This window comes from Ischnura elegans (assembly GCF_921293095.1).
Source record: "Ischnura elegans chromosome 13 unlocalized genomic scaffold, ioIscEleg1.1 SUPER_13_unloc_1, whole genome shotgun sequence".
Classification (NCBI taxonomy): domain Eukaryota; kingdom Metazoa; phylum Arthropoda; class Insecta; order Odonata; family Coenagrionidae; genus Ischnura; species Ischnura elegans.
The window spans coordinates 843,459-915,547 of record NW_025791657.1 but is presented as its reverse complement, the minus strand read 5'-3'; the positions used below and the strand labels follow the sequence as shown (position 1 = coordinate 915,547).

Sequence of the window (72,089 nt, the reverse complement as noted above, 5' to 3'; positions counted from 1 at the left end):
GCGTCTTTATAGGTAATTCTAACTAATATTTAATGATTCAGCATCGTTTGTGGAGAAACAATCACGAAAGAATTACTCAATTATCAGCTTTCCAGTCTGTATTTTTTATGTCACTGTCATTTCTCGTCTTTCGCTGCAGTCAACAATTCTAGATCCCCAACTCGCCGCTGGTAACGCCCTACGACGGGAGGCAGGGAACAGTTTGCTTATGTAGTACTGGATTACTTGGCTTTAAATTAAAATATTTTGAAAATCACCGAAAATTAAGATTCCAAAAGATTGACAAAAGATTTCTTCAACTTTTACCTGTCCGATTTCTTTTAGAGTTTGCAATTACAATAAACACTACCTAGTGTATGATGTTGATGGGATGTGGATGCTAGTGGATGATTTTATCGATGGGACTACGGGTTCTTATCACAAGAGGTGTTGGAATTATTTTGAAAACGCCGTTGTAATCTTCTTTCATAACTTCCGAGGTTATGACAGTCATCTGATTTTAAGGGAAATTATTCGTGAGTTCGGAACCCGGGTACAATGCAACGCAAAATCTTTCGAAAAAATCAATGTGATGGCTGTATTCACTGATGAAGTGCGATTTAGAATAATGGACAGTTATAACTTCCTGCCTTCCTCCCTTGATGCTCTCTCCCAAACGATAGAATCGCCTAAATTCCTTCCGTCTGGCTATCAAAGCAAGGCTCATTCCCATATGAATGGTTCGACGCGATTGAGAAACTACGTAACACGCTCCCGGACGATGACAGAGCTTGGTATAGTAAGGTCATGGGGGTTCAGCAAAATAAGAGCCTAGCGTTCGATGTGTATGATAAGGAATGCATGCTGACCTTTAAAGATTACCACAACTTTTACCTTGACTTAGATGTCGCGTTGTTGACGGAAGTGTTCGAATCCTTCAGAGACGCGTCTTTCGCCACATACAAATGTGACCCGGTGTATTTCCAGGGCATACCATCGTTCACGTGGTACTGCAGCCTCAATGCGAACCCCTCGGCTTTTAAGGTTATTCTGGATCCCGATTTGTACGTCTTGGTGAAGGAAAATATCAGAGGAGGCGTCGCGCAATGCATAAAACGACATGCCATTGTTGAAGGCAATTCAGATGAACACATATTGTTCATGGATATCAATGGATTATACTCAAGTGTGATGTGTGAAAAGTTGTGCGTTGAGCACGTGGACACATTAGATGAGCTCCCTGCAGATTGGCAACGATGGGCAGAGGATGGTGAACGATGCTTTTTGGCTTTAGTAGACCTCAGTTATCCCTCCCACCTTCATGATGCTCATCATCAGTATCCCCTGGCCCCGCACAAGCACAATGAAAGACTGTGCACTACCTTTCTGGATAGAACCGAGTACTTGGTTCATTCTAGAACTTTGGAATATTATGTAGACCAAGGCTTGGTAATAGAGAAAGTTTACAAGGTATTCATCTTCACACAGGAATATGTATTTAAAGACTATGTGACGAGAAACATAAATCTACGTAAGAACTCGAATAGTAAATGCTATTCAAACTTACTAAAATTATTAAATAACAGTTTATATGGAAAGACGTGTGAGGATCCTTTTAAATATAAAAAATTCAGTGTATTACAACAAAAGAGTAATCCTGAGACGGGGAGGACTAACTCATTCCTGCAGGGTTGTCTAAATTATATCATGGTGGATGATAAGTACTTTTGTGAATTTAAAAAGACTGATGTATTGTTAAACAAACCGGTGCAACTAGGATTTGCCATATTAGAACTAGCAAAATTGAGAATTTATAAATTTCTGTACCGTGTGCAGGCGGTGTTCGGAAATCATGGTTCATGTCTTTACTCTGATACGGATTGTTTAATGATGCATTTTAAGAATTGCAACAAGCATCCTTTGCTACAAATGCTGCACGATCCGATTCTGGGCCCACTCCTCGATTATGAAAATGTCCCAGATGATTATGTCATAAAGACCAGAGGGACACATAAGGAGGCCGGTCTTTGGTCCGATGAGGGTGGGCACAGAAAAATACTAGAATTTGTCGGATTACGAGCAAAGACATACGCCATCCGTTTCGGAGATGGATGTAATTTAAAGAACAAAGGAACTAAATCATCAGCAACCTCCGTAACGGATGGTTCGAGGGTTAATTTCAAAGACTATAAGGATGCGTTATTTGAAAACAAGAACCTATTCGTTGACCAATATAATATTCGGTCCAAAGAACACCTCTTGCACACGGTAAAACAAAGGAGACTTGCACTCTCTTCGGAGGATAAGAAAAGGGTGGTGTTAAAAGATAGAGTTACAACTCTTCCATTTGGGTATAAGGGTAAACAATTTTTGGATGTATGGCCTATGTAATAAAAATAATCAAAGTTCATTTTTATTTTTGTCTTTTATTTCACAAAAAATCACATCACAGCAAAATAGATAGGAAATGACCATAAAATATTACATTTTTCGGATTTTGACCCTCCCCCTAAAAAGCATTTCAGTTAGGGTTCACCTAGAGATCTCAATATTTATTGCCTTATTTTTGATCGGTCCCAAAATTTTTTCATTACACCATATGGATTTGAATAAAAAATCGATTTTTCCGATCCGCAAAGAATGCGGCGGAATTAAGACGCATGTAACTAGTGATTGCGGCCTGTTACCTTATTTTTATTTTCCGAAGGGGATCCGAGGGGTTGCCGGGGGTTTTTATGGGTGTTGTGACTTCGTACATTGTCGTCCACCTTCATTCCGTATCTGTGAGTCATAGGGGCACGGTATTGCGGTAGAAATATGCAAAAACGACCAAATTTTCCCACTTATTACAAAAGTTAATTTTTTTCGGGGGTCCTTCAGGGAGCAACCGGAGAGAGAGTGTTCCAGAGATTTTCCTGCACAACATATGATTGTCCGCTCACAGTAAAAATTCCAGCTCTCTAGCTTTAGTGGAACTATGATTTTTCGACTCTTACTACCGCTAACATAGCATATTCCGTGTTCTCCAAGTAGCGGTGCATAGGCGCACTAATTAGCTATCATCCACGTGAATTTCGTGGCCGTATCTTGTCGGGAAGTGCTTTAAAAAATAGCGTTGAGCTGTCAGTACCCCATAGCTCTCATTTCGATACTATTATTATATAATGACGAAATCTACATTTCCAAATTTGAAGTTTTTTAGCGAATCCGTCAATAGTCCTGGAGAAATGGAATAAACGTGGGAGAAAGCGTCTTCCTAAGCCTTTTGATAAATGATTTTCTTTGATAAATTGGAAAGGGCAGCCGAGTTGAGAGGGTTGTCAGATTCAGAGAAGCTACACGTCGCCGTGCTACGGCTAAGCGGGGAAGCCGCCGAGTATTTCCGCAGCAGGGAGGAATGTATACATGCAGCCAGCTACGAAGAACTGAAAGAGCTACTCCTCCAGCGATACCGCAGTAAAAGAAGTGCAAGGTTTTACCGGGAAAGGCTCATCAACATACGCATGTCACCCGGCGAAGATATCGAGACCTTCGCGGACCGCATCCGAAAAATTAATTCAAAAACGTACGAAATAGACGGAGCGGCCGAGCACGTCGCCGCAACACGTTTCGAGGCAGACCAACGTGCTCTCGATACGTTTCTCCGCGGCCTTCCGGATGAATTGGGGAGGCAGTGCCGCCTGACGGCGCCGAAAAATTTTCGACGAAGCGGTCCAAGCGGCGATACGAATCCAAGAGGTGGAGGGATGCTTCAAGGAGCGGCCACAACCGACCAGACACATCTTCCGCGCACCGAGGGGGATGGCGTGCTTCAATTGCGGGGAAGAGGGCCACTTCGCGAGGGAGTGCAAGACAAGGAGACGCTTTCATTCCTGCGGGAGAGAGGGCCACGTCCCGCGGGAATGCCGGAACCGCCGCCGAGGGGAGGCCAACCGCCAACCGCGGCCCCTGGTAAGTGTCCTTCTTCCGAGGGTGGATATGGGGGGAAGGGTACACGATTTAGTGGGGGAAGTTTACCTTAAAGAACGCCCGTGTCGGGTGCTGATTGACACAGGAGCTCAAATATCATTGGTGACGAGTGCAGCGTGTGGGCTGGGGTGTGTGAAGAGTTCTCCTTACAGAGTAAAGGGAATTACGGGAGACGTGATGTGGGTTCACGGAGAAAAACTTATATGCATTTCTGTGGGAAAGGAGCGGTATGACCATGTGATGCAGGTCGTGGACAATTTAGGTGGTTTTGACGGGATTTTGGGACTAGACTTTTTGCAGAAATATGAGGGTGTTATAGATGCTAGCAGAGGGCGCATTACGATAAACGGCCAGGTTTGGGCCTCGCAAGACGGCCGTATTGCCAATGCTGGTGAAAGAGAGATGTCGAAAAAGGTCGATGATGAAGCAAAACTATGGGAAAGAAATGTTATTGCGCGTCTCGAGAGATCCGAAGTTTTGCCCCCACGTAGTGAAAGAATATTTGAGGTGGCATTGCAAGGAGGGCGGGGTTGGGTTGGTAGCGAAGTCAAAGCCGAACCGGCGTTGGAATGTATTGAAGGGTGCTATGTAGCGAGGGCAGTGTGCCGCGTAAGCGAAGATGAACGAATAATACTTCAGGTGGCCAATTTCAACAACGGAGAATTAACGCTGAATAAGGGAACGGTGCTGGCTAGCGTCGCACAAGTCGACATGAGTGGGGAAAAAGCAAAGGCGGAGAAATGGAGGGGAAGGTGAGAGTTGCGAGACCGGTGGTTGATGAGTTAGATTTCTTCGAAAAGCTGAGTCGCTTGAAAGAGTCCGAGAGGAATGTCCTCTTGCCTGTATTCGAAGAGTTCCGAGATTTATATTCGGAGGACGGAATGCCACCACCAACTGATATAACTGTCCACCACATACCGACGGGAATTCACCCCCCAATTTACAGAAAACCTTATAGAAGTCCCTTCCATCAGAAGGCCATTATCGAAAAATTAGTGCGGGAGCAACTCGACGCAGGGATAATCGTTCCAAGTGAGAGCCCGTGGGCGTCCCCTGTGGTGATCGTGCCGAAAAAATCGCGGGATCGAGAGCAAAAATTTAGATTTTGTGTAGATTTTCGGGCTCTAAATGCCATCACCACGCCAGACGTCTACCCGATACCCAATATTGTAGAGACCCTCGATTACCTAGGGGGCTATAATTACTTCACAACTTTTGATCTGACAGCTGACTACCACCAAATTCAGATTCGTCAGCTAAGACAGGATTTATCGTCGACAGTGGTCATTATGAGTATAAGAGGATGCCATTCGGCCTCCGAAACGCCCCCGCGACGTTTCAGAGAATGATGGATGGGGTTTTACGAGGATTAAAACCGACCCAGGCCCTCGTTTATCTCGATGATGTAATCATATTCAGTTCCGGTATTGACGAGCATGCAATAAGAGTGAGGAAAGTGTTGGAGAAGTTGAGGTCAGCCAAACTCACACTCAAATTCGAAAAATGTATGATCGCGCAGAGCGAAGTTAAATATTTGGGACACATAATCCGGGAGAGTGGAGTTTGCCCGGACCCCGAGAAAATAGAGGCGGTTAGGAATTTCCCTACGCCCACGAAAACTAAGGAATTGCTGTCCTTTTTGGGGTTGGCCAATTATTATCGGAGATTCGTTGAGAATTATGCGGTGACGGCCAAACCCCTCACACGTCTACTGAAAAAAGGGGCCGCGTTTGTATGGTCCCCGGAGTGCGATATGGCTATGGAGTCCTTGAAAACGGCACTCACGCAAAGTCCAGTTTTAGTGTATCCCGATTTCCATAAGCCTTTTATACTCTCCACCGACGCCAGTAACTTTGCTTTAGGCGCGGTATTGGCCCAAGAAGTTGATGGGAATGAACATTCTATCGCCTATGCGTCCCGGCAGCTTCATACTTCCGAAATAAATTACAGCGCCACGGAAAAGGAATTGGCGGCCCTAGTGTGGGGGGTAAATCATTTCCGATGTTACCTCTATGGCAGGAAATTTCGGGTAATCACAGATCACGCGGCGCTGAAGTGGCTATTTAGCGTGAAAGACCCCTGCAGCCGGCTGATGAGATGGACCCTTAAACTAAGTGAATACGATTATGACGTTGTCCATTAATCGGGACAATTACACCTAAACGCGGATGGGCTAAGTCGAAAGGTAGGACGGGTGGAGGTATTCCCGATAGAGGATTGGCCGGCGGCGCACGAGGGGGATGCGGAGTGCGACTTTTGGGGAAGGCGAGAGGGATTTGTAAAGGTGAACGGAATTCTGCTTAAAAGTACTAAAGATGGGGAGAGAGTGGTTGTGCCTAAGAGTTTAAGGGGTGGAGTAATACAGAAATTCCGCGATCATCCCTTGTCGGGCCACCTGGGAGTCCGGTCTACCATCCGGCGAATTAGAAATTCTTATTGGTGGCCTGGAATGTTGAAAGACGTAGAAACGGCCGTTAAGGGGTACATCTCCTGCCAGCAGAGGAGTCCGTACGGGAAAAGTAGAGCCCCCTCCAAACCCTCCCCGCCACGGACCGCCCTTTCGATTTCATTGCCTTAGATATTGTTGGGCCCCTCCCTAAGACCAGTTTGGGAAATCGATACGTGTTGTCCATATTGGACCATTTCTCTAGGTACATAATGTTATTGCCTATTGTAACCCCCACCGCGCGGGGCAAATTCGGGGAGGGGGGAGATTGGAGGGCAAAAGGGGAGGTCAGAGGTGTAGCGGGGATATTCCGTGCACCTGGGGCGAGGGAATGGGATTTTGGGAAAGGGTAGGAGGGGAAGTTTAGGGGTGATGAGACCTGAGACAGGAGCGTTTGGATAAAGAAAGCCGTTCGACTGCGTAGTTCGCTCAACATAAATTTAATGAGTTTAAATATGATCATTTACAAATACAAGCAAATCAATGGCAAAAGTAACAATTAACTTCTTCTCCTTGAATTCAATGAAATACAACGCATAATTCACTATGCTGCACAACAGAAAAATTTCAGTCCTTAACCTAAACCCAAACAAAATCACGCTACACGTTTTCACATTCATAACCCATACAAAAACCACAAGAAAAGGGGACAAATAAAAAAAAACAAGAAACGGGGGGGGAAGGAAATATGAAACAACGAAATAGATATTGCACAGAAATTCACACGGTAATAGGGGAAGTACTGTCCTCTTCTCTATTTGCGCGGGGGGGGGGGAAATTTTACAAACGTTTTTAATGAATTCTCTTCTTGACTTGGTGAAGTGGGAATTTTCTTCTGTCCCTTGAGGGGGAATTTCGTGGCTTTTTCTCTTACAGTTTGTTGAATTTTCGGGGCTCTCGACCTGCTGATCGTGGCGATTCCGTTCCGCGGCGTATGCTGCTCTGCGTCAACTCCGGCAGGTTCACGAGTGGGAGATGGCCTCTCTGCGACAGTTGGGAGATCCTTTCATCGGCACCACGAGTCTACCTTGCAACTCCGACTCGCGTTGGGCACCCTCTCTCTCTCTCTCGGGATCTCTCCACCAACTTTTTTCTCTGCCTCCCCAAACTCCGCCTACTCTTGGGAGCGTTTTTTTTTGCTCGGAATCGCCAAAAAAGAAAATCATCTAAGCCTCTTTTCCTCCGGTGCACCACGTTATATAGCCATTGAGGGGAGGAAACACCGGGGAGGGGGGGTCAGGGGAAATAAAGGGATGATGCACTTGGGGCTGGACGGTCACTTCACCAAGGACACGGGGGGGAAACCACGCTCTTCTTCGTCTTAAGAATTCGACTTGCACACATATGGAGGGGGGGAAGGGAGAGCATTACAAATTGTGGGGAGGAAAATAGGGAAACATCAAATGGGGACTCAATGATTCATGACACTCACGCACACATTCACACGAACACATATCAAAAGAAAAAAAAACGGCCTTCCTTTACCTCGCACTCCCGTCTCATGCGCCACTATGTAAGCGGGCAGAATGCACCGGTTACATATGCCCTCCTCTCAAAAGGAGGAAATACGGGGAACGTATTTACGAAAAAAAATATCCAGGCAATCCGCCCAAAAAAAAAAAATCGCGATTCGCGAGGGGAACGCCCTCCTACTCAGTCGGAGCAACACACAATAAACAAAGGCGGAATACAAAACATCGCCTAGGGAACGCGTCTGGCAAAGGAAAAAAAAATTAAATCTCAGACATGTACGGAATTAGATTCCCGAAATTGTACGGACCTATCAATCCGCCGTCCTCTCCTTCCAACTCGACAGCATTTGGGGCAACAATACGGCGAATGACATATGGTCCGCTGTACAATGGGAAAAATTTATGAAATAATTTTAATTTCGGGTCAGAAACCTTCGGCGTTCTCAACAAAACCTTCTCTCCTAAGGAAAACTGGTGGGGTACCTTCTTTCTCGCTTTCGCTCGTTTACTACCGAAATGCCGCAAATTCCTAGATACAATCTGGTGAATCCTCTCCAAGCTAGGCAGTTTATCACCCACTTCATCCGGGATGCCAACATATGACCTTCTCGGCCTAATCCCGAAGTGAGCTTCATTCGGAGTCATCCCTATGGACTCGTGAGGGACTTCATTCAACCAAGTGTTGATATGAGGAATTACGTCAAGCCAGGCGGAGTGCCGATCTCCACAATAAACACGAAATAACCTCGACAACTCTCGCATCACCCTCTCACTCGGGTTAGACTGAGGGTGACGTACACTCGAGTATATAACTTTAATATCTGAATTACTTAAGGTCTGAACCCACTCCTCACTCGTGAATTGCGATCCATGATCCGATAGTACCTTTTCTGGAACGCCACATTTAGGAATAAACCTATTCATCAAATGAGCGAGACAATTTTTACTGGTAGGCTTATTTATGGGGTACACTTGCACAAATTTGGAAAAGACATCAATAATCACCAATACAAATTTATTTCCCCACCGGGTTTTAGGCACCGGGCCATATAAATCAAGGGCGTAGATCTCGCGTGGTTTCGACGGAATAATATTCTGCATGGGACCTGCGAAACCTCGATTCGAATATTTAGTTCTTTGACACAGGTCACATTGACTAACCACGCGATGAATCTGCTGTCTCATACCTCTCCAAAAGAAAGTCTCTCTTGCAATCAACCATACCTTATGACTTCCGAAGTGCGCGTAACGGGTGTGAATATGGATGATGAGTTGTTTGGTTTGGTCCCGAGGGATCCAAATCCTCCATAAACTGGGGTGGGCTCTTACCCGGATGTAAACAATCCCTAGGTGAACCTTATATCTCGCAGCACTACGTTTAAAATTACGAAAGGACGGATGATTTCGGGGTAGCCTCCCTCCTAAATACAAAATCACGGAACCTATCTCAGGGTCCGCGCTTTGGGCCCGCCTCACGTCCTCTGCCCCACGCCAAGGCGTCTCCTCGATTCTTAAATTAATATTAGCAACAATAAACCCTTCCTGCGGCGGCCTATCGGATGCGTCGTACCCGCACGGATTTCGGCTGAGCCAGTCTGGAACGACATTTTTACTCCCCTCACGATACTGCACGTCAAAGGTAAATTCCTGGGGCCATACAGCCCATCGCAACATTCGGCTGTTTTTCAAATGACATTGACTTAGGAAAACAAGAGATTTATGGTCCGTTATTATCGTAAATTCCCGCCCCACAAGAAAAGTGCGCAATTTTTGCAATGCCCAGACAATCGCCAACATCTCTTTCTCTGAAGTGGAATAGCGAGTCTCGGGCCCTTTGAGAGTCCTACTTATGAGCGAAATAACTCCAATCCTTCCCTCCTCTAGTCTCTGGCTCAAAACGGCACCCAAACCTCGATCACTGCTATCCGTCTCCAGGAACATGCGCTTACTAAAGTCGGGGTGGGAAATCATTATGCTGTTTATGAGTAGCGACTTAGTCGCTTGAAATGCCTCCTCCAATTCTGCTGACCATCTCCAAGAAATCCCTTTCCTTAGAAGTACCAACATTGGGCTAATTGTATCAGAATAATTTTTACAAAAACGCGCGTAATAGTTACACATTCCAAGGAATGCACGGAGGCTCCGAACGTTTTTCGGCCGTTCGCAATCCGCTATCGCCTTCACCTTGTCTGGGTTGGCCTTCGTTCCCTTAGTATCGATAACGTATCCCAAAAAATGGATTTCTTTCTCTAGGAAACTAGATTTCGTTATGTTTAACCTTAAATTTGCTTTCTCGAAACGGTTGAAGATCTCCCTCAAATGAACCACATGATCATCTAATGACCTGGAAAAAACAACAACATCATCTACGTACGTGGTTACGCAGCTCGCCATATCGTCCCCTAATACCTCCTCCACGCATCTAGTTAACGCTGCGCCACTGTTCTTGAGTCCAAATGGAACTCGACAAAATACATAGGTTCTAGATTTAAAAAGAAAAGCTGTATACTTTTGGTCTTCTTCGTGGAGCCGCATCTGCCAATAGGATGACGTAAAGTCTGTGCTTGAAAACCAAACAGCCCCCCCGAACTTATTTATAATCCGGTCTACTGGGAGGGGTCGATCATTTTCGGCTACCGTCCTCGCATTTAATTTACGGGCGTCTAAACACAGCCTTACCTTCCCGTCTTTCTTTTTGACGACCACCAACGGGTTTAAAAAGGGACTAGGGGCTTTCCTTATAATGCCTTTTTGAAGCATACTTTCAATTTCAGCGGCCACCTCCGCTTCGTATGCCTGAGGGATCGGGTAAATTTTCTGCTTAAAAGGCGTTTCATCAATCAACTTAATTCTAAACACGACATTTCTCACAGGGGCTAATGACGGCATAAACAATGCGCTAAATTGCCTGATTACTTTCGTCACCTTGTCCCTTTCGTCTCCTCCCAAACCTTCACGCCCTACACACCCCTCTATCTCTTCCTCGATTGTCGCCTCTTCTTTCGCGATCGTCCCACACACTAAGTTATCCTCGCCTTTATTGAACTCTCGCACCACCACACATTCACCTGGGAACTTAAACACTACTACACCCCTTTTTACGTCAATCACCGCCTGCAACCTCCTCAGCGTATCTATTCCGATAATCACGGGGCGAATCAGTTTTTGGACCACCAAACATACCATGTCGTATTTCTGATTGCCTATCGTCAGAGTCATCAATACCTGTCGCGTTATCGGAGCGGACTTGCGTTGGTCGGCCCCGATGATAAAGGTTTTCCCGAGGGGTAAAGTGGGCAATACTATTCCCAAACATCTCAACTCCCCGACCTTTTCCTCAGAAACTACGGATATTTGACTTCCCGTGTCAACTAGGGCTAGCATTGCATGGTTCCCGCAAAGCACTTCAATTTCTGGACATAAATGGAGCCTCTCCTCCTCATGATTCAACTCGTGGGCTGGGATCCTTCCTACCCGTAGTGTTGATAAAATGGGGAATTCCACTCTTATGTTCGGCGGGTTTGGGTGGGGGAAGTCGCTCGACCCAAACTCCGTAAGTTTTCCGCCCGCGGAGGTGGAAAGGAAAAATCCATAAGGGATTGGGGCATATTATCCTCATTCCGATTCCCTTCGCCCCCTTCTCTCTCATTTCCCTCCTGTCTATCTGCTTGAGTCTGCCCTCCTCCTCGGCTTCCACCGTGGTGCCACGAGCTAAACCCCCTGCGTGACGGATTCCTTATCGCGTTTACGTTAGGGTGGGTCTCTTCTGCCCTTCCAAAATGATTTTGGGACTGATCGAATCGTCCGAGCATAATTAAGAGCTTGTCGTAAGTGGCAACTTCCAAACTACGGAGCAAATCCTGAACATATGGTGGGAAATGTCTTACCAATAATGCCACCATTTCCTCCTCATTCTCCGGCGGCTCACACAGTTTGATCGCTGCGATTTTTTGAGTCGCGTACTCTAGCATGCTACTTCCCGGCGTCCTCCTGTACATTCCCGACATAAATTTAATTTTATAATTTATCCGATGCTCTTTACTCCAATACCGCGCGACAAATAGTCGTTTGAATACTTCCATCTCCTCCGGGAAAGGAAAAATTGTATCTGCCCATCCCTTTGCCCCTTCATCCAACATCTGATAGAAAAACCGCGATCGTATCTCGGGTGGGATGGCGTGAACGGAATAATAGTTTTCAACTCCCCTCATAAATGCTATGGGGTGTTCATGTGGTTTGCCACGGAATTGTAAATTAGCCGGGGGACTCGGAAAATTAGTCGGAGAACCCGTACCACCCACCTTCATACGACGGATCCCCGCTACCTCTTCGGCAATATCTTTAATTCTTTTTTCGTGGTGGATCTTCTCCTCCTGTACATCTCGGGAAATTATTACAACTTGCTCCCTTACAACCTCTACCTTCTCGTTCACTTCCCTTTTTACTTCCTGAACGCGTTCGTCCACTATCTCCCCAATTCCTTCAATCTTCCCATTAATTGCCTCAAACTTCCCTTTTAGTTTCCCCCTCTCATCTTTCTCAGTATCGAAACGCTCTTTCATATCCTTCATTATTCGTTCGAATTTCTCGTCAAGTTTCCCCTCTAGTTTTTCAAATTTCTTGATATCCTCCTTTCTAGCTCGCTCAGCTTTTTCAAATCTCTCATCAAGTCTTTCCTCAGCTCTTCCGAATCTCTCGTCAAATTTCTCCTCTAGTCTTTCAAATTTATTAATATCCTCCCTCCTAGCTTCCTCAGCTTTTCTCTTATCTTCCCTCCTAGCTTCCTCAAGTTTTTTAAATAACTCATTAAGGCTGGTAATTTCGGTGCCTCCACTCCTGTGCTCTATTCTATCCTCCGCCTTCTCCGCTTGCGGCTCCTCAACCCAGTTAGAAACGTCAATGATTTTCACCTCACTACTGGCATCTGACCCGTCCTCATCGTACCTAGGGGGTTCGCGATATTCTCTAAAACTCTTACCTTCCGGTTCCATCGCGTACGAGAGTAATTATTACAACAAAATACACAAGGAAAAAATAACAATGAAATTCGCACTTCGCTGAAAGAGTAACAATCATGAAAATCACGCTAAAGCAAATCGCAATCAAGGCTACCACCGCAACACAAGTTACCCACACTTTATCTAATACGGTGGCCAACTGACTGACGCCCATCAAAAACACAATTAAATCCGGACATCTTACAAGAACATGAGCAGAAATGAAAGGGACGCATACAAAATTGGGAATCTGATTCACAAATTTAAGAAAAAATCGCTCCACGAAATTTCCGCGATCTATGCAAAACGAAACGAATTTACTAATCACTCCGCTTGAGTCACTCGTGTCCCTGATCGGGCGCCAATGATGTAACCCCACCGTGCGGGGCACATTCGGGGAGGGGGAGATTGGAGGGAAAAAGGGGAGGTCAGAGGTGTAGCGGGGATATTCCGTGCACCTGGGGCGAGGGAATGGGATTTTGGGAAAGGGTAGGAGGGAAAGTTTAGGGGTGATGAGACCTGAGACAGGAGCGTTCGGGTAAAGAAAGCCGTTCGACTGCGTAGTTCGCTCAACATAAATTTAATGAGTTTAAATATGATCATTTACAAATACAAGCAAATCAATGGCAAAAGTAACATTTAACTTCTTCTCCTTGAATTCAATGAAATACAACGCATAATTCACTATGCTGCACAACAGAAAAATTTCAGTCCTTAACCTAAACCCAAAAAAAAATCACGCTACACGTTTTCACATTCATAACCCATACAAAAACCACAAGAAAAGGGGACAAATAAAAAAAACAAGAAACGGGGGGGGATGGAAATATGAAACAACGAAATAGATATTGCACAGAAATTCACACGGTAATAGGGGGAAGTACTGTCCTCTTCTCTATTTGTGCGGGGGAATTTTATCAATGTTTTTAATGAATGAATAATGTTTGTGTGGAGTGAATATTGAATGGAGTGTTGAGTGTTTCCACCTCCCACCATGGTTGCCCACTTTCCCAATTTTGGGGTTTTTCCGTGATGTGTACATGACCAGTGAAAGGTCCATATTTATCCCAATCTCCTCCCTCCAAACACCAACTGTGATCAGGGAATAGAGGCTGATGGTACCTGCACCCTTCCTTCTACAAAATAAGAACATGCTTTGGCAATCCCGCCTCCCCATAGTGAGGATTCTATGAAAATCCGCTTCTTCCTGAGTTTCCTCCAGTTGCCCCAACCTCAGAAAACTAACACTCTGTAGTTAGTAAAATACGGATGAATTTCAGCTTGAGACATATCAACCCTGGCGTCATGTTGCAGACAAAGGCTATGCCCAACAGCTGATGATGGTGTCTTTCCTGTCAGGTGGAGGAGAGGTAGAAAGAAAAGAGAATCGTGGAGGTTAGACTGTGAGGTGAAGAGTCGCGGAGAAGCAGAAATAGGAGAACTGAACAGTAGATTTACCGTGCCAAGAGGAATAAGGCCAACCCACAACGACTTTAATTAAATATTCTCTCAGCCCATTGTGAATGTAGAAGTTACAGAAGCCAGCTGAGGAGATCATCCCCATCCATGATAGAGAGCCAATAAGTAAAACTGTTATATCGTATGACTTCCCTCCCCCCCAGTTAACAAGATTCACGAAGAAATCCCCTATATAACCAAGAATAGAAGAACTAACTCTGAAGAAGATCTGTTGCACCACAATATTTATGCCCTGCCTTTGTTTATTCTTTTGGCCCACCCTTTTTCCCTGGAACTGAGTATATATTTTAGTATATATGACAGTGTATTATCGAAGAGTGTTAAGGATTAGTGTTGGTGTTGTCACTTCATTTGTTTTTGTAAGCACGCCAGAGATTAACAAGAATTTAAGATTTTAGTTTCATTTTTTTATTATTTTTGAGGTATCATTTGTATTTGGTAAATCTGAAATCTGCTTAATTTTAGCCTACTGATACGGAGAATGGAGAACTGATTCAGAATCCCACAATGGCCATTGACTCTATGACAGAGACGGAGGGTGAGTGATCTTTAGTGTTTGAAAATGAATCTTCACTGAAAAGACTTATAACTAATTCTAACAGGGCAAATGTCCAAAAATTGGATCTCAAAATTCAATTAAATTTTTCAAACATTACATGAAATATTTTATATATTGTTTTTGTTGTCTATTTTACAAATGAATTCATCAATATATTCATAAATTTCACTGATAATTTTTATTTTCTGTCTTGACCCAAAATCCTTGGCGTGACAACTGGGCACTTGAACCACTGTATTCATGCTCACTCTTTGCAGAGTTGCTCTTATACATGAATATATTTGACCTGTGAAAGTTTAACTGCATTTCAGTTTAAACTTTTTGGTTATGTAATCCCGTATGGGGGATTATTCAAGAAGAGTTCCCAATTGACTATGCATAACACAAAAAAATTTAATAGAATTGTGAGACATGGTTTTTGGACACTTTACACCTACACCTTGTGAAGGATGCGGCATACGTATTTTTCATCCATCTATACATTCCTTAGTTTATGATTTATAGTTCTTTTTGAGAATGTTATCAGGTCGGCAAATGTCTAATAAAATTTTCGTCATTGTTCTGTGAAATTAACCAATATATGCAGTCATGTGCATTCATATAGGAATTCCAGTGTACTTAACCTAGCAATTTTGTCTTTAAGACTGGGTAGTAGGAAAAAATTCCCAATGAGTCACTTGTGGAGAATACTGAGCATAAGATTCCAGTTATGCACCATGTCAATTGTGGCGTCCATAGACAAAATTAACATGGAACTTGGTGAAATGAGCTAATTTGTTATATTTTTCAGTTTTGAAATGATAGCAAAATTTTGCTTTGATAGACACCCCAACCAATTCATTGTTTTGTGCTCTTGGCAACTGTGCTTTAATAGGCTTAATAGTTATTCATGGAAAAGGAAGATATGGAAAAAACTGATGTTGCTAAAAATTGGCTAAATTCAATTTCTATATCTTGTGTGCGGCAGGCGTAGTTCTGCCGAGTAATGACAGTGTGTGACCAGGCCATGCTTACTTTTTTTCGTTAGCTAGTATTTCAAGGTTATAGCTTCATCCAAATTGTAAAAGGTGGCACAGCGAAGTACAAGACATCAACCTCTTTGATGGTCGATATGAGAAGTTTGAATTATTTGGTTGTTAATTTAACTTATAACTGTTAAGTTTATTTTTTATATGATGTTTTAGTGGTATTTCCTACATTTCTTTACATTTTAATTTCTTTGAGTTTTGTGAAAATTCACTGTGGTCTTTTCCAAATTCAAATATTATTGTGATGATTGCTTCTAAAAATAGATAGATTATTAAAGAATTTAAGAGAAGAGTGAGGAACTTGGAATATGGATACATGTGGACAACTTGGGTGACAGGTAGTTTTGCCAATTTTCAGGTTTTTCATGTGAAGTCTATGTATCCACAAAGTGAGAAAATGAAATAAATATTCTTAAAGACTTACTCAAGAATCATGAATCATGCTTCATGGTGATTGATTGCTAGACTTAATCCATGGTGAATTCAACCTTGAATACAGGCTCAGCCACTGAAACCAGATGATTATAGATGGTCGTAAGATGGCGTTGGGAAGTAGTGTGGGGGAGGCTACTGATATGTTACAAAATGTGCTGACTGCCATTTCAGTGCATCTTTGCATGCAAAGCCTTTCATCAAAATGTTGGATGCATTGGGCAAACAAGACACTTTTTTTCATTTTAACATTCTGCATAACTGATCTGTTCTCATGGTTTCTGAAACCAATCTATCCTGAACCATAGAGGCTCTCAAACTAATTCTGGCAGAGAGAGATATCAGCGCCACTGTGAGGGCACATTCAAAGTTAGAACCCTTTCCACTCTTCTCGTAAGGGAGTGCATTGATTGAAGCCATAATATAAAATTTCAGATCCCGATCTGATGCCCTCCACAACTTTGGACCCGATGTATCTGATGAAGGTAATAACCGTGGGTATGTGGATATGAAGTATCCCATCTTAACATCCCTAATGTTAATCTAGGCATGAGATCATAAAAACACCATGCCTTTACACTAAATAATTTTATAAATAATGCAAGGTGTAGTGGTTATTAAAGTTTCAGTAGAAATTGAGAGAAATATGATCTTCATTTACTGCAACTGTTATTCTTTCAATCATTTATTTTTAAAATATATGTTGTCCCTGACGCTAAGTTCTCATAATATGCGATATTAATGCCCTACCATCTTCCTCTCTTTGATATTTTAAGTTGGCAATGATTTTTTTGTGAACTTCAATTCCCTTCTGGCACCTTCACTTCCTTTAAATTTCTATATTGCATATTTTAAGCTTTGTAATAAGTAAAAATTTTTGTTTCTTACAATAATGATTTAACATTATGTGTATTCATGCCATTTGTAAATGATGGTTATGATTACTTCTATGAATGAAAAAGTGCTTTCAGGTGTTTTCCTGGAGAAGATACTTGAGGATACATGCAATATTTGCTCAATATCTCTTAACAGCAGTGCCACTCAATTTTTGAAGAAATGTATGAAAACCACCTTAAAAAATTAACTGACACCTTGTTATGTGTATAAAACAAGCCGAAGGATCTGTTTAAGCAGCTACCTTGATATCTGTCTAAAGGCTGTCTGTCTATCTGTCATAAATTACTTCAGCGAATCATAGATTTCGTGTCTGAATTTACTTATTTTTAATGTGAAATTCTCTTCTAGAGTCCCCAGCTCCTGAAAGAGCCTCAGAGTTGTTTGCAGTCCATGCACCAAAGATTAGAGAATCTAAAGCAAGGAAAGGAAAGAAGGTGATGGGTAAAGACATTAAAAAATGTGATACCTCGCTTGTTGATAAAATAACGTCGTGCTCAATTCCTAATGATGTACAGTTACATTCGAAATCTAGATGTGTGTTTAAAATCAGAGGGGATAGACCAACAATGGCCATTGCTGGAAAGAGAGGTGGTTGTGATAATACAGAAACCATAAAGATTATCAGGAGCACTGAGAATGAGAAGAATGGCCTAGAGGCGCCCATACGGGAAAACAAAGTGAAAAGTACTTGCGTGATCAAAAATTCTGGGAAGCGTGACAGTTCAACGAAAAAATCTTATCATTGCTTCCACTGCAGAGATGAATTCAATGCAAAATATGATCTCAGTAAGCACCTCAAGAATCATTTCGGTTCTAAAAATTTGGATATTGATTCAAATTTGTCAATCGAAAAAGATTTGTCCCTGAAAACCTTTGTGTCTAGAGGAGAAACTAATAGTTCTTGTACGCCCGTTTCCTCCAATAGTTTAAATTTAAGGCTCATGTGTAAAAGGCAAGGTGTGAGGAGAAAAGGAAATGGGATTCTTAAGGATAACTGCGGAGGAGCAAGGCAGAATAAAAATGTGAGGGAAGTGACGAGAAGCTTTATTGTAGAAAAGAAATCAGGTACAGTTAGTCCACACACAGCAAAGAAGTCTTATTCCTGTAGTGAATGTGAAAAGTCTTTCTCTGGAAAAAGCAACCTTGTCCGTCACATTAGGACTCATACGAAGGAGAAACCTTATTCTTGCAGTGAATGTGATAAGTCTTTCTCTGATAAGTGTAACCTTGTCAGTCACATTCGGACTCATACGAAAGAGAAACCGTATTCATGCAATAAATGTGATAAGTCTTTCTCTGTAAGAGGTAACCTTGTCCGTCACATTAGGACTCATACAAAGGAGAAACCTTATTCTTGCAGTCAATGTGATAAGTCTTTCTCTGATAAGTGTAACCTTGTCCATCACATTCGGACTCATACAAATGAGAAACCTTATTCATGCAATAAATGTGATAAGTCTTTCTCTCATAAGACTACCCTTGTCAGTCACATTCGGACTCATACAAAGGAGAAACCGTATTCATGCACTGAATGTGATAAGTCTTTCTTTATTAAGAGCAACCTTGTGTGTCACATGCGGATTCATACGAAGGAGAAACCTTACTCTTGCAATCAATGTGATAAGTCTTTCTATTATAAGAGTCACCTTGTCTGTCACATGCGAACTCATACGAAGGAGAAACCTTATTCTTGCAATGAATGTGATAAGTCTTTCTCTGCAAGAAGCAGTCTTGTCTGTCACATGCGAACTCATACGAAGGAGAAACCTTATTCTTGCAATGAATGTGATAAGTCTTTCTCTGCAAGAAGCAGTCTTGTCTGTCACATGCGGATTCATACAAATGAGAAACCGTATTCATGCAATAAATGTGATAAGTCTTTCTCTCATAAGACTACCCTTGTCAGTCACATTCGGACTCATACAAAGGAGAAACCGTATTCATGCACTGAATGTGATAAGTCTTTCTCTATTAAGAGCAACCTTGTGTGTCACATGCGGATTCATACGAAGGAGAAACCTTATTCCTGCGGTGAATGTGATAAGTCCTTCTCTCTAAAGAGTCACCTTGTCAGTCACATTTCGACTCATACGAAGGTGAAACCCTATTCGTGCAATGAATGTGATAAGTCTTTCTCTGCAAGAAGCAGTCTTGTCTGTCACACGCGGATTCATACAATGGAGAAACCTTATTCCTGCGGTGAATGTAATAAATCTTTCACTGTAAGGAGTAACTTTGTCCGTCACACGCGGACACACACGAAGGAGAAACCGCATTCTTGCAATGAATGTGATAAGTCTTTTTCTCAAAAGAGTCACCTTGTCTGTCACATTTGGACTTACACGAAGGAGAAACCTTACTCCTGCAATGAATGTGACGAACATTTCTCTGAAAAGAACTACCTTGTCGATCACATTCGGACTCATACGAAGACAAAACTTAATTCATGCAGTTAATTTGAAAAGTCTTTCTCTCAAAAGAGTCACATTGTCTGTCACATTCAGACTCATATGAAGGAAAAACCTTATTCCGGCGGTGAAAGTGAAAGGTCTTTCTCTCGCAAGAGTCACCTTTTCCGTCGCATTTTGAATTATACGAAGGAGAAAACCTATTCGTGCAGTGAATGTGATAAATTTGTCTCACAAAAAGTTACCTTGTCCGTCACATTCCGACTCATATGAAGGAGTAATCATTTTCGTGAAATGAATGTTAAAAGTCTTATACTTCCGAACAAAACCGTGTCTTACACATGTGGGTACATTGCAAAGAATTATTGCCTTATTGCAATGAATGTGATAAGAATTTCTTTTAATATGTCCACCTTTTCTTTTATTTGGGAACACACAGGGCTAGGTCTTAGTTGTCTACTTAATTGGTATTCATTAGCAATCAAGGTTAAATTATTCCTACTATTACGCATTCTGCTTTTATTAATTTTTAAAAAAATGTCTGATGATGATGAAAATATATTAAAAAAATATTCCATTACGCTGTGACGTAATTTCATATATGTTCAATTAAATTTATTCTGCTACATATTCAGGGACTAACTAATTTATTCCTGTAAATTTAACTTCTAATTTTTAGTGGTAGAAAATTATTTTTATTTAAATGCAAGCCATGTATTTCAACACTTTCAACAAAAACTGGAGGCACTTTGTGTCAAGAATAATTTTCAATATAATGTCAATGTTAATTGTGTGATTTATCAACGTTTAATCGTCTGATCGATGTAAGTATATGTGGTGCTTATATGCAATTTATTTGCAAATATCATGTTAATAACAATATACGATTGATGAAAAGTGTCCCACTAAGTGACTGGTCTGTTTTAATTGTTCATGTACCCACATGCCTTGTAGTGATTACATCATTATTGGGTAGTAGTTTGAATGCCTGCACCACTATGTGTTGAAAAAATTTGTTCAAATGACAATAATATGCCCTCGTGAAAACATTGCTGGCCCTGGGTAGTGCTAAAATGGAAGGTAGGAATGCAAGGAATTTCTTTCTCAGGTTAATGGTTATATATTTCCTTGGAACTGTGTCCCGTTTATAGGCATGAAACAAATAACTTCCCTGCTATGTATAAATGTATTTTTTGCATAATTGGTCGTATTACACGCGTGGTTGTGCGTGTCGATATATATCAATAGAGATGACTTTGTTATGGACAAAATATTTCACACAAACAATGTGGTCTATATACATATTTCTATTGCAGGGAATAAGAAGCCCCGCATTTCTGAGTTCGTAATAGCATTGCTATCATGTGGATATTTTGGAAACGAAGTTTGCATGCGCTACATTGTGAAACTATTACGTTCAAGTGGTACTGAATTCACCGCTTTGCATATCTTACTATCATCAAAATGATGTACCGCTGTAATTTGCAAATTTATATCTGTATCTTTGTTCACGCCATAATAATGAATTAAACGTCATTTTGAAGGAAACTTGGTTCTGAATCCTGGTTTATTTTTTTATGAAAATTTCAAAATTCAAGACACGCGGGTGCGAGTTTTGTTGTAAATTAACCCTTTCGCTGCTGTTAAATCTCAGAAAAACTTCTCCTTACATGCGGCGAAAATGTTAAAACGCGGTTCGTAGGCCCATGGAGCAGGTCCTTCCGGGATCGGTTTGGTACACCCTCCGAAGGGTCGCTAATCCGCGACCCTATCCTCGACGAGCTCACCCACGCAGGACCGTCTCCTCGACCCTACCAGGGGGGCCTAAATCCCGAAATGTGACCGCTCTGATTCCAATTTGAAATTCTATCAATCAATCCGATCATCGAAAAATGATTGTTTTCATCGCACTCTTGCCAATCAGGCAATCAAGTACGTCTTTGAAACGTGCTTCTGCGATGAAAAATAACAAATAAGTAACTTCGCTTAAAACGTGGCTGCGGACAACCGGAAAATGGCCATTTCAGCAAAGTTAACAAAATCGTTATTTTTCATCACAGAAACACGGTTAAAAGACGTGCTTGATTGCTTCATTGGCAGGAGTGCGATGAAAACAATCATTTTTGATGATCATAACGATTTATTGAAATTAAAATTGCAGTTTTAGATTGAATTAAAACAGGATTAAAAAATTTAGGCCCCCACTTGTAGGGTCGAGAAGTCGGTCCTGCGTGGGTGATCTGGTCGGGGATAGGGTCCTGGATTAGGGACCCTTCGAAGTGTTTCGGCGAAAGTGCTGACCGCATGGCATGGACGAAGAAAAACTACGTCCACAGCAGTCTGCCGTGCGGACGTACTAGGTACGTCCACAGCAGTGAAAGGGTTAAAGAAAGTGTTTATATACTATCCGGTCCTATGTTATTTATTTTGCATTTTGTTTTTAATAATTGAAGAGTAAGTTCACAGGATCAGAGGGGAGAGAAAATTTAATGTGATTTAACTTTTTCATAAAAATACGAGTATTTTTCCAAAAGATATTAACAAAAATAAATATTTATAGTATCAGAATTTAATAATCTAAAACTGTAAAAAAATAGAAAAATTAATTGTGTTTATGACAAAATATCTCAGTATTTATTAAACCACTAGGCCGAGTAAATAAATACTTAATATATATATAATTTTCTCTCCTTATTTAACTTAATGATACGCTAAATAATGTAAATTAAAAAAAAAATAATTCCCGATATTACTCAGCATCGGTTATTTATTGAAAACTTCTCTTATACATGTTCCTGGTTCCAAACACTGAAGGAAAGGCGATCCTTTGCAACTTGAACCACTCGGGTAACTGGAAAGTGCCCGCTTGAAGACTAAAGCTTTTGGAAAAACCTCTGAAAATTGATCATGCTTTTGACGAGGAATCTGTATTGTTCGCGGTCAAATGGAATGAAACCTCTGTTGCAATTGTGGCCAGCAACAAATAGCCAATTTACCATTTGAAAGAAAAGGCATAACTATTCCCCAGCTTCTGCCATTCCAATAATCCCACTGGTGGATTATACATCACGATAATGCAAACGCGAATTATAGAATCAAAATCAGAGGGAAAAGGTGGTGGTGGACATTGTTTACCAATTTACTGGAAAGTGTGTTAACTAATTCATTGAAATTCTATACGAGGGCCAGTTGGCTCAAAATGTCTCCAATTGATTTCTCAAAGGTCATATGACGCGCTAACGTCAATCAAAGGTGACCGATTCAGTTATGGCAATCACTAAGAAATACATGCAGAAGGACCATCAAATCCGAAAAAAGACAAACCTCTTAATTCCTTAGTAGTAGACACTAAAGAAGTTAATGCAGGTCATATTATCGAGAAAAAGGTAACAAGGAAAGGTGTAGGTAATGTAATAGGCCCAATGTATATTTTTGGGTAAAATGTAATATGCCCTTATATTCAAATAATTTTAATTAATAAAAGGGATTTTTTAAAGTATGAACGGTTACTTAATGATTTTAAATACTAAATTATTTGTTTATATGTGTTTAAAAATTAAAACGGTGGAAAAGAAAAAGATTTTAGTTTTTCACGGTATGTTAACCGAAGTACCCACATTCCGCCAAAGGTGCGAGAACGCACCATTATTTTTTTGGTATAAATAAATTTTTTAGAGCCTCAAATTTTTCAAAATGTATTTTCTAGTATATATTAAGACTAAATATGATGATAAATTCAAATATTTCTACCGAAATTTCTGCCTTGGCCGTTAATGGGTTAAAACGTTAGCAATATTACAATAATTATTTAAGTAGAGTTTAAGTGTGATTAAGGTTCAAGTTTCGAAAATATTTCATGATTTGTGTTTGCCATACACCCAGGACACACATTCAAAAAGAACCATCTTGCGAAAAAAAGGTATTTCTCGTTGGATTTAGATCAGAATGCTTTCAAAACGTACAAAATATCCTAATAATTATTTGAGTAGAGTTTCATTGTGAATGAGTTTCAAGTTTCAAGAAAATATTTCATGATTTGTGTTTGCCATACACCCAGGACACACATTCAAAAAGAACCATTTTGCGAAAAAAAGGTATTTCTCGTTGGATTTAGATCAGAATGCTTTCAAAACGTACAAAATATCCTAATAATTATTTGAGTAGAGTTTCATTGTGAATGAGTTTCAAGTTTCAAGAAAATATTTCATGATTTGTGGTTGTCATGCACCGAAGAAAGAATTGAAAATCAGCCAACCGGTGTTAAATATTATTTCTCATCGGATTTTGGTTAGATTACTTTTAAAACGTTTGAAATAACTCAGTAGAGTGTTATTTTGACAGAATTTCAACTTCGGGAAATATCCTAGGATTGGTTTTGGTTGCATTCCACCCAGGAAACACCTTTCAAAATCAGAAAGATTTTGTTCGTATGCGTGATTAAATGTTCTTTAAGAATTGTGAATAGTTATGTAGATTTTCTGTGCGACTAATTAACAACTTTTAAAAATATTATTAAGTCTTATCAGGCGATTTCAACCAGAAAGTTTTGTAAAGAACGCGTCGAGAGTATATTCGAATAACCCTAACCACTTCTTTCTCGATAAATGATTGTTTTGCGTATTAAGTTCTTATTATCATCACCTGCAGTTATGGAAAGTCACCACAGGGGTTCCGCGTTTGAAAAGACCACATTAATTATCAGACGTTTTGAATGGGGGAGCGGTAGACTAGTGGTTAGCGTGTTGGATTCCCACGCGGGGGTCCCGGGTTCGATTCCCGGCCGCGGGCGTCGGAAAAAATGCGAAAAATTAGGGCGTTAAGATTGGGTTCGTTAGAGTCAGGTCCATTAGAACGAATGTCGGTTAGGTAGTCTCAGGTGCCTCCAGTGTTCAGTGGCTGGGTGCGAACCCGGGTCCCTGAGTTGACACCTTTTCTCCTCGGGGACCCGGGTTCTCATCCCGGCCACTGAACACTGGAGGAGAGGAGGCTGGAGGCATTTTGTTGCATTTTTTTACGCAGGCTCTCGGTGGCAAAGAACGTACGTATCGATGAGCGACGATGTTGCCACCACACGGCATTACAAAGATCGCGGAAGTGACAAGTGACAGTGATTTTACGTGAATTTTCCTTTTCTTTCCCTACGGCGCTTGATATTCGTAGGTCTCATTTATAGCGTGATCGTACTAGTACCGCAGTCCCACCCAGTTGTAGCATCCTCTTTTTTCGCGATCCTAAATTCAGTCCTTCCAGGTCCGACTCTGGACTTTGAAATTTACAATAAATACTTAATCAACCATCTTGAATTAAAAAAGTATTTCTCGTCGGATTTTGGTCAAAATACTTTTAAACCGTTCGGAATATCCTAATAATTATTAAAGTAGAGTTTCTATGTGATTTAATTTCAAGTTTCGAGAATATTTCATGATTTTTGTTCGCAATACACCCAGGACACACATTGAAAAAGATCCATCTTAAGTTAAGTAAATATTTCTCGTCGGATTTTAATCAGAATACTTTGAAAACGTTTGCAATATCCTAATAATTATTCAAGTAGGGTTTCAGTGCGATAAATTTTCAAGTTTTGAAAATATTTTATGATTTTTGTTTACCATACACCAAGGACACCCATTCAAAAAGAACCATCTTGAGTTTAAAAAGTATTTATCGTCGGATTTTGGTCAGAATACTTTTAAAACGTTTGCAATATTACAATAATTATTTAGGTAGAGTTTAAGTGTGATTTAGGTTCAAGTTTCGAAAATTTTTCATGATTTGTGGTTGCCATACACCCAGGACACACATTCCAAAGGAACCATCTTGAGTTAAAGAAGTATTCTCTCCTCGGATTTTGATCAGAATACTTTTAAAACATTTGCAGTATCCTAATTATTATGTAAAAGGAGTTTCAATGTGATTTAGTTTCACGTTTCGAAAATATTTCATGATTTGTGTTTGCCATACACCCAGGACACACATTCAAAAAGAACCATCTTGCGAAAAAAAGGTATTTCTCGTTGGATTTTGATCAGAATGCTTTCAAAACGTACGAAATATCCTAATAATTATTTAAGTAGAGTTTCATTGTGAATGATTTTCAAGTTTCAAGAAAATATTTCATGATTTGTGGTTGTCATGCACCCAAGAAAGAATTCAAAATTAGCCAACCGGTGTTAAATATTATTTCTCATCGGATTTTGGTCAGATTACTTTTAAAACGTTTGAGATAACTCAGTAGTGTGTTATTGTGACAGAATTTCAACTTCGGGAAATATCCTAGGATTTTTGGTTGCATTCCTCCCAGGAAACACCTTTCAAAATCAGAAAGATTTTGTTCGTATGCGTGATTAAATGTTCTTTAAGAATTGAAAATAGTTATGTAGATTTTCTGTGCGACTGATTTACAACTTTTAAAAATATTGTAGATTTTGTTGATGGCGTACACCTAGAAGAACTTTCAACGGGAACATTCTACCTTAGGAACTGTCTTATCAGGCGATTTCGACCAGAAAGTTTTGTATAGAACGCGTCGAGAGTATATTCGAATAACCCTAACCACTTCTTTCTCGATAAATGTTTGTTTTGCGTATTAACTCACTAGGATGTCGGCCTCTGTCACCCATGTTCCGTCGCAGATCTTGACAAAATGCGCCGAGTTTTTCACGTGGGTGGTAGTCCTGCCTGTGAAACGCTTGAGTGATGTGGCCAGATATCTTGCCAACTTGTGGGTCGGGGGGTCAACGGCACTCACTATGGGACGAAGAGGGATGCCCTCCTTGTGAATTTTAGGCAACCCATAGAACCTGGGTGGTTTTGGAGCTGTTTCCATGAGGCTCTTCCGGTCTTCGATAGGAATGGACGATTGTTTGAGCAGGTCCTTAATTTGGCGTTGTATCTTGGTCGTCGGGTCGGACTTCGGCTCACGGTACGTGTCAGAATTCAGTAGGGAGCGTATCTTGTTCCGATAGTCCTCCGCGTCCATGACTACCGTAGCGTTGCCTTTGTCTGCTGGGATGATTAGCAGATTGTCGTCATTTTTGAACTGTATTAGAGCCTGCTTCTCCTCCTTGGTGATGTTGTTCTTTGGAGGCTTGGACTTGATTAAGAGGCGCCCCACTTCATCTCGGATGTCTCCGGATTCTTCTTTTCCGAGTTTCCGGACTGCATTTTCCACTCCCGTGATTATCTCCTCGTGCGGAATGCGACTCGGAGCAATGGCGTAATTTAATCCTTTAGACAGTATGGATATAGCAGCTTTACTTAGAACTGTGTTGCTAAGGTTGACCACGGCGGGGCCCTGAGCTGTGGCAGAGCTTGTAGCTGTGGCAGTTCATACATCGGACAAACTTGCAGACCCCTCAAGGTGCGGCTCCAAGAACATCAAAGAGCTACTAGGAACCAGCAACTACGCCTCTCGGCCATAGCTGAGCACACATGGAGTGGGCCGAATCACTACCCCGACTACGACAATGCAAAAGTCATTGCTATGGAAAAAAGATACTTCCCGCGGATCATCAGGGAAGCTATTGAAATAATGAAGACACCGAGAAATCTCAACAGGGAGGACGGATACCAGCTTTCAAACACATGGAAAAGAGTCCTCAGAAAGAAACCCAGAGAGACAAGACAACACCAAGAGGGGCGGACCAATGAGAAGCCATATCAGCCCCATGAACCAACCAATGAGAAGACACTGGCCTCCGACGGGGTGTATAAGAGACGAGCGATTCCTCGGTTCTCCACTTCATTGACCTGAAGAAGCCTGCTTCAATGCCGGCGAAACTGTTGTCTGCAGAGACCAATCTACGCGGTGCTAACCCCGAAAACCTCCACCCTGAATCTTCGCCACACCGCGAAAGCCTACACAAGGACTTCGAAGCTATGTTTTGCTGAAAATCTGCTTCCATCCCGCACGTTATTGCGATTCATGCAAGCCAACTCCAACAGTTTCCTGTCACCGGATAATTAAGGTAAGGTATGATTTATCTTTTATTGTGGGTGAAATGATTTATTGCACTGTAAACCTTGCACGCAGTTCTCCATTGTGTTTCAAGAAAGTATTTTTGTACCCGTATTCTTCGCTGTTTTGACTAAAGATGGACTATTACACGATTCAAATCTTCTATTTATAAGTTATTTGGCAAAATTACGTCGCAATTATATTGTACACCAACATAGACTCCAAATGTTGAGTATATTCATGTGTTGATCACATTGTGCCAATAGATGTATCCAAGGATAGATTCCTCGACGTTCCAAACCTTAAGAAAAAGGTGCGTATGGGCCAAATTAATTAATTCTAATTTTCTTTTCATGTCTTTCGCGCATATCCAGCAGGTGACGATGTAAATAGCTTGGCCAGGACAAAAGGAGAATGGAATACGGAAAAAATCGGCGAAGCAAAGCCAGAAGACCAAGAAGAATTGTTAATACCGAGGTAAGCTTTAAGGGAACAGAATTTTATCCACAATGGAGAGGTTTCTAAAAGTTAAGCCTGAAATTATCAGTTATATATGAAATTTATTGTTTGAAAATTAAATATCACAAGTTTTATCTTTTTTCTGTGTGAATCATCCGCAACTAAATCATGCTGCTAATATATTAGTATTAAGTGCTAAATAAGCATACCAATGGATAAACTTTTTCCTATTTAATTTATATTCAAAAGTAGTCATATGATCTTTTCTCATATTTCTCAGTCTTAAGACTCAGTCAGGCTATTAATTTTGTACAATGAAAGCATATCCCCAAAATATCTGATTTCTCAAACGATAAGGTCATATCTGTGCTAGCTGGGACCTTGACATAATTAAACCACGTAAGACACTGCCTCCAAAATGCGCCTTAAAGGTGCCTTTTTTAAGGCAAGGCACTGTCTTTAAAAGGCACACGCAAGGCGCCTATAAGGTGTCTATCATCTTCTAGCTTAAATGCGCCTTTCAGGCGCCTTGAGAAGGCACCTCAAAAAAGGCTACTTGAAGGCACACGTAAAAATTTTACTTTTACAGTGCCTTTAAAGTTGTACAATGGAATTGCAATTATAAACCAATTTTCAGTACAAATATCGGCTACACCAGTTCAAAGTTTTCCAATTTATATTAATACAGGGTTCTCAAGCATAACTCAAAAAATAATATTACCTGCTTTTACACACGAGATATTAATAGAGTAAAATATAAAAAATGACTGACTCAATTTTCAGGACATATCAGCTACACTAGTTACAATTCCTAAGTTTGAGTATTTTTTTCAAGGGTTCATTCGCAATAAAAATTAAATAAAAAAATGTTTTCCTTCGTTAAAAAAAGCAAAAATCTACTTTCCCCAAAGGACATGCCTGAAAAATTTATTAATCGGGTAATTTTCTTTACTCTCAATCTTGATCCCCGCTCAAGTAAAAATTTCTCCCTTGCAACTTGACTGAAACTGGGCTAAAACTACCTTGAAACTCACTGCCTTGCTTCTATGCTAAAACTGCATTGAAATTGAAACAAAACAGTGGAGTTTGGAAGGGGGATGGCAGTGCAGTAGCAGTGCAATTAAGTACTCCAGCTACTCCAATGAAACTCCCTTGGCCGACTATACAGAAATTACTATGCACCTATTTTAACATGAAATTTATTACTACCTACCATTTTAGATTAGTAATTCTTTCTTTGGTTGAGGTGTGAAATTGTGCATTGCTATATCCTTTCAGATACATCTTGAGACGAGAACACTTACTCCTCTTACTCTTGCACTGAGTGAAAGAAGGTACTCAGGCAAAAAAATCTGTGCTGTGACTGCACTAAATCTGCACTGTAACTGGACTAAACTTTGCGTTTAGCACAGTCACAGTACACTCTTCTGTACTAGACTGTACTATGGCAGCTAGAATTTGAGAATAACTGTACTGTAACAGTGCTGGATCACTGTGCTTGAACTGTGCTAGAGCTCAGACTGCACTGTGACTGGGCTGGGTAACATGACTGGAACTGTACTATAGCTCAAACTGGACTGTGACAGGGCTAGAAAACATGACTGGAAGTGTACTGTGGCTAAAAGGGGACTGTTACTGGGCTGGGTAACTGGACTGGAACTGTACTATGGCTCAAACTGCACTCTGACAGGGCTGGACTTAAACTAGTCATTGACGGGAGAAAGTATTTCCTATATTTACTATGGAGGAGGGGGTCCACAGCAGGACACGTGTCTATGTGCCGCTCCTGTATAACCTCAGTTTTAGTGGCTAAATCATTGATTAACTGACGCTGATTATGTCAGTAACGTCCGTGAATGTTCCCGCTGCCGCCTACTGTGAAATTATTCAAGATCCAACCAATTGTGGCTTTTTTGTGGCGTTTTTAGTGTTTGCCTCAATCTAGCCGCTGCCGAGACATTTCAAAGTCCCACCAATCTTAGAAGGTCGCTTTGCCCACCTTGTGATTCTATGTGCTTCTAATGCCATTTATTCTACTGCTCCTGTGAAAGTTTCGTTTCCCTACGTGCATTTTTCTTTCAATTACAAGTGTCTTAAATTTTCAGTTATACCGAGTTGGTTTTTGTGTTATAATTCCCTGTGTTATTGAAAATCCGTCCTGATTGAGGTTAATCAGTGTTTCGGAGTTACTTTTCCTTTATATTTCACCCCTTCAGTGACATTCTATGCCTTATTTTTGGTTATTTTTGAAGTTTTGTGTTTCACGCTTGAACATGTGACGAGTTGTCGATCGTGTTCCAATAATACGTTATTATTTCTTATCAGTGCATTTCCAAGTGTTTATATCCAGTGTAGAATACCAATATTATCTAATTATACTAGTCTGTGTGCCTTTTATCTCGAAAAGTGAAAATCTGGGGTTATTTTTTGATGTTTTTCGTAGTGTAGGCGATCATCCTTTGTTTTTGTCGACTGGTGTCTCCTTATAACCCCCCTTTAGAACCCAAAAATTGTGTTCCGGATCGGATTGTCAAGGTCCTGGTGTTATTCCGAACGTTCTGTGTTTATTAGGAGGCCGACAAATCATTTTTCAAATTTTAGTGATTTTTGAGTTGAACTTGCTGCTGTGGACCTCCGTCCTCACTACTCAGAACCCGCGAATCGACTCTCGTCCGACCCCGTTGCTGGTGACTTGTTTTTGCTCACCATAGCGTACCAGATTGAAGGACACTACCTCACTCCACGCACGACAGTGCACCGGTGAGCTAAAGACGGTGTAGGCAGGTGGGAGACACTGCAGGCCCTTAGGCCAACAGAGGATGATACGTTAAAGTCCCACTCGGCCACTTTACGGAAAACCTCCGCGAAATGTAACACCATGAATTTATGTAAAATGAAACACCATGTAAAATTCACCATGTCTTATTGAATTTCATTGTAAGATATTACATTTTATATTAAATGATTTTATATCTGAATTGGCTTTCATGTCATTTGTATCCAATATGAAAACAGGGTTTCGATCATACCCTTTTGCAGCTAGTTTTTTGGGTCTTCTTCAGAGTTTATCCATGGCTTTGGATGAAATTTAGTCAAACTTCCAGTCAGCTTCTTTGTGTTCATTGAAGTGTCAAAGAGGATTCGGTTGGACATAAATATCAGTCTGGCCAAACCTGCATCGCCACTTCAGTGGATCTGATGAAGCCAGCTGGAATGTTGGTGATTTTTCATAGAGCCATGGATAAAACGGAAGAAGACCCAAAGAAATCACTTAGACTGTACTGTGGTGACTGCACTCTGACCGTGCTATGGCCACTGCACTCTGACTGTGCTGTGGCCACTGCACTCTGACCGTGCTATGGCCACTGCACTCTGACTGTGCTGTGGCCACTGCACTCTGACTGTGCTTTGGTAACTGTACTTTACTGTACTATGGAAACTGTGCTGTATTGTTTCAATTAAGTGCAGTCTTAAGTGCATTCCCAGTCCAGATATTAAGTGCAGTTAGAGTATGGCTTTAGCTTATTTAGAGTACAGATTTTTTTGCCTGAGTAGCTACACGGAAACTCCCTTGGCTACAGACTAGACCGAAACTCCCTTGGTTACCAGCTAGACTGAAACTCCCTTGTTTGGCTGAATAAAATTCCCCTACCCATTCCATTAAAATTCCCTTGTCAAATCCTATGAAGCACAATAAATTAATAACTTGCGAAACCCAGCCAACAGTGGATTATCACATAACAGTTTTCTCCCACAATTTTGCATGCATGATAAAAGATATAGGGTGGACTGGTGATTGCGATCAACAATAGTTATTACTGCAATGACCACAACATTTTTCAAGAAACAATTTATTAGATCATGAAAATACATAAATAAATTAATAACTGTTAAAAGCACATACAAAAATTTTCTAAGTGAAAGAGGTCCCGGAAGTTAGATGCTCCTGCAATGGAAAAGAAACATTACTGATGAGAGTCACTAACGACTTAAATCAAAATAAAATTAGCAAAATTGCTAATTAAAAAACTCTCCTTTACTTGGCTTATTAGCTATATGGTGCATTAATGTGAACCATTCAAATTATAGAAAGCAAAACTTAAATTATCACTGAGGAAGCATGCGCTTTGCATGAAAGTTCAATTTAAAAACGAAGCGATGACTCGTTACTTAGGCTATGTGTGAACTCCATACAAAAACCACGCAAGCTTACAAAACTATTAGCAGTAACTAATAAGTTTAAGCAGTAAATTTACATTGCACTATAACGATACCCACCCGCATTCCTTATTTCTTCCTAAGCCCGCTCGAGCTCACCGAGTTCGTTAGGGACTCCGCAGGATGACAAACGGAAGGCGTGGCATCCGCGGCATTGATGACCGGTCGGTGTATTCTCCTCCTCGTCCGGGGTATCCATGAGCAGGAAAAGTGGATGGCAGTCGCCAAGGCGTTGAAAGAAGAATTCGTTATTGGCGGCATGAACCCCGAAAAAGGAGCTCGAAATCCTTAAACCTGCCTGGATTAAAACACGAATTCAATGTCAACGTTCTCATGGCTAAACAAGGAAGGAATAAACATGCCATCAGAGAACTTAAAACGCTTACCTCCAATTTTGACTGCAGTCACAACCACCGACCTTGTTCTCCCCTTCACCTTAATTTCGATTAATTCTTGCCGTTAACAACCGTCAAAGTACCGGGAAAATAATTATGCCATCAATCTTTTCATGCCAAAACCCATACTCACCACTCGTCTTTCGCTCCTAGAAACTTGAGAGAAATAACGGCAACCGACAGCTTTTCGCGCGGGAAAAGATATACGTGTTGCCAAAAGCTAACTTTAAAAAATACATTGCCGCTGAAAACCGGGGTCGCTTATATGCCCGGTAGATGGGTTCTGTATGTTGGCAAAACTTACGATGGGTAGCACACACGCAGCAAGGGAGAAGCAGTTCAAATTTATGAGGGAGAGAGGATACCCAAATGTTGCAGCAGATCTGTGGCAGGGCAGTAAAGACATGCGACAAGAGAGATGCAGTGGTGCCATAAAGTCGGCCTGGCCTGAGGCTATTGCCCAGTTCAGTATCAGTGGGGCACACATGCTGCAAGGGAGAAGCAGTTCAAATGCAATGGACTTGCAAGGGAGAATGGCATCAGAGTTTCAGTTAAGTGCCCTTTTTCTTGTTGAGGACAAGGCAGTGCAGTGCAGTTACAAGGTTGTTTCAAGGCAGTTTCCACACATTCAGTGGAGTTTCAGCCCAGAATCAGCTCTGTTTCAAAGGAAAAATTTTTACTTGAGCAGGTTCGAACGACATTCTACCCCGTAAAGCATTTACGTGTACCCTTTCATTTACATTTCTCCAAAACGATAAAACCTGTCCCGATTCTACAGCAACGGTAATGTAGTCAAAACGTCTTCATTAATGATCTACCCACTCGGATGACCATTGGGCCTCACGCTGACGACTTGGCCATTATTTCCACGCATTTCAATCAAATCACGGACGTGGACTTCATCCCGGATCACTTGCACTAAGTGGAAGACTGGATTACCACCAGAAAGCCTCAACTTAAACCTAAAAAATTAAGGAGATGCAGTTTACAAGGAAGAATGAAGGCTCTACCTGATTCCTCATTTACAATGGCTCCTATAGAACCAGGCGAGGAAAAACACAATAAAATTTCTAGGAGGTATTGCGGATGAAAATATGACACAGAGCGCAAACAACACAGCACCAATCAATTGTGCAAAAAGTGCATCTCCTGCCATAATAATGTGAAAGTTTTTGAAATGGTTATGATCCAGCCAAAACTAGCGTACGCCTATCCCGGTTAATCCCTCCAACGTCCATTCGATATTCGAGCATATCTCCTCACACAGTTCCATCAAAATCTGTGGTGGTCGTGAATACTTCCGTGACCGTATCTGATAGCCTTTTCGTTTAGCCCCCCTGAAAATTTCCTCTCTCTCCTCTTGACTTTCGGACTGCAATGTTTGAACTGCATGAGAGAGTTTAAGCACTTATTCACAGCTGCATGTTGTACAAATGTTTTCAGCAGTAATGGAGAAAGCCGAGCAGAGAGAAGAGGGAAGGATTCGTGGAAGATGCAGCTCGCCAGGCGAGAAAGAAATCCCTGAAGGGTCTGCCTTTTTTCTCTCAATCAGCCGGTGGCAAACATCGTCTTCCCTTCCTTCGATGCTTGGGAGACTGACGGAGAATAAGGAAGAGGGGATGGCGGGAAGGAAAGGGGAGAAGCGAGGGACAGGTAATGACCTTGAAATGTGACTCTCTCGCCTCTTGCTCGGCACTCCAGGGACATCAATTAGCTCTTTGAGAATTAAAACTGTCGATACGATTTCCGCCTATGCCGTGAGCCCTCTTGAATATACTTACTCTATGGTTGTCTTTATTTTTGCTGTTTCAGAAAAAAATGGAATTGGTGTCAGCCACAGCTGAAGATTCAAACAAACTTCGCGTTTCGTACCTTTATTTCAATTTTCCATACACACGGCAAAAATTCACTAAAAATCGAGTAGACATGAAATCTCATCAATTATCATAAAAGTCCACAGCAACCTAACTAGTTTCATACCGGGCAAGGGTATAGACTAACTGCCCACCAAGTCCATAGGATTATTAACACAGCGTTGTTATAATAAATTAGGCACTCAAAAAATTATTAGCACTTAATAAAACTTAAATATTGATGCATAATATGAGTACTTATTTAAGGGCCGTATTCAGAAACGGTGATTCAACTTGTAACGGCGCGCTCTGTTGACTGCTATATCCAGAAACCTCACTACTCCAAATTGGTGGGAGATATGTTGCCACATTCATTTTGGACTAGGTTGATTACGCAGACGAACGTAGCGACATAGAAATCAAGAGGAACTAAGGGAAATAATTGAATAACGAATGTCTCAACGTGGGATGTGCGAGGTCGTTCTTTTCAATGATTCCATCTTTATGATTCAAGTCATTGGGGTGATTTCAACAACTGAGTCAGTCATTTCGATCATTCAATCATTTCGATCACTCAATCATTTTGATTGATGACTTGGAATTGATTGAATCAAGGAATGAGAAGATTGAAACAATTCAACCAATGAACTCCGATGATAGACGGATAAAAACCTATCCATTGAAATGAATCGCGTGACTTTAATGAATTATGATCGAGATATTGAAGAAACTTATTTCAATAAGCGCAATATGAAAACTATAGTAAACTGCTAATTTTAAATGAATCATCTCCTGTAATAAAGTGCTAATAGCGATTCCGTATTTCAAGATACGGAGAAATATTTTTGCATAGATACATTCTTGGAGAGATTTACGAATTTTGAGGGAAAGATGTTTCATGAAAACAATCATGCACGCATTTGTAAAAGCATCTCTGAAATAAAAGAAATCCGATTTCGGATTAAGCATGCTAAATCCAATTGATCTTCTATCATTAAATTCTAATGTTGCTCACCCAACACCCAACACCGACACTCATTGCTGTACTAAAATTTTCGAGGGTGCAAATCATAGATGTGCCAAGTGCAATTAGTAAATTTCAAGCAGAATGTTTTTCACACATTTCATCAGAAGTGACAATGAAAAATAAAAGATGAAACCAAAGTTTTGAAATATAGTTCTTTTAGGTACCACATTTTTCCCAATGAATTGCGGAAACGCAATATGTTAACATTTTGTAAATCATATTAAGGGATGAATATCACCATTACTTCCGAAAATTCATCTTAAGTAGACTTAAGCAATCCGGAAGATAAGAGAAAAAGTCGTGTGTACAGTCAGGGTAATTACGGCTTAATTATGTGTTTAAATCATCTATCGTATGTCAATTAATATTCATGAAATTACCTGATAATACAGCACGGAGATAAAAAATACATTGCGTAATGGGAAAAAAGCGATTATATGAAAGTAAACGGATGAAAACATCAATTGGGTTCACAAAGCACAACAGAAATATTTTCACACCAAGAGTAGGAACTTAGAGTCAATCACTGAATAAATAGGAAGTCTGTCCGATTAATGATTGATCCAAATACCGAAAAAAACGGAAGCCGATTTACGACAGACCACGGAGCCGTAAGTCGGGCTGATTGATGAACGACTTTACTTTGCGCAATGAATAATGAGTCATTTGAATCACTGGGTGATTAAATCATTTTGAACGAATCGATCAAGAACGACCCATCACTTGTGGCTTTGTTTGTAAACAAAATGGAAACGAGTTGTAAGTAGAATTTCGGCGTAGGAGAAGATTTTGATTTTAAAATTAATTATTGATCGGAAGGTTGCATTGGAGTGAAAGAAAACCGATGTTGTGGGTCTTTCTTTAAAGATTATGGCATGCAAGAAGGTGGAGGTCGAATTTAATCAACACGACGACGCACAGTGGTCCCAAATCAAAAAAAGCTGGCCAAAAGTCATTTTTTCGACTTTTTACGAGGAAGTTTTGAATTATGTATTCGGATTCTACAGGATATGGCCTATAATATTTCGTACCTGATAGGTCTGTGTGATTATTATGTTGACCTGTGTAACCCGTCAAACATGGGCATTTTCAGCCTAAAACGCCCGAGGCGTAGAAATAGCCGATTTTAGGGAAATTCAACTTAATAAATGACTATTTAAATTTCAAGGGATTAATTTGTAAATTTTAATACGGTAAGTTTGCATATTTTTGTACAATATTATAGTATTTTTTGTTCGTTTTAGAATTCATTATAACAATATTTAATTATTTATAATATTAGCTATTTTTGAGGCTATTTTTAGTCAAATGTGTCGATATGGTTTTGTGCCCCACCGTGCCCCTCGAAGATTCCTATGCTGAATCCTTAGGAAGAGTATGTACAACAAGATGGAGAAAAAAAATCTTGCCTATACTTGCCTATCTGACATCTAGAGGGTTTTAAGTTGAGCGGTGCACCGCTCCGCTGAGGGCGGCTGGCCGGCGCCCGGCGGGAAACAGTGGCATTATCGCTCAAATATTCCTGTATCGGTGGTCAAACTTGCATGGTGTGTACTTAGCATAATTCTACATCCTGTACGATTACATACATCAAGTGCTTCACGCCTATTGTATGCACACTTCTTGTTTGTGCACTCACCTTCAAATATTCATGAAACCAATGAGGGCCGTTTTTCATGCTCTTAATGAGAAACATTATGAGTGATGAAAAGCAACTACTTAAGTCACTATGCGAGAACCTTACAGTAACCGCAAGATGCTTTTCTTTGCAAAACTTTCCGCATATTTTTATAGAGATCCCTTACATGCCGTACAGCGTTGTCTGCACGTTATTCCGAAATAAGGTCTTGACGCTAAGAGAAATAAATGCTCCCTAATGCCAAGAATTGTTCACAGGATTATTTCAACAGCCCATAGACGTAGATAGGATTGAATTCGGAGGGAAAAATTCGTCTAAACCCACCAATGGAGCGTGCATCTTGCAAGTGCATTTTTTAATAATAATGGAATGAGGATGACGCCCTCCCTCACCAGAGCCATTGCATGGATGTGGTAAATATTTCCTACTCAGTTTTATTTAATGATTTTCTTAGTGAACAAGTGCTGTGCTCCGAACTGTGTTAATACGGCTAACTCGAGAAACTTCTCCTGTCCAGATAATTAAAGCACTTGGTTTGCCAATGTTTGGCATTCAAATTTCAGGATGCGCCGGAAAATCAGAGGCAAGTCTATATAAGGTTTTATATCTTTTATTCAATGTCAACTCATAATTTCCGGTTTATTATTGGTTAAAAATAGACAACTTTTAGAAATCACATTCCTCGTTTCAGCCGTAAAAACACCTGTTAAATTTGAATTATGGGTGCCGCAAACTTTTTCGTACCTTGGGGTGTACAATAAAAATACAGAGAGAAAAGAATATTCATAAGCTAAGAAGAATGAATATGACATGGAATATATGATAAGAAGATTTTGACTGAATGAAACCAAGCATGCAAAAAATATTCTGACGCGTTTTGCGCGAAGAATGTTTTCTCGAAATACCTAAGAAAGTGGAATCAAAGGTCGAGGACAGATGAGCATTTCAAAGAGACGTTCAAAAGCTGGTTGCAGAAGGAAATGAAATTCCCTCGAGAAGCATATCAATATCTCCCTCTCGCATCTAGTGAGTGCAAATGATTACCGTGTATGCAGTCGGCGAATATATGTAGTGTATAAAAATAATCACTCATTAATCTCAATCATCATATTTTTAAAAGTGGAGTTTTAATTCAGGATTTCATTTCAGACAAGATGAAACTACGTGTAAATATGAAATTATAATCAATAAGTAAGAAATATTGGACCCGTTTCCATAATATTGAAAAATCTACGAACAAATGCTTTATGTGTATGAAATTTAATTATTATTGTGATTTGCAATTTTCACGACAGGTATCTATGAAAGACTTGTCCATAGACTTACAGTGATATTAAAATCTCTATCCTGCGGCTATGAGATAAATAAGGAAGCCTTCAGCCAGTATTGCATTGAAATAGCTGAGCTGTACATCGATTATAGTTTGCATTATATGCTGCTCATGGTACATATAGTGCTGATACATGGAACAGCAATTTCCAAAGAATCCTTTCTTACAATTGAAGTTTTAACGGAGGAAGCATTGGAGGCCAGGAACATAGACATGAGGAAATTCCGAGTGGAACATACAAGAAATTCCTCAATAATGTTAAATTATGAAGATATCTTTCGAAGGCCTCTTTAAATAACTGAATCATACATTTTAATTACATCAGGAGTTACAAAAAACGAAGACAGCCTATCAGGTGAGGTGAACATTTGCTAATTTTAAGTGATATGCAGAGCAACAATGAGTCCGATGGGGTGACATCGGACGACTATTCTTTTAAAATTCGTTTTTTGTGATACATGAAAACGATTTTATTACAATTAGAACATTATTTTCCTCGATGTTCTTAATATCAGTCATTTTATTTCATCTAATGTGACTTATCAAATACATGGAAGCCAAAAATGAGTAAGTGTGAGTATTTTTTTCCGATTTTTGTATCTCACCGACTATGCTGATGGTCGCGGGTTCGAATCTCACCAATTTCATGTCGTTAATTCTATAATGGGTTTTAACAACAATTTGTACATATTTTGTCTTAAATTATACTATTTTAACCTCTCCATGAACACCAAGTTATCGCTAATCGCAATGACATCTGTATCGAGATTTTCTAAAAATTGTTAAAATAATAACAGCTCAAAAAAGCTAAAATGAAGAGATATCGTAAAAATAATGCCAAAATCACATTTAGACGATCAAAATCCATTAGGGACATCCAATTCTGTTGCTATTTTAGGTAAAATTACGACGTTTTTAATTTTGACCAGTTTTTTTCGATTTGGGACCACTGTGCGACGTGACGAATGTAAGCAAGGTAGATTTGTAAAATTTCTGCAAAAATGTTTTTTTTTTAATTCATCAAATCTGAATGGAAATTATTCATAAAATTTCTCTTTTCCATGATCTTTTAGAAATCTTCATGATAGAAATGCCTTTTCGGACTTAAAAAACCGGATATTTTATTTCCTTACGATAAAATTGTTTAATGCTCACATTGTTTATGTAAAATACTTCGTCCGTAATGAAATGATCTCAATTGATGTATCTCGACACGCAAAACCAAGCGTGTAATACGATATTTTCCTAAAATATTATCTATTTGTACACAGCAGGGAAGTTTATTTGTTCATGCCTATAGATGGGACACAGTTACCAGTAAATTTATGGCCACTTACATGAGAAGGAAATTCCCTGCATTCATCATTTAACCCTTAACCATGGCTGGCAATGTTTTCAAGAGGACGACTTTTATTGTCATTTAAGCAAATAATTGCTTTGTGATTGTGGCTGGCGAATAAAAAAACGACCCAATATTGATGTAATAATTGACAGGAAAGGGCGTACAGGAACAAGTAAAACAGACGAGTCACTCAGTTTAACACTCTCTTTATCAATCGTAAAATATCACCAACTTAATATTTTCATAGAAATTACATAGAGGCACTACATTAACTAACGTCAATAAGAAAAATTAACATTGATTAATAACACATTGAACATAGATATTACACAAAAAGTTATTGTTAGGACAAAATGCCTCAAACTTTTGTCGAAAGTGTTGAGATACATGGCCTACATTTAAATGTAAATAATTTTCTACCAGTAAAACATTAGCAGTAAAAAACACAAAAATAAATTATTTGATCCTTGAAAATATGGTAGAGTAAATTTACTCAAACATTTATGAAATTAGGTCGCAGACCCAACTGAACATTGTTATATTATTTTCAACATCATGGGACAATTTTTCCATTTAAAAAAGCAGTAATCGAAGTAATAAGAATTATTTACCTTGATGGCTTAATAAAGCCAATTAGATTACTAAGACCTAACACTGAGGGCTTGCAAATAAAGAAAAGTTGGATCTACTGAGTCTTTTTACATTCATTGCAAGAATGAGGCTTCTTTCCTGTGTTCCCGCATGTGTAAAAGAAGGTTTTTTTTTGGAAGAATTAGAGTTTTCACATTCCTTGCATGTATAAGGCTTTACCTTTTTATGAGTACGGATATGAACGAAAAGGCTTCTCTTTTGAGAAAGAGATTGCTTATTCACGGCAGGAATGAGGATTCTCCTTTGCATGAGTCCGAGTGTGGACGACAAGGCTGCTCTTTCGAGAGAAAGACTTTTCACATTTACCGCAGGAATAATGTTTTTCCTTCGTATGAGTCCACATGTGATACACAAGGTCACACTTTCGGGAGAAAGACTTTTCACATTCATTGCATGGATAAGGTCTTTCTTTCATATGAGTCCGAATGTGGATGACAAGGCTGCTCTTTCGAGAAAAAGACTTTTCACATTCACCGCAGGAATAAGATTTCTCCTTCGTGTGAGTCCGAATGTGAAACACAAGGTCACACTTTCGGGAGAAAGACTTTTCACATTCATTGCATGGATAAGGTTTTTCCTTCGTATGAGTCCACATGTGATTGACAAGGGTGCTCTTTTGAGAGAAAGACTTATCACATTCATTGCATAAATAAGGTTTCTCATTTGTATGAGTCCGAATGTGATGGACAAGGTTGCACCTTAGAGAGAAAGACTTTTCGCATTCATTGCATGAATACGGTTTTTCCTTTGTATGACTCCGAATGTGACGGACAAGGTTGCACCTTAGAGAGAAAGACTTTTCGCATTCATTGCATGAATACGGTTTTTCCTTTGTATGACTCCGAATGTGACTGACAAGGTCATTCTTTGTAGAAAAAGACTTATCACATTCATTGCATGGATAAGGTCTTTCTTTCGTATGAGTCCGAATGTGACGGACAAGGTTGCCCTTAATAGAGAAAGACTTTCCACATTCATTGCATGGATAAGGTTTCCCCTTCGCATGAGTCCGAATGTGACATACTAAGTTGTCCTTTCGAGAGAAAGACTTGTCACATTCATTGCACGAATAAGTTTTCTCCTTCGTATGACACCGAATGTGACGGACGAGATCACTCTTTTGAGAGAAATACTTGTCACAATCATTGCACGAATAAGGTTTTTCCTTTGTATGAGTCCGAATGTGACGGACAAGGTCACTCTTTTGAGAGAAAGACTTTTCATATCCATGGCAGGAATAAGACTTCTTAGCTATGTTTCGACTACCTGTGCATGATTTCCCATCTAAAATGAACCTTGTCCTCGCTTGCCTCACATTTTTCTTCTGCCTAGTTCCTCCTAAGTTTTCCTTAAGAATCCTATTTCCCTTTTGCCCCACCACTTGTCTTTTACATAAAAGCTGATTTAAACTCTTGGAGGAGGTGGGCTGGCTAGAACTAACAGTCTCCTTTTTTGGAGCAAGACTTTTGAGGGGCACATCTTTTCCAATTGACAAAGTTTCTTTCTTCACCTTCTTTCCTTTCCTTGAACGTGATGCTCCAATTTTTGGTTCAAGGAGTGCAAAAAAGGCTGAGGCTCTTACAGGTGCAGGGAGCTCTAGAAAAGAATTTCACAATAAAAATAAGTAAGAGATGAAATCTGTAACTCTTTACCCTTATTTATAACAGCCGTTATACAGATATCAAGGTAGCCTCTTTGACTGACCTTTAGGTTAGATGCTTTCAAAGCGTTAGTTTATTTTTAAGGTGGTTTCCAAATGATTCTTCACAAATTGAGTGGTACTTCTCCTCAGAGAAAATGTGGCAAGTTTGGCATGTTAACCACAAGTATCTACTCCAGAAAATAACTCAGTGTAATTTTACATCAACAGAAGTAATCATAAACTCGATTCACCAATGGCATGCATACACAAAACATTGATTTGAAAAATTATCATTATTATCAAACACAAAAACTTCCTCGAATTGCAAGGCTTAAAATATGCAAAATACAAAGTCACAGGAACAACGGAGGCCATAAGGTAATTGAAGCTCACAAACAAATCATTTCCAGCTTAATTAATCATTGGGGGAAAATAAATGGCCACAAATATATGGTTTACTATATGAAATTATCTCCAAGAACAACAATTAATAAAAAAAAGAAATTTTTGTATTGGATAACCAACCACAACAAAAGCATTAAGTGGACACCACATTTTCTTAGGGGCGGATCGCACTATATCAGAAGAAACTTTTGTAACCACTATACCTTGCAATATTATAAAAAACATTTCAAGTACAAAGGCATGGTGTATTAATGATCTCATACATAGGTTAACATTAAGGATGGTAAGCTCCGATGCCTCATATCAAAATATCCGCGGATATTGCCCTTCATCAGATATAAAGCAATAAGAACAGACTAGTTAGATAGAATGTTAAGACAAAATGCAAAATACTACCACAATTTTAATAAAAGGCTTTCCATGCAAAGAGGAACTGCATTGGATAAACTATACAATTCGTAACTCATCAGTAGCCTTCCCCCACACTACTTCCCAACTCCATCCTAGGGCCACCTAACATCTTCCGGTTTCACTAGCGGAGCATGTATTCCAGATTGAATTGACTATAGATTAAGTCTTGTAAGCAATCACAGTAAAGCCTGATTCATGAGTGACTCTGTAAGAATGTCTATTACAATTCCTCACTTTCAATTCTTGTCCAGAATGAATTTTCATAACACTAAAAGTATGTAAAATGTGAATCAATGTACTAAGTGCCACTAGAGCATCTTATTGAAAAAATAAACCTAGCAGTTATACGTTATATGACCATACAAATAATTCAAACTTTTCATATCCACCCTGAATGATGGTGATGCCCTCTACTTCGCTGTACCGCCTTTAAAAATTTTGGGTGAAGCTAAGTGTTGAAGTCTTAGCTAACGAGAATAAGTAAGCATTGTGTGGTCACCCTCTGTCACTACTCTGCAAAAGAAAACCTTCTGCACACAAGGTACTGATATTGGGTTTAGTCTTTTTTAACCAAATCAGATTTTCTCCAAATTTCCCTTCTTCCATGATTAACTGTTAGGCCTAATAATGCACAGTTGCCAAGAGCACAAAACAGTGAATTGGATGGGGTGTGTATCAAAGCCAAATTGTACCATTAAGCTATAACTGGACTACACTATTTTCACTCATTTCAACAAATTACATGTTTATTACGTCTATGTATGTAATAATTGAAATAGGAATTGGAATCATATGCTAAGTATTCTTCAACAGTGATTTATTGGGAATTGCTTTCAATTAATGAGTCCCAAAGGCTAAATTGTTAGGTAAGGTATGCTGGAATTCCCATACGAATGCACATAGCTACAAATATTGGTTCATATCAATCAAGCATGGCGAAAATTTTGCTAGACATTAGCCGACCTGATTAAATTCTTCAGTAGAACATTATCATAAACTAAAGAAAGGTTACATGGTTGAGAAATTAAGATGCAACATCCTTCAAAGGGGAGTGTCCACCAATCGGGTGTCAGAATTCAATAGAATTTTCTTGCATTATACATAGTCCATTGGGAGCTGTCCTTGAATGAGATTCCATTGGGTTTTATAACCAAATAGTTAAATCTGAAATGCAGTTAAACATTAACAGGTCAAATTTATTCATGCATTGGAGCTACTCTGCAAAAAATTGAGCGTTAGTACAGCGGTAAACCCATTACCAAGCGGTAAACTCAATGTTGCGTATATGCAAAATTATGGAATTTTAGTTCTTAGAAATATCCTACACTTCAGGATAATATTTTCTTCGGTTTACTGACATTTTGAAATGCCCTAAAATTTACTGTTTTTCGTCAAAAGTTTCATTAAAATTATTTATATTTTTTTAAATTTTTGAAAATTACCGTTTTCAAAGCATTGATGTACTACAAATTTTAAATGATATTTCCTTAAGATTAACTGAGGAATCTTACTGCAGGCAACTTTTTCTCTCACAAGGGAAATACACGATCTTCGGGTGGCCGACTGAGCTCAAATTTTCCGATTTGACAGATCATGGCTATCAATTCAAGATGCTGAAGGAAAACAGTGCACCTCCTGTAATTTTTCATGAAAAAAGCCATCGAAAATCGTAAAAAAATGGGTCTACATCGCATGTACGTATTTCCTATCACTTTCTTCTGGACATTCCCTAGTAGCACAAAAAGGATTATATCTAGATTTAATACGTATCGTTGTATACCCTGTATACATATTATATCTGTATAAAATCCATGCAAATGTCCTCTACCATGCATATAATATCTAGATATAATACGTATTATATCTGCTGCAATAATATGGATTTTATACAGATTAAATATGTGTACATTGTTGTGATCTGTATATTATACAGATTTTATATATGTCTGATGATCCATGGTTACAACATAAGGATATTATTTGTATATTTTAAAGATTCTGGTATCCATCATATACAGATATCCATATTATATACATATTTATCACATGTAACAAAATCTCTGTTTCTCTTTGTGGATAGTTATAAATTGAGATTTATTTCTGGGTTTAACACAACACTAAATAATACTGGCATAACTCGAACTGAACAAACCTTAAAAGAAAAACTGTTAACAATTGATTGAAAGTAAATTGAAACAGTTACCAAACTTAAGAAAAACTTAGTTAAGAACTTTTGACATAAGGTTAAGTAACTTAAGAAAACTTTTCCAATTACTTAAGGTCAAGTTTTAAAACAAATACAACACTATATCCTAAATTACGAAACTGAGAACAGTATTTCTGTGGAAAAAATAACTTCCATGAAAACTTTACTGGAACAATTCCTACAATCAATTTAAAATATTCACCACTATGCATCGATTTTGCACACATCTCTTTCTGCAAAAGCATAATTGTTTGCTCAGTTACTTACCAAGAATATTCACAGCTTCAGCCATTTGTTGGTATCATTAGAGAAGTTCTGTATGAAATAATATCATGCTGAGTCTTCCACAAACCTCTACTAATGAGCTAGAAAATCGTGACATGTTGGTTGTGCTGTGTACCCAGTGTCATCTTGATATTTGATATGCAAATAGTAAAATGTATGACTACTAATGTCCATAGCTTGAAGTTAAAGCAGTTCCAAATTTCAGGGATGAGGTTTAAAAATGCTTTGGAAGCTTTATCAAACAGTGAGTGTAGGCAAATGGTAGGGCCACCCTCCATAGTGCTTTGAAGAAGGATAGTCTACCATCTGAGTTGTGCAAGGAAAAGGTAATGCTAACCCTCACATCTAGGTTTCACATCAAATACATAGTAAGTGGTACATACATTTGAATGGTGTAATAACGCATTTGTATGTATTTCGATTCTTCAAGGATTGGTACACTGCATCAGCGAGACCTATGGTTAAATATCCAATACAAGTTTGCTGACTCAGTAGCGGATACAGCAAAAACTCAAGGGGGGGTGCAAAATTATACGCATTTACAAGACAATGCTTCTAATGATATAAAAGAGTTACAATTATGGTTTTGCAATGTTTGGCAATGCTGGCAGCCCCGCAAAGGGGGGGGCGTGCCCTCTGCGCCCCCATATGTATCCGCCGCTGTGCTGACTGGTAGTGCATTTCTCTAGTAGTGTCCAATCTCTGAAGCAGGTCCCTCATAATACTTTTGTATGAGAGGCAAAACAGACTTTAAAATGTGGCTAATAGAGGAATAATGACTGCCAAATTCATGGGCTAGAACCTTTCCGGAATCATTTTATTTTTTTTAAGCATCTCATGAGATCACTAGTAGATGCATCAATACGGTCAGATAATAAGGAAATAATAATATAAACTGGAATACCTAAGTAGAATTGAGGATTTCTATGTAAAATATTATGCGTTTGACACAGATTTCCTTTATTTTCTTTCCTCATCCTTTGAATGGTCTGAGGAATCACTACAGACACTTTCAAATGACAAATTCAAGTTTTTATTGGAGGTACAATCACGAACGTCACTTTCAAAATTTTTGGCAAGGGTGGGCAAAGCAAGAGACTAATTTTCAACTTTGACTGGAGAAGTTGCAATTGTTCTAGCACAGCCACTTGTTACTTAGCACATATTGCTTCTATATATATATATATATGTACTTCATTCGAGTCAGTACTTTTCTGTAGAAGTGGGAGCCTCACTTGTGCTAGGAAGAATGTAGTCCTCATGCATCAATTGATTCGAATTATCATCATCAGCCTTCACATTATCCTCTCCGGGGATAGCATGGTCTATTCGCACCTCCTTGGGTTCATCATGGTTCTGGAGGAGTTGAAGAATTTTTCTCATCACAATTACAGGGCAACCAGGAGAAACTGATATGTTCCGATGTTGGCATTATTCTTTTTCCTTATCCTCAAATGGCATCCCATCATTTTCCAGTACATGTAGTATTCTGCGTCCTCTTCCAACTGTAAGGCATTAGTGAAAAATATACTAAAAACACAAATCAATACCTAGATGATTACGATCGCAGAGAATTAAATCGATGGCTTTGTTTTAAAATGGTTATCAATTAGTAAAATTATTCGACATATTCTCAATAGTTATTCATTTTCAAGTAAAACCCTCCATATACCTACGAGATAATAGAGAGAGACTTTACTTGCCACAAAGAACTATTAACAATGTGAATTCGCGAGAAAAATAATATTTTCAACTAAATCTGTCTGAAAGGATTGTACTTCCACTATGCCAGCAAAAGCAAAGATCAATCTAAATTGTACCTATGCAGAGATGAATAATCTTAAATAATTATTGGATTGAAAGTAGTGGTTCATTGATTGTCCAGATAGGGTAGATACACAGGCCGTGAAAATAATGTTCCATTTACTTACATTGAAATGGCCAGCACAGCAGTGAGAAGGGTTAATGCTGACAAAGGCATCTTCTTTAAATCTCTTCGTGCCGCTATAAGAGCCACTTTTTCCGCGAATCTGGTGTAATTGGTTTGTTTACAAAAGCTTAATCCGGCGTTGAATTCATTTTGATGGATACACAATGGCATGAAACAGTATTCTTTCGATCCCTTTTCGCCAATCTTATCTTCGAAACACGTATTATTTCTTCCATAACGCACTTCAATGTAAATTTGCTTGAAAAACACTATTTTACGGGACATACAAGGCACACAATGCCGTAACTACGAATGTAAACAAAGTTTCGGTTGCTATGAAGCGATGTTTGAAAGAGAAGCAGAGATTTTAAAATATATGATAAATATATATATATAATACACATATGTGTATCTGTATATGATGTATACCAGAATCTTTAAAATATACAATTAATATCCTTATGGTGTAACCATGGATCATCAGACATGTATAAAATATGTATGATATACAGATTTGCAAATATGTATACCGATGTATTTCGAAATCTTAAAAATATACAGATATAATCCTTTTTGTGCTACTAGGGTTGGTGGCTGGGTGGTCGAATGCTAAAGTAGGAATTTGGAGTTCAATCCTCTCCTTTTGTTTTCTTATCTTCTTTACCTCAATAAAAATATTTTTATTAATTTTTCTCAATAATAATGTGCTGGAAAGGGTAGGAAATGAAGCAAGGGCTATATAATAACGTTTCTATGGGCGATTTTGTTTTCATTTGTTCTCTCTAGGTGTATTAGGATATTCCGAGTGTAAACTGACTTCTGCAGGGGTGGGGACGGAATAATGACATTTAAGTTAATAAGTGGGAAGGAAATCCACCCCATAGACAGATTATGCTTTCAATGGGAAACGGAAATGGATCAGCTTGGGGTAATAAACAGAATGAAAAGTGGACAGAAACCCGGCGTCGGCATTATGCAACTCTTAACGAATGGCGCCAAGGGGGCAAAAGTTTAATGTCCCATCCGACGGATGGTGCATTGCACTGCTGGTTTAATCCACATTACACGCATGGATTGAATGCAACGACTGCCTTGTATTTTTGACGGAATACACGCATCATTCACAGCGGGGTGCGGCAGCGGAAGGAATGCGTTCTCCGTTTGTTCGAGTACTATCCTGAAACTTGCAAACAAAGAATTTCCTGGAGTGGTCAGGTAGTCTACTGGCCATCCACGTCCAAATCTCGGTAAATAATTTAAGAGCATTTCGAAATTCAATCCCTGTATTCTGTGTGGTATTCAGAGATTGTGAGAAAACAAAGTAATGTGTGAATGGCATTGGGAATTCCATATGGTCATCTCTACGCATTTTAGATTCAACACTTCATCACTTAGTTCAGCCAAATTGTTGCGCACCTACGTGGAACCGGTACACGGCAAGATCATTCGCTGGAAATATTACTTAGTAGACGTTGAATTCAGCTTTTCATGCATTCAATTTTAGAGACGATAGAATGACAGGTTTATAAACGTATAAGTTGAAGGAGTATGACAGAAGGTGTAGTGTTGCTGTGGTCGCAACTTGGATTTTTCTCAGTGCTTGCCATTCCTTCTTCTCACGCTTAGATGGTTAAGGCTAAGAATCAGAGTTCAATTGGGTAGATGTCAGTTAAATAGTTCTCTGAATTTCCTCTTTATCACTCTCTAAATTATCATATTAATAATATTTCTATATTTTTTGGTCGGCTTGTTGTCACAAAATTCATCCAGATGAAAAAGTGAGGAAAGTTTTACGCCTCAGAAGTAAACCGGAAGAAATGTCAAGATGGTAACTGAAGAATATTAATTAACATGAGAAGTAGGGTATAATATTTTCTAAGCTTAGTAAGTCCAATAAAGATTACAGTATTAAAGATATGGATGATTTCAAGGGTACATCACGGCTGATGAAATAGTGGCTGCACTGCTAGTACTTAGGGAGTGAAGAAATGCGGTGGTACCAATCTAAAAATATGTGAACTCAGCGAAGAAGGATATGATAGTCATAAATGATGGTGAAATTCCTCTGCCTTAGGATATTACTGATGCTTTTAAAATACATTCAAACCTGCTTCAAGGCAAGCCACAGTTGAAACCAGTAGAATCTAAAGATCAATCATCAAGTTAACGCGGACATCCAGATAAAAGATACAGAAAGCAAACCGGTAACCTAAATCCAAAAAATAAGAGTAACTTCCATTCGAGCCCCAAATATCTTTAAGAGTAAAGCAACAGAAACACAAATTACTCAGTATGCATGCCATTCAGCAATTAAAATCATTCACTTATTTATCAGTGAAGAATCACTTGAATTGATTTTGAAACATTCAAATGAGTATGCTAGAGAGAAAAATAACCATATTTTTACTCTGAGAATGGCAGATTTAAAATAAATTCATTGGGATACTAATACTGTCTAGGTACAATCCATTACTGCTCACTAACTAGTACATGACAAATCAAGAGGTTATGTCTGTCATAATAGTGAGGTGATGTATGATACGGAAAAGATTACATAACATTCAAAAATATCTGCATCTCTCCGATGGTTCTCAAATTGACAAAAGTGAAAAATTCAGGCCTTTTCTCAGTAGACTAAATTAAAATTGCATTCAGTGTGGAATTTTTCGAACAAATTTTTCCATTGATGAGCAAATGGTTCCACATTTCGGGCAACACTAAGCTAAAATGCTCCTCTGCAAGAAACCAATTAGATTTGGTGGTAAATTGTGGTGTCTTGCCTCATCTACAGGCCATTACTATCAGTTTTTGCCATATCATTGTTCTATATTTGTTGAATTTTTGTAAGTCTCCAAAACATCTAATCATGTATTTTTTATAGTTTCTTCACCCATTACATTCTGTTGGGAACTCAAAGTGATAAGGGTAATTTTGCAGCAAGAACAGAAGGAGAAAATAGAATGGGAAACTGTGCTGTTATGTCTTCGAGAGATTTGACAAAAAAACAAAAAGGAATATGAGGGTTTCCATTTGACAAGTGAAAAGATATTCTTTTAGTTCGATGGCATGATAATTTTGTCGTCAACATTGCATCAAACTACTGGAATATTGAACCTATAGTAAGGATGAAAAGGCATAACCAGAGGCAGAATAAAAGAGAATAAATGCCACAACCAAATGTCATTAACTATTACAATCAGGAAATGGGAGGGGTAGAAATAAATGATAATTCTGCAGCATGTTACCCTATCCAGATTAGGGGAAAAAATGGGGGTAGCCTCTATTTATTAATGGGCTCTCTTGTGCAATGGTGATTGTGTGGCGATTTTACATCATGGTCATGGGCAAAGCAATCCTCAGTTAGACTTCCAGTCTGAGATCAAAAAATTGTATTGAGGCAAGAAGTACTTTCCAATACAAAGACTGGTAACAATTGGCATAAAAAGTTGTGTTCATATGTGGGATGCCCTAGGAAAAATGACATACCCAAGCATATCCGTCAATACAGAAAAGGGCATTTCATCCAAAGGAATACTGATAAGTCCCAGTGGAAACCTCAATTGTGGAAATAATGGACTACTTTTGGGAGTCTATAGTGCAATATTTATCTTCACGCAGAATGTTTTCACACATTTAATCATAAGTGAAGGCAAAAAAGAAAAGAAGCAAACTAAGTTATAATATTTGATTTTTCATTTATATTTACCGTAGTTTTCCCAGCGTTGCAAAAACGCAATATTATGTAAATCATTTATCATGATGAATATAATAATGTTTCATGCGACTTCATCTTAATTAGGCCTAAATAAACTGGGAAATGCAAAAAAATTAAAGTTGAAAGTTCTACATACAGTCTAGGGTTAAGGTGCCTGGTTGTAACGCTAAGGATTTGGGGTCAAGGAACATATAAAAAATTTTCTGTGAACTTTATGGTAATATTGAAGAATAACAGGCCTATATAACATAAACAATAGAAAAATGCATAAAAAATCCATGTGAGATATGCAAAATTTGATTGAATTCTGAGATTCAGTTTTTTAATATTCCTTGTCAGAATTAGTTACAAGTGTTTTCAATGAATAGTCATTTTCAAACACTGAAGAGCACTCAACCACTGCTTCTGTCATAGACTCCATGGCCATTGTACGATTTTGAATCAGCTCCCCACTCTCCATACCAGTAGGCTGAAAGTAAGCAGATTTCAGATTTACCATAAACAAGTGATATCTCTATAATTTTTTTAAATGAAACAAGAATATTAACTTCTTATGTATCTCTGGCATGAATACAAAAAAATATGAAGTGACAACACCAACATTAATCCTAAACAATATCTAATTATTCCCTTCTCTCCTAAATACTAAAATATGCACCCCTAACAGGGAAAACTAGAGGGTAAAAAGAATAAATTAGGCGAGGGACAATTATTGTGGGGCAACAGGATTTCTTCACAGTTAGTACTTCTATTCTTGATTGGGGGATATAGAGTACTTCTTCGTTAATCTTCTTAACTTGGGGGGGATCAGGGACGCAGACTTACAAAAAATATTGGGGGGGCCCAAACCAGGGATCTTGCCGCGGGAAATTTACTAAGTAGTGAGTTTTACGTTTTTTAAGGATTATAAAGAGTCATATGATCAACATAAGAATCCTTATAACTCGAATCTTGGTATCTGGACACTCCGGATAAAATCGACAAGCCTGACACATTTTTTCCTCACACCCATAGCGGATTTTTGAGGGGGCTTGGGCCCTCTCAAGCCCCATGGAGTCAGCGCCTATGGGGGGGATGTAATGTGGGATAGCTATTTAACTTATTGGCTCTCAGTCATTCATGGGGATGACCTCCTTGGCTGGCTGCTGTCGGGTCGCTGCATCTTCTTTCATCATGGGCTGAGAGAATATTTAATTCAAGGCATTGTGGGTTGATCTTATTCCTCTTGGCATGGGAAATCTACTGTTCTGTTCACCTATTTCCTCTACTTTGCCACTCATCACCTCTCAGTCTAACCTCCAAGATTCTCTTCTCTCTCTAACTCTCCTCCACATGACAGGCATGACACCTTCAGCTGACCAGCATAGCCTTTGGCAATAAAATGAAGCCAGGGTCCATGTGTCTCCATGAGCTGAAATTCGTCCATATGTTATAACCCAGAAAGGTTAAGGTTTCTGGGGATGAGGCAGGTGGGGGAAACCAGGAATGAAGCAGGCTTTCTTAGAAACCTCACTACGGGGAGGGGGGTTTGCCAAAGCATGTCCTCATTTTGTAGAGTGAGGGGGTATAGATTCTGTCACCCTCTATCCCCTGCTCATAGGTGCTGTTTGGAGGGAGGGGTTGGGAAAAATGTGGACATTTCACTGGTCACGTACAAAAAAAAACAGAAATTAGGAAAGCAGGGAGTCATGGGGGGAGGGTGAAACACTTAATAATTGAGCCCGTTTATGCTTCACTATGCCCACAAACATACTCAGTCACCACATTGCATCAGCTCTTTTTCCCTCGTCAACACCGATTTTAAGTTACCCATAAACAATGCCAAGTGGCATCAGTTACAATACCTTGTGCCCAACTTTGAAAATAATGATTAAGGTTTCGAAATCTGGAATCAAGTAGCCCATGTTTACAGAACTTAAATTTCAGCATTACCCCCAAATATCACTTTCATCCATTAATTTAATTGAATGTGAATTTCATGCATACCTCAGTAGTATCAGTCTCCTTGGGAGATAGTTCTTTCTTGGCTAAAACCAGCAAAGAGTCAAGGTCTATCACAATGGTTTCCTTGCCATTAGAATCCACCACTTCACCTTGGGAAGATGTTGACGCCTGTGCCTGCATTTGAGTCCACAATCAGCATCATTTAAGACAGGGAAACAGAAATATAGAAACAGCTTCGTGAGTTTGTCAAAAAAATTATGGTTCTTATTAATAGCATAAATATGTACACACCAACCAAAATAATTCACTTTTGTAGTATTAACATGTAAACAGCTTAAGTGTAACATTTTTATGCACTAAATTGTAGAATAATCTACCATAGTTTTTGAAAAAACACTCATCTTATCAAAAAAATGGTAGGATTAGTATTAAGTAAGAAATCACTACTTACATGTGAATGAATATTTGTCTAACGCTGGATTGTGTGACTGACACTTGGGTGTAATTTGAATTGATTTAAGATGTTTTTGCCACTGATTACATTGACTTAACTTCTGCTCATGCAAAAACTATTTGTATTCTGTGGATTTCATAAGCTAAATGAAGAGTGATGATGATTTGCATATCGGCGGGTCAATGTTGTTCCATTTGCAGCATGCTGCAACAATGAATGATTTATTGAATCAGACTGTCCTGTTGTCAGGTATAACGAGTTTTTCATTTCCCCTCATATTTGAGTTGTATGCTGTCATAAATGTATACATACAACAAGCTCCATCAAAATCAGCTGAAGGAAAAAATAATTATCCATCTCAACAACCAACCTGGTTTAAAAACATCCAATACTCTTTTCAAAAATGGTAAAGGACAAATCCTGAGTCCCCTTCATAATTTCCTCTACACAGTTCACACAATATCCAAATCTGATATAATAAGAATATGCCTTACATTAATTCTTTTTTGGGAATAAATTTTCTTTGGAAGATACGACTAGAAACTGCATCATCAATTGATTTTGTAGAAATGCAACCAACCACAGCCAACACAAGCAAATTTCATTTCAAATTTATCATTCGTCATGAATGGTTTTGTTCATTTTGTACAATTTCACCAAAGAATCATGACTCAAATCATTTGGTGTATTCAGCCACACTATACTAGGTGATCAGTGGATCATCACTTCACGAGCACTGAGTGTGAGAGTACCAATTACTACAATAAGTAACATGAATGTCACTTGCTTTCCTTCCATATGGAGTATGTCTCTTTATGGAAGCGAAGCTTGGACATTGACAGCAGCAGAGAAGTCTAAAGGAGAAAGCATTTCAAATGCATTACTACCAAAGAATGACGAGGTCAAAGGGGATCGACCATGTACGTAACAAGGAAAAGCTAGGAGAGAGAGAGAGAGAAAAGATAATTTTTCCAAAAATCCTTAAAAAAAAGATGGAACTGCTTAGTTGGCCACATTATGAGACATGATGGTGTGATGAAAACAATGGTAAAAAGACAGGTGGAAGGAAAGAAGGGCAAGGAACGGCATTGAATGAGTTTCATTGCCCAGGTCTTCAAGGATGTAAAAGAGAAGAAATATGTGGGCTAAAAAATGTCTAGCAGATAGGAGAGCTGCATCAAACCAATCTTACGATTGTTTACTAGCAATGATGCTCCTTCCTTCTGATTTGTGTTGATCAGAAGTGAGCATCGTACATATATCTATGTTCACAAAAGTGGGAAGAGTCAGAGCCCTCACCTGTTCAGTGATCAAAGGTGAGTAATCAGAGAAGCTGTGTGCCCCCAACCTGTTCAGTACAATTAATAACTCATTTTGAATATCTTCCTCAAGAACGACACACAGGGTTCCCACTCTAACTAAATAATAAAATTCAGTTTTTTTTTCCAGACATTCATGGTCTAAATGTTGTCCAATTCATGGTCAGTTGATTCACCATTTTAGGCGGGAACACTGATCAAGTGAAAATCACGGGCCTCACAGTAACTAAAAGTTTAAGAGGCGCGAGATTCAGTGAATGCAAATGCAGCAATATCAGTGTTATCTCTTATGACATGACCTATAGTTAGAAAAATCCAGTGCTGGCTTAAGATTGTGAGTGAGAAAATAGAGAAAGCAGCATAGCAGGGAAGTTAAGAAGTGTCTGAAATTTCACCAGGATTAATGAACACCTTCCTTACTGGCCTTCCAGATTCGGTGAAGCCTTGTGATTTCATGGCACATGGGCCATTACTTCTACTTCGAATATGTGTGCAGATAAATGCATGACTGACCTTGAAATAAAATCCATGCATAGTTTTTCTTTCGATCCCCCAATTGTAGCTCTACAAACAAGTTTGTGAGATTTTTCAGGTTTCAAGACAAAATTCACGGTTTTATGGTCTATGACATACCATTGATTGTCAAACGCAGTGCTGAAATCTCTCCATACAAGTATGTGTTCCGAATGGCTGATATGAGGCTTAAGCAACAGAAAAAGCAACTGAGTTATGGAAAAAGTGATGAGAATCCACAGCATTAAGGTTATCGAAAAAAAAATTTCGCTCAACGCTCACTTCAGAGCCATCACTGTATTCAACAAACAAGAGCGATCACTGTAGTCATCATTTGAAAATGACGAATAATGATCGCGCGAATCAGTCTTCAGTGATATTGGAATATTCGATGGAGAACTGAATTTAAGTGGTACCAAAACTGCGCTAAAATAAGCAAAAGTACACTCACCCAGTCATCCGTTGCCAATGGGTCTGAGGCATCAGTTGATGTTATGGCTGGATCTGTCGTGTGCATCACAGAATAATTACCTCCGCTGAGAGGGTCTTCGTCCTCCTCTTTTAGATTAGACTAGAAAACAATGCTGAGTGTCAATCAAAAAAGGCAAAAGGATAATACATGACAATAATAATGCTGATGTTCATTAGTAATAACAATTAAATCTCATTTACATGAAAGCCTAAAGCATGTTTGTGTAAGATTTTAGTGACCTACTACTATTAAATGGTTCACATGACTTGTTTATTCTGCACACATTGGTGTGGAATGCTTCAGCATTTGCTAGCCACAGCAGAAGCGGTAAAAGTCTTCACCTTCCAACCCAGAGGTTTTAGGTTTGCATCCCAACTGGGCGGCTTTCCCCCATCTAGGTCTTGCATTAGGCTCCAGATATATGCCTCCCCTTCAACTTGATCGTTTCAATGGAGAGCACTTAAAAGTCCTGAATTTTATCAATCAACAAAGATGAAACTATTCTCACCATTCCTTTAAGTTTATCTTAGAATAAGGCCATATGCTCAGTCGACACTAAAGGATCAACTGACCCTTGATACATCATCAGCTCCAACATAAATTATCTTGCCAAAAATGTGCCATAAAAAACCATACAGATGGTCAATTTTAAATTAAATGGACCCAACATGAACTAGGGTACCTGAACAAGCCCTACACCCGACATAACATGGCAGCCAAATTTTTTCTACTGATCATTACCAATTTATCTACATTTTAATGTATATTAAGGGAGACTAGCTCATATGAACCATTTTTAAATGTTTCCAAACACAGCAGAAAGGTAATAGGTATTACTACCACATCATACCATTGAATGGAATAAATAATAAAATTTTCTGAAGTGTAATATGTACAATGGATGAAAATATTAATGAACAGCTCATTCGTGTCTGAAAGCAGACAATTGAGGATCTACATGTCTTCCCAAATTTTGCCCAAATAATACTCTCACACAACTGGAAATTTTAAAAGCTCTATGCCCCTTAGAACGGGGAAATAATCACATTCATTGCATTATGAGGATGAGCAGAAGATCCAGCTGCGCATATTCTCTGAAGTGTGATTTGTCCACGACTCACCTTGGATGAAGTTCACTCTAGTCAGGAAATCTGCGAACACAGTGAACATAATGGGAATTTAGACTCCTTCATCATATTATCTTTTCAGTGGTATAATGGGTTAAGTATTAAGCAAAGTATCAGAGGTTCCACGCATCAAGCCTCACATGAATTTTCCCTTGAAATGAGGGAGGAAGACTAGCCCACGACACATTGCACCTGCAGCTAATGTTCGGAGCTTTGAAGCAAGGCTATATAAACTAAAGCACTTTAACATCCAAATATACCCTCACAAAATGCTTGACTCATTCTCACTTTTTCAGGATCCAGCCACCAATATTTCTGACACGTATCCTCCATGATAGGTTTGAGGTTATCATAAAGCCAGAACCTTCCCATTATCTGTCACTTTTTTGTTGAAACTATCCAGTCCATTCATGGGGAAGTGAGACAACCTCGGCAAGAAAAATAGCCCCATAGATCAATTATGTATATGATGAACAATTTTGCCTAGTTCATCCGTAATAGTTAAATAGGAACTTTTCAGTAGGTTGTACAATTGCCTCCATTTCTTAAGGACCCACATAATATCAATGTTCTACCAGTGAAATTTTTTACAATCAATTTTAGTTTTTACAGAATATATTAGTTGATTAGTTGGTGCAGAATTTCTCAAAAGTATTTCCATGAAACGTCAATGTTTTTTATTATAAGCTTTAGCTACGAAGTCAGTGTACAGTTAATTAATTATTTCGACAAATTTAATGAAGTAGCATTCATCAAATTAATTAATATTCCTTCTTGATTTTACAAATGAGTCTACTCCCATTTTTAAGGTTGCAAAAACTATGTGATCTCCTAACACGTCAATAATATTGATTTGTTTTATCAAATTAAGAAGGCTGACAGCCTAAAGGCCTAATTTTTTATTTCCTCTCACAGACCAGTCAACTACTTGTGTGATTGAGTGAATTGCTTTTGCGTTAAGTAGCATCATGCTAATTTCCCTATTATTTAAATTCGGATTGTAGTGTATGAATCCCAATTTAGAGATGGGAGATTACGATTTCCCTTCATCATTCGTACGCCTTTGCTGTCTCTCACATTCAGTCAGATATTATATTTTATTATTGATAATAATATCAACTACTGAGTTTGGAGGTCTATAAAAAGAGCAAACAGGTTGCAAAAATTATTCCGTCATTACTTAAACCATCAATAATTTTTTATTAGCTGCATCAACTTAAGAAGGCTTACTACTAAAAGAATTAATAAATGATTTATTTCCTTTCATAGACTTGTCAACTACTTTATTATGTAACATTATGTGAGAACTGATTCAGCATTGGAGTTGGCTCTGTTTTCCTTCTGTTTTGTAGTTCATCGAAGACCACACTCTCTCTATTTAAGTGCTTGTTTTTCCATGGGTGGCGCTAAGTAAAAGTGATTAAGCTACTATAAAAACTCTGCCACCTGTCCTATTGAATCCATTAGTTTTATATCCAGGAGAAAAACCTTAATTGTTGCTTATATACACTCTGTAAGCCAACTCCCTGTTCCTATGACCACGTCTGCATCCTGAAATTTATGATCGATTTTTGCACTCCTGTTTTCAATGCTACAGCAAAGTTGATGTCAGATTTAGTACACTGACTTTCGGTTTATTCTTTTCCATACTTGTGCTCTAGGTTGAAGAATTACAACGGAAGTGCTCATATCATTGATTTAATTGCTATCCCTAGACAACACTTTTTGAAATTTTTGTTTATTTTCTGCATTTCACTCCTAAGCTAGTTGATCTTTAAAGTTTCTTAACGCGGAATACCTCAGAAGCTACTTTTAGTTAACTCTTCAGCTGCGGGCAGCTCTTGAATTTAGCTACCAGCTTGAGAGGGAGAGAACCAAGAATTATTCATCCCTCTAGCCTGACCCAGCATCTTGCAAGGAGTGAGCCCTTACAACCCAAGTCAACCCTTCTCTCTTGCTTACCAAGGGACATTTGTCCTATTGTATCCATAAGGAACATTTGTCCACTAGTCGAGGGCATATTAACAGTGGAGTGGAAAGGAAACAATATTATGTGGGCATGAGGATTGGGAATTCTGGAAGGCACACCCTGCTGTGAGGGATGACCTGGGAGAGTTGAACCCCTTAGAAGTCACTACAGAGAGAGAAAGTGCAATTGGACTCTAACAAGTTCGCAAAGGAAACTGGCAGAGATTGTCGAGCAATGGTCACATGTTGGAAAACGTTTTTCCTGCAGCAGGCAAACAGCCCATTTGAAAACATGCTCGCAGTCTAAGGGTTAAAATTCTTCAGACATTAAAAAAAAATCAGTACTACATTTTCTGGAGTCATCTGCAAAGATTATGTTGATGTTCTGTATGTTCCTTTTAAAAATAAAAAAATACGATAATTTGGGATTCAAACCCTCCTAGAACATTACCGCAACTACTGCACACAACATAGATTGACTCGGCCATGGGAACACTTATGGTAGATATAAAATAGCCAGTCCAAATATGAATCTAAATATAGAAAAACCCTCGCCACATATCCGGTAAGAAAACACCCTGATGGCATAACATGAGTGTGAAATATTTCAGTATACTCCACATGCTAATCTTAATTCTAATGGGGTTTATGCTCCTGGAGTTTCACTCCAGCTTCGGTGGCTTCCGATTCTCTCCTTTTAAGCTCTTGGTGGCTTACAGGTCAATATACCAACCTCACAAGTTTTTACCTATACCACCCCATCAGTTAAGCTTGACTCCTTGGTGTCTACATGCTTTTGAAAACAATAGTACAAGGTAGGCATCACTAATGAGGACTAAGTTAGTATTAATAAAGTGTGGGTAGAAAGCAAGGGTTATGTTAGACACATGTAACTATCATACACATTATATGAGGTGAAAAATTAAAATATTAGTGAACCTAGAAAGAAATATTCAGTACACATGAAAATGACATACAATGTATCACTATATTTTAAACTTTATTCACCAATGAAAGGCCATTGAGCTACATGTGAATGATTTTTCATGGCACATAGTACACAACAGTAATGTTGAATGCATGCGAGTCACATGACACGTTACCATGTTACCAGTGAGACAACATAAGTATGCTGGGATCAAAGTTGTGATATCATCAGCCTTGAACTATAGTCCTTACACCAATAATAAGAATGTGGCTTGGACGCTACCAATGCACTGAGTATTTGCAACATGATAGTCAAAGAGAGAGTGCCAAGGATACAAAATTCCATCCTGAAGAAGCTTGATTTATAATGTCATTTGTAATCTGTTATAGTAAAAGATTAGCTGATATGAGAATTTTGTGTAGGGTGCATGAGGCCAAACTGAGGATCATTGACCAGTGACGATGATGATGAGTTCATTATATGTAAATGGTTTTCAAAAATGTCCACAGAATGGCAAAAGGGGATATAATTATTTTCTCAAGATCTGAAATAGAGTGCAGTAAAATCCTTATTATCTGTGTACCTATTTTTATAGAGAATTTCAAGAATTCCACCATGAAATTGTCTCCTGAAGTGAGTTACTAAACGATGAATGCAAAATTACTGTGGTGATGTATTTCTCCTAATGAGGAAGGCATCTAATCAAGGCATGCCATTGAAGACAAAGTTTTGACTATATATTTGTACTTACTACATGCATTAATTGCTCAAGACTATAGATATATGTTCCTATAAATATCATGTTATGTAAACTAGTATCAAGAGAGAAGCATGTTCCAGGCTATAGGAATTCAGGCAAATTCTGCATCATAGAACCACATAATTGGGAGCGGTGTCACACCCATGGTCATCAATATAGTTGATATACAGAAGATTATAGGCTTCAAAGGAGAATTGTGGCAGTCCACCATTGGCCCCTCCATGAGACGTGTGACATTTCTCTCAGAAGATAAGTGGTGTTATAAGACTGAGTCATAAGCAAATAGGTTAGTGGTTACTTTTTGTCTCATGTGGTACAACTGATGGTCACATAAGTGTGGGTGACTTCGCATAGAAATGACTAGTTAAACTGGGCAAAAGTAATTTCGTCATACAACCTAGTTAATATCTACAAGTTAAGGTCATTTAACTCAGTTTTCTTTGGGGATGAGAATATAGCTTACCAACATATTACCTCTGGATTGATGGGAGTCTAGCACAGGAATGTATATTTCAGTTGTTTGGACTGAGCGAATGAGATGTGAGTTGCCTTCTATCACATCTTGAATGCAGTCTTTTGTGTCAGCAGGAGAGCCCAACTTGTCATCAGCTGCCTCCTCTCCTTGGGCAGTCTGTGGGGAGAGTAACAATTATAAACAACTCACCCCATTCAGTGTCAACAAAGGAAGCATATTCCTTATCTTGATGAAACAGGATTTTTAATGTCTCATTTAAACTATTGCTTAAAAATTGAGAGGTGTCTGTTAATCAATAACTCAAAAGCTAAACAGCTACTGAAACCAAATTTTGCAGGAAGATACTTGGTGTACTGACTCAAATCTTGGCCCTATTTTAACATCCTTGGGGCCATGGAATCAGAAAATAAATGGTTGCAGCAGTGGTGCCTTAAATATGAATCTTTGATGTGGAATATGTTTTTGATCCATTTCTATTGATATTGACTTCTTGTTTATACATACTCAAAAATGAAATCTGGGACAGAAGAGGCAAACCTCATACGTTGACCACTTTCTGAGGCAAAATGGTATAAAATCCTCAGTCTGATCTTGGAAGAGAGAGTGAAGGGAAGTGCACAACAGGAGAAGAAAATGTCCATAAGCACAAAACATCTTAGATGGGGCAGCAGTTAGAGATACTTGGGACCAATTACAATGGTCAAGAGAGTATTGCCTGAACAGCCAATGCACTGGATTGTGTGCGGCACGACAAGAAGATAAAGAAGAACCTAAGAAATTCTGACAGCTCCATATCAATAGTCTGGTGGATGATAGCAATTCATTCGACAGATTTTTTAATTATCAAACCTTATCACTCAGTAAAATAAAAAGTAAACACAGTTAACATGCTTTTTGAGCTCTGAATTGAGGTGAAAAAGTACTTAACCAAAAAAATCTGCATAAAGTTGAAAATATTAAAGAAAAAAGCTCAAACTAATATTTCATTGCATTATCAAAAAGGCAATTCCTGACCTCATACTCAAAATATGAATAACTAAATTAATTTAAAAAATGGAAAACCATTCCATTCCCCAAACTATAGAATTATTTAAAAATGAAAACAATGAAAATACCCAGTGCAAATTTGACTCAAACAATTTCCTCATCAACCCCAACAAAATGGAGCATATCTTATGGATAGCCACAACTAGACTATTACATAGGATAATCATCTCAATTAATAAAAAAGGTAATTTAACACATAAGCCATCTTTTAAGTCAAATAAACAGTCCAGTACACATCTTAGCAAAGCATTCATAAAAACAACCTAGGAATTCCATAACACCAAAATTTGAAAAACGGAATATAATTTAAACTGCAAGATTTAAAAAAAACTATTTTTACCTGTAATTAATCGTAGAGGGCGTAACTTGGTGGAAATCCATAATAGCACGAATACAAGGATCAAGAACTTTGCTATTTCCGCATAATACTTTATTAGCACCGACCATGGTTTCGTTACAGAGTAACATTATCAAGGTGACCTTGATAATGTTACTCTGTAACGAAACCATGGTCGGTGCTAATAAAGTATCATGTGGAAATAGCAAAGTTCTTGATCCTTGTATTCGTGCTATTTTTACCTGCATAAAGAAAAAACTTGTAATTGCTGCAGTGATGTAGATGTGTCTAGCAACTATAGCGTACTGAAATTACACAAAATTGGTGCACAAAAATACAAGTAAAATTATATATTTTGTAACTAAGAAACTGACAAACAAAATAAATGGATTGATACATTAAAGATAATTCACATCCGTTATCTTATTTTTTACAAATTTTACATTTTGATTTTTAAAACGTTTTAGTACTTTTTTTCAACTAGATGTTTTAAAGTATCAAAATAATTTTCAACACTGGCCCACTTATTTATTTATTAAACCTCTCATATTTTAATAAAATATGCATTGAGAATGGAAAGTAAATGTCATAACCGTTAGTAGGTATTTTATTGCAAATATTGTTAGACCTCAACAATTCATATAGAAATATAAACAAGAATTCAATTAAAACAATATTTTTCATGCGTTAGAGCCTATTCTTATCCACCGATGAAGAAAATAATCTACAGAGCTATCACACCTCACGCATTGTAGAAAAGAATTGTAGGAGATATCCTTGAACATTTTAACATGCTCTGGTTACCCAAGCGAGGATTTTATAATGGAATATGTCCTAGCCTAGAGGGTAGATTGCTTTTTGAGTGGATCATTTGCGACTTGAATTCCTCACTTTGTTAGCAAGATTGTTTAACAAACAAGTATTTGAACCGAGCAACAAAACGTCTTCACTTATCACCACAGAAACACCAACTGCAAGGTGAAAAGCACTTCGCACGGAGTCACAGATTCAGAAACACAGCTTCCGGACTACTGGGCTAGTTTCACTATTCCGTCAACCTTGTACGACGGACTTTAGAGTTCCCTGATATTATCAATTATCCAATAGAATGCTCCATTTACTTTTTATCTCTGATTTAAGTACTTTTAAAAATAAAGTTGAATTTACCACCTTCAAGCAGTCATACAACACTCTATTTCTCAAGTTGTGGCATCAAGTGAATAATCAACCACAATTTTTAGTTTTATCAAATTACTGCTATAATAAGTTGAGTCCGCATATAATTATCCACCTGGATTTCTCACTGCTGTCGGCACAAACCAAAGACTCCAACTTTACGTTCTGGAAAACAATACATGCACCAGTCTTCAAATAAGAAAATACGTACGTACTCACCCTAAAGTAATTACTCCCACAAAGTTTTCTCAGTTTTTCGTCCGATTGTAAACATATCTTTTTGAAAACACTGAATTCCGTGAGCTTATTCAAACATAATGGGCACAGGGTGGTAGGCAGGCCATCTCCCACAGCAACCTAACATAGCAATCAACACGCTTTACATTGAGAGAATCTGAAATTATACTCATAACACGGAATAAAGAAATCAATGTGAAATTTAAAAAATCAATAACAGGTATCGTGTTACTTACTTCCAAACCGAGTAAACCATGCAGGGCATCCTTCACAGTTACTCTGAAAGCCACGTTTGAAGTGAATATGTTGTAATAATAATCATTTTTCTTCATGCAAAGTCTGCACTGGGTGCCCTCGGAACTCCTTTCAGAAGACTCCGAATAATTCCCTGGTAAAGCACTCATGTTTTCACAGCAATAACTCATACAATCTTTAAATCGGTTCATACATCAAAGATATCATCCACAAACCACGCTTAAAAATTTCCAAATGCCTATTACATTACTATCATTCCCATGACGTACGGCAATGGAAACACTTAAGACTACTCATGGAAAACGAAAGAAAAAAACTGTCATTGAAATATGACCTGAAGGGAATTTCATGCCCGTTGACACCATAGTTGACAACAGAACAAGCAAGGAAAGGTTACTTTAGATTTCGCACTTTAGTTGAGTGTTCTACTACCAGAGTACCACATATACAAAAGGCCGGTCATCGAAAAATGACGAAAGCTTGCATTCGCAGGATAAAGTGATATATCATTGAGCTTCATTGCATGAGCCGTTGGATGGCTCTATTTAAAACCTTTATTTTAATTATTGAATAAAGAAGTTTTGGAATCCATTTTTTGACAAAATTGTAAATGCATAATAACCGTGCGGGAGCCATATTGGGCTTATTCCTTTATGAGCTATTATTTATACATATAGTAACAAATACTTGTTATTCCAACATAAATAAAACAACCATTGATGAAGTTTAAATGAGATTTTCATACATATTATCAAATGGAAATAAATTAGTCTTCGAACGCGGATATTTAGCCTGTTCTTCAGGTACGCGCTCCACGGATGAAATGGCAACTAGAAAACCACAATTCTACACCAATCTTTGCTTGCAATGTCTTATATTGACAAGTTAACGCTGTGTACCCGGATGTTATTTCGTAATCGTGTCAAAGAGCCTGAAAGTTGTTGATAATATTTTCAGCCCACGCTGTTCCGTATTGATATATTTGGAGATGAGTTATTAATTGTTGGCTTTTTAGGTGCTTCGTTGAATAATCCAAAGTATTTTCATTTTCGCACGATATCGAAGTGAATGTAGTTTTCGTGTTGGATTTTGAGATCTTTGTCAGTTCTGTGTGGATGATTTATTTGACTATTGAACTGATTTGAAGATTGAATGATACGTTGAAGTGAAAACATGAGTCGTACCACCGGTATTTTCAAGTCAGAAAGGAGTTCAAAGAGTGACCTTTGTAGACTTTGTAGGAAGAGTAATAGTGTGTATTACAACATATTTACTTCTAATATAGCATGTAAAATAACTGTGAAGGAAGCCCTGCATGATTTAGTCGGTTTGCAAGTAAGTGGCACATTACATTTAATCGATTTTTTTGAAATGGAGATTACTTCATTTCGGGTAATGCAGGATAATTCAGAATTCTTCTGACGAGTATGTTATTTATTGCTATCTTAGGTTGCTGTGGGAGATGGCCTGCCCAATACCATGTGTCCACTATGTTTGAAGAAACTCACGGAATTCAGTGTTTTCAAGAAGATTTGCTTGGAATCAAACACAGTTCTGAGAACATTTTCGCCTCGAAATTACGGCAGGGTGAGTTCTTAACGTTTTTTCTCATTTACAGTCTTCGGAGATTTTAAAGTTGCAACATATGGTTTGTGTCGACTGCAGTAAGAAATGTAGAGAGAAAATTATTCGCGGACTGAATATTAATATCATAAATTTGTGAGGATTAGCTCAATATGGTAATAGAATCATCGCTTGGTGACACATTTGGAGTTCCCAATACAACACCAGTATAGTAGTTTAACAGCATTAGGCCATTAAATCCAGTAAGAACTATGGAGGCACTCTTATTAACAATCAAAAATTTATTGAGCATTTGTCAATATACAGTATTAGGGCATGAATGCCTTCGTGTATGGTCTACGGACAAATGTAAGTGTAACGAGTTCATTTTCCAACAAGGGGTTTTCCCTATCTATTAATCCGTGGCAAGGCACTAGTAATGTTCCACTATGTGTTTCAGTGGCGACAACTAAAGGAAATTTGTGTTGTTGTAAATTACAGTGTGTTCTAAACAATCATATCCTGTAAAGTCATCAATAAACTTACATATCATATAAAATCACATTCATCACTGATCAACTCAAAATGCAATATTCCCTCTAAGCTATACCACAGCCCTTCAGTATTTGATTGGGTAACCGGAGCATATTAAATTGGCAAACAAATCCCAGCCGATTTGCTGCTAAAGAATGAGACGTGAGAGACCCAGAAATGAGTTTGTTTATCGGTTGCCAAGCGTAGTCTTAAGTGCATGCCAACATTATATTTCATTGTTGGGGACTACTTTTTTCCTTTGACTATGATCTCATGAGGTGTAGGCCATGTATTCTACAACATTTTTCTGAAGTTTAAGAAATTGATTGTTCATTTTATAGGCATTTCATATGAATAGCTGCTGGGCGAAATGAATCAGTATATGATGGGCAATTGTTAATAATTAATTTTAGTCTAAAAAACTATCTGAGAAAACATTTTAACAGAATGATGTAAAATTAGAAATCAAAATATTTAAAATTGATATGAAATATATTTTCTGTAGCTTCTAAGTTTATTTTTTGTTTGTTTTATTCCAGTATTTAAATACATACATTTATGTATTAGTTTCCACTATTATTAATTTGATCATATAATATTTGGTGAAAACCATTTGTTTGTTCCTCAGGTAAAATTATATGTGTGTGCGCTTATAGAAGTCTTAAGAACCTTCTTCCTCTTGGAGTAACTGTGATAAACAACTCATCTCATTAAAAATCTGCAAATAAAATATTCCTCAAACCATCATAAAACAAGGTGTTAAACATATTGTTTATGCCTCTTTATAAAATGGAATTGTGTCTGCATGTCAGTTATTCAATCACTGAAGAGCTGCAGAGACAACGGAAATGAAATTTGGCACACAGTCCCTTGATATACCAAGCTCATTCATGCCCCATATTATTGTAGATTAGGGACAGGTATGCTCAGTTAACTTTGGATTGTTAATATAAGTGCCTTCATAGTTAATATTAGATTTTTAAGTGTGTAGTAAAAGAAAAATTTAAAAGTTCTCTTCTTTTTTTGAAATGGCATGATAAAAATGGAAAGTTTTAAATGAATTGTGCGATTCACAATGTAAAGATGAACAGTGTTGGGTAATACAATTTTTAGGTATTTTGATGAATATCCTACGTAACCGTCTTCACAATTTTGGCTAGGTATATGATATGCTTGCTGTTCAGCGTTCTTAAATTTTGTAGGGTTATTTTCCGAAATAATGTGTACCTACTAATGTATTTTCAGAGTATTTGAAATCACTTTTCTAGAAACCTTATTTGATTTTTTAATAACATTTTGTGTACTCACTGTGTGATATTTGGAATGGGATGCTGCTTTTTTGTTGATTGAATTTGCTAAATCAGTTTGGAGTATACCTACAGACGGAAATATGTATTTTTTGGTGCGTAGTTAAATGACTGATATAGTTAGCTGATTTCTTTTTCAAGTACATCTTTGACAACATGCATATTTATGTGGTTAAAAACTTTTTCGCCTAAATTTAGAATTTTAAATGTTGGATCGCTAGATGTATTTATTTTGTACTTTATCGGTTTACGGGATTTATAATTTTAAAAAACCTGGTTGGTTGAAGGAAGAGTTCTCCGGTTTCCAACCAGGTCCAACAGGTTTTTTTAGCAGCGACATTTCAAGGGCTAAGTCTGCCATCATCTTCAGGGTGAATGCTTCATCCACGCATCATTCACCTTATAGACGACGGCAGGCTTATCCTTCAAAATGACGGTGCTGAAAAACCTTTGGACCCGGCTGGAAACCCAAGAACTCTTCCTTTAGTCAATTCACCAGAAAAACCTTAGAACCTGGTTGGTTAATTAGGTTCTATCTACCCTATGATGTAAGTGGAGTTGTCAGCATTACTTATGAGTAACATGTCAAAGTGAGGAAGTTGTCCATGGCTGAAATTTTCCTTTTCTTTGTTGCTGGGCTCAAATACCCTGATGGTAAAACTTTTCATCTTTAGAGGCTACGCATGAATCAAGCCATTTTTTAATGTTTATGTGCACACTTAATTCCTGATCTGCCATACCTTGTGCCATCAAATGGGACAAGTAATAATCAGATGCTGCAATGTCTGGGGAATTTGGTGGGTGCATTTGGTCTTCGCATGTAAATGTCTCCAGCTATGTTTTAATGGGTTTTGCTAGTTGAGGTCGAGTATTTTCGTGCAGTAGGATCACTGTCATATTGATAGGAACCCAAATGCCTTGCTTTTAATAATTGACAATGTATGCTATTGCTTGGAAATGACTTATTGGGTTGCTCACAAAACAAAGCCAGCTCTTCCAGTGTTTGGCATTGCTCTTCCTTGAGCAATGCCTCCAAAAAGCTTATTTGGAGGTTTTTGTTCTTACTTCACATGGACAGTTTTCAGTAATGAAATGACCGGCTTTGAAGCAATAGAAGCAATCTCAGCTGGTTGTCTCACATTGGGCAGCATATCTGTAAACTTTTTGGACCTCTCAATGTGGTTCATTCCATGTGAGTTCAACACACCACTCAACGCAACCACGTCAGATTTCTTTCAAATTTGGTGTGGTGGAATGGTACAGGTAAGTGATGAAAAATACCAATTTGTAGATGTAAATGATGATTTTGACAAAAGTTACAGGTCAGCGAATGTTGTGAATTTGTCGAAATTTCAGTGTGTCCCTCTAAAGGTAAATGACTATAATTCCAGTTCTATTCAAGGTAGAAAATAAAACTTATGTTTTTGGAAAGGTGATATGTAGGGCTTTACATTGATATACAAGATGGCCTATTTATAATAATTTCAATACCTGAGGTCATTGACCTTGACCTTGGATATCTCAAAACAATTCAATTTTTTATAAAAATATATGTTATTGCTCATACATTTTACTATACGCATACAAAATATCAAGATGGCACACTTAAGGCAACGTGTCCAAAAAATTATTTGTCTATGGAACTACACAAGCAAAATGCAAGAAGTACCACTTAAATATGAAATGCCCAATGTTGAACGGTGTAGCACATGGCTACGTCATTGCAGTGCAACAGAAAACAATGTGATGGGAAGCTTAAATGAAAATACAGTAAAACTTGGCTTCAACTCACCTCATAAGTTTCCAATTAAATTGTTGATGTTCACCAGGTCTGATCCAGGGAGACTGTATGTCCTTCCAGTTTGTGTAAAATGATCGAGCCTTTTGAGAATGTCATGTCTTTTTAGGATATGATTGTCTGGTGTGGTAGGGAACACAAACAATGGAGATAGTACATGTAGGTGCAAGAATCGGGTCTGTACCTCATCAGTGTCATGGTAAGTGTGTTCGACATATGCAACCCTCTGATGAGTTGGAATATGCCTGTTTTCACCATACCTTTTTCAATAGGTATTATGCAATGAAGTTTATGGGTAGCTGTAATCGTCCTATCATTCTCATTGCTTTAGCTTGGCCATGTCTTCGTCAGGATGGGAAGTTGGTGTATAGTTGAAGGTACAGTCACTTTCAAAAGTTTTAGGACAAAGTTTGTGGCGCCACTTCTGCTTCTCAAGAAAATTTAGTTTCCCTTACTCAATTTTTTTTCCTTGCTCACGCACTGCAAATATTTCGCTTCCATGTGAAGATACATGGACAAAGAGGGAGAAGTTACTTGCTAAATTTATCGTTTTCTTTCGATCTTTGATGGATTTAATGATTACTTTCGTGTGCATACTCTGTGTCCTTGCTCCGGTTTTCACTGCTGGTCTGATATAATGTATTATAAAGACTTTAACGTCAGAAGTTGCGGTGGCGTAGTGGAGTAAATGCGACGTCGTCATAGTAAAGGATGTTGGATCGATTCCCCTGCTCGGAATTAACATCTCAAGTTCACAAAAATTTTTTGCTTGGTAACTCCTTTTGTATTTAATAATGGGTTTCAAATAATTTAAATTCGCAGTAAACCGTTACATACTTTTTTTAATGGTAAATGGTAATATACAAGTTTAGAATTGGGCAAGGGTTGACGTATCCTTTTTATGGATTGCTAGTACACATTTTGAACGTTAGGGATTTGCAAAAGGGGTAACCGTAACCCGACGGTAAGGGGCGCATTCAAACCCAGCGTTGGTATTAACTGAATGATTTTAGATTGGCGATGAAGGGTCATACATAGCAGTTGATTATTGCATTTGATTAATTGGTTTAGAAAGCTGTTGATTATTATGATTTTCTGTGATGAGCACCATGCTTCATCACACGTCTCTTGAGACGGGTGATAATTAAACTTTTAAACTCACTATTTATAAAAATTCCCTGGGCAAGACCCCCGGTATGGGACATTTTTAGGAGTTGCCAACACTTCAACAGCTTAAGTTCAAGTCGGTCATTCTAGTTACCAAATGATCTGTTTTGTTTTTACCAATTTAATGACTGAGCCTCATAAAAATTTTTGACTATCGGTAAAGGCCGTGTTCTTGTCGACGAATGGAGCGGATTTATTTCATATCCTCGGCATTTTTGCAATTTTGTTTCATCGAAAGATGAACTCCTCAACGAAGTGCTCTCGAACATGACTGATAAGCACAATAATCACAAATTTTAGAGCGAGCGAGCAATTTTGGCAGCTCAGGACGAAGATGTGGATTACTTCTTCGAAACTTCGAAATTTGCAAATAATTGGTAATCTGCATTTACTCAAATCTTTTGACTGTGTAACAAAAATAGATGAAGTCACTAAGTATGCATCTGCATTTTTAAACTTCTTAGATGTGACGACTGGCTTACCGCCGCACAATTTACAGCTGAAGATTGACTCGGTGGTCATGAACCTTTGAAGCCTAAAATATGCAATGGAACATGTTAGGTGATAAAAAACCGATAATCAATGTGATTCACGCGATTATATTCAAAGGAAAATTCAAAGATGCGGATATTCTCATTCCAAGGATTCCCATGATCCCATGTAATATCCCCTATGAGTTCAAATAAATTCAAATTTCGGCTTCGTGTTTAATTCGCGATGATGATTAGCTAATTACTATGTCAGCCGTTGAGTGTTTGTGGTCTGAATTTAGGAAATCCATGTTTTTCTCATGAACAATTATATGTGTCATGTTCAGTGTTGGTAAACTATCCGCTTCATTTGTTCGTGCGTCTAATAACAAAGCAAAAACTGTTGTATATCAGAAGGTGCTAGTGCAGAATAAACCCAAATGTGTAGTGTACACTGGGGTTCGTTTACATACGGGGCACGTTTACGGAGTGCACCTTTACCAAACCGAGTTATACATGGCTCGCCGCAATTTGTACTTTATTAACTGCTTTATAAAACCACAATGTCTAAATTTTGACCAGTTAAAACATAAGAATTAGAAAATTCACAGAAAGAAATTCTGCGTAACATGCCCTGGTCAACCCTATGTAGATAGAGAAAATGCCTTTCTGACAAGCAATTGTAATACTAATTGTTGTAGTTTTATTGATTTTTTTTCCTTACGGTATTATAAGTCAAAAATGTTTCAAATCGGTTCCGCCGCTCATTATTTATACTTGCTGTAACCAAAATGTTCATTGTGAAATATGATTTTATGCTTTCCGGGCGAATAATGTGGGTAAACTCTTCTCGGGATTCCCACCGGGTTAATGTTTTTATAACGGCCAACGTTTCAAGTAACCTCTCGGCGCTCATCACCAGGGCTGAATGTTGATTTATTTCAAATAAACGTTCATTGATAGCTAGGCGGTGCGAAGTTCGCCGGGTCAGCTAGCATAAAAAACAAATTAAGCCCTTTATAAACTATGAGTATCTACTGAATAATAATTGTAGCAGTAAATTAGCTGAAATTAAACATTTTCAAAAGAAAAAATATTAACTTCGGT

General features: G+C 38.5%; 1 protein-coding gene and 1 long non-coding RNA gene across 2 annotated transcripts; both read right to left on the bottom strand.

The window, feature by feature from the left end:
• Nucleotides 1–46,420: 46,420 nt before the first annotated feature.
• LOC124172287 lies at nucleotides 46,421–47,689 on the bottom strand. Its single transcript, XR_006868115.1, has 2 exons — nucleotides 47,418–47,689; nucleotides 46,421–46,991 (listed from the first exon to the last, which is right to left on the bottom strand). It is a non-coding gene; the product is annotated as an uncharacterized LOC124172287 (long non-coding RNA).
• A 3,764-nt stretch (nucleotides 47,690–51,453) lies between these two features.
• LOC124172469 lies at nucleotides 51,454–64,414 on the bottom strand. The gene is made up of 6 exons (XM_046551909.1): nucleotides 64,125–64,414; nucleotides 63,871–64,008; nucleotides 61,080–61,247; nucleotides 55,813–55,932; nucleotides 53,118–53,249; nucleotides 51,454–51,600 (listed from the first exon to the last, which is right to left on the bottom strand). Exons 1-6 carry the CDS (start codon nucleotides 64,332–64,334, stop codon nucleotides 51,454–51,456), a joined length of 915 nt encoding a protein of 304 aa, XP_046407865.1. The 5' UTR covers nucleotides 64,335–64,414.
• Nucleotides 64,415–72,089: the final 7,675 nt, after the last annotated feature.

What these genes read in the sequence shown, in the direction of transcription:
- LOC124172469 (XM_046551909.1), bottom strand. Translation starts at nt 64,334, where the DNA reads ATGAACCGATTTAAAGATTGTATGAGTTATTGCTGTGAAAACATGAGT. An exon ending in AATCCAGAGGTAATATGTTG is followed by an intron (nt 55,933 to 61,079) that starts GTAAGCTATATT and finishes ATTGTTTTCTAG; the next exon opens with TCTAATCTAAAAGAGGAGGA. An exon ending in CATTGGCAACGGATGACTGG is followed by an intron (nt 53,250 to 55,812) that starts GTGAGTGTACTT and finishes ACTCAAATGCAG; the next exon opens with GCACAGGCGTCAACATCTTC.